Source organism: Aricia agestis, chromosome 16 (assembly GCF_905147365.1).
Source record: "Aricia agestis chromosome 16, ilAriAges1.1, whole genome shotgun sequence".
NCBI lineage: Eukaryota > Metazoa > Arthropoda > Insecta > Lepidoptera > Lycaenidae > Aricia > Aricia agestis.
The window spans coordinates 8338458-8410546 of record NC_056421.1 but is presented as its reverse complement, the minus strand read 5'-3'; the positions used below and the strand labels follow the sequence as shown (position 1 = coordinate 8410546).

The window sequence follows — 72089 nt, the reverse complement described above, 5'->3', positions numbered from 1 at the left end:
GCGGAAATCCGCTGCGCCCCGACACAGTGTGCGATACGCGCATACGCGCATCCGATGAGTATCAGTGTGCTCACTCCTTAAAAGAGCAAAACTCGCGAATCGCAGGTACAAACTACAAAATTAGGTATTCCATTGAATAAGCCCTTTGTATCAAGAACATTCTGCCAATTTGATTTAATTATGCCCAGACAGCTTGAGAGTCAAATCAAGATTCGATGACAAAATAATTACTGATATCATTACTGATCTGCAAACAAGCCAGGGATCTGAGTTTTTGTTTATAATATCATGCCGAAGCTACGCGAAAAATCATGAGTTCGCGTTAAGAATTTTTCAAATTAAAATTATTGCATCTTAACGATACCAATCAACACGTTTTTTTAACATCCATAAAATACATAAAAACATCATAATTGTAATATTATACTAATTTGGTATAATCCAGAAAACATCAACGAGTCGGAAAATTAATAACATTTGACTTAATGTGAATAAATTTTATTTATTACGCATATTTTACGTGTGATTATGTAAAACTCTTGGGAATTCATCATAATATTAATGTCATGTTATTCAATTTAAAAGGTTCTAGATATGATCATAATATGAATATTTATTAGGTAGGTATTCCAATCAGCTAGTAGAATTTTCATTCACCAAATACTTTGTCACTTTAGATTAAGTTAGGTTAGGCCTTCTAATTAGATATTAGGCCTAAACCTAGGCTTCAAGTTAGGCACCTCCATTCATTAGTTGTAACGCTGTCCTCTTTTGTTAAGCGATTTTTCTAATGCATTAGCAAAGTATAGAAAATTATGGATATGAAATATCATAATGTAATAAATATGTCTTTAAATAACTTACTAAGGGATAAATTTATAAAATATCCGGTACATTATAACAATAAACAGTCCATTTTATTGTTAATACCATCATCAGGTGCGTAATTTCAACGCTTCAAGGAGCGGCTCGGTTAAGAACTTTGATGAATTACTTCGCATCGCAAAACGTTCGTTAAGTCTTGACTCTTGATTGATAACACAATTCTGACAAACTCACGAGCATGAATCATCAAGAATGTACAGACAAACTTCCATTTTTGGATCTTATGACTTAGGAATAAGGATCAAAAATACCTAGATCCCTAGAACTTCAAAGACGAAAAACCGACTTATTTAAGACCTAAGTACTGTATTATGATGTATTACATAAAACATAATGGACTTCTCTCATATAATATATCTTAGTAAAGTAGGTTACATGTACTTATTATTCCTATTAAGTATAAACTATGTGCGATACAAACCTTGGGGCCGTCTGCGAGTAGGTCGGAGAATATATGACCAGAGAGTAGAGTTTTTGACATCAAAGGGCTAAACAATTATACCTTTATAAACCAAGCTTGATTCTTAACTAACTTATATTCAACGGGATGTTGTTAATCTGTCGCATCCATAAAATTAAGCCTATGTTTTTCCCAGTTGTCCAAAAAAGTGTGACAAGTTTTATTAAAAATCGATCTAGTATTTTCAGAGCTTCATGCAAATAACCCTACGTGGTAGTAAGAAACGTTACCAATTAAATTTTTAGAATTAAATTATCTATATTTCACTCGGCGAACAAGACAAATTTTTCGAAAAGGTATATTCCTACGCAAAACTAAATAGGCTAAAAATTTAATAAATCAACATTTAACATAGAGCGTTTGATCTCTACAACTTGATGAATTGCCTTTGTTCAAAATTGATTGATTTATCGTAGTTCCATTAAAATCGTCGCGTCCGAATCCTATTTCATCACGTTGTAAAGCGTAGGGCCACGTTTCTCCATTGCGTTGCGGTGCGTCGCTACAACGAAGTCGCTCCAAAACGTTTTACATAATATTTTATGTTATGCCCAAGATAATTATATGTTGATGTGTTGCGTTGTCAAACGTGTTGTTTTGACGGGACATCAAATGAAGTAGGAGGGAAAATGACGTCTTGCGATGTCAACGGCTTATTATGTTGTGCTGACGTCCGTCGCTAACGCAGTTACGTACTGGCACCTATACAACGTAATTCCAACGACGCAACGCACCAAAGCACTGTGGCCTCGTTGTTAGTTGCGTCTGAAAATAATTCATCATGTCTGTAAAGGAAGTCTTCGTCTCTTTGTGCTGTCCATTCTACATAGAGCTGATCTTAATCTTGTCAACTCATATTGAACTTGATATTTTTCCTGCCACTTGTCAGCACTATTTTGGAACCTTTTAGCGATCGGGCGCCATTTAATTTTAGCACTTAAAATATAGTCAGCACTTAAAATATCATTTAAAATATATTTTTTATTCAGTTGTACACATACTTGTTGAATAATTCTAACTAAGTTACAAATTAAGTTTTTGTTTACCCCAGATTATTGTTCTCTTTAAAAAGTGTTAGAATTTAAAATAAGTATTTTTGATTATTAATAACTTCTATTGTTATACTTAATTTAGTTTACTAATAATAAACATAATCAAATACTTAAGCAAATAACTAAATTCTACTACAAAAAACATAAAGCTATGCTTTAAAAACATATTCACAATATATTACGTAAATATGCGATAAGAAAATGTAATTAGTTCCCACAATACGTTGGAAGTTTGCCAGCGTCTGTACGGAACTACCTGACAAATATATCATGTTCATTCATTACGATTTGAGACTGTGAAATTTTATATAGTGTTGTTTTGATCTCGGTAGCAAACGTTCGCGCACCGCTCAGCAACACACGTAGCAAATATTAATAAAATTAATTAATATTTCGTGAGTCGCGCGGCTCACAGCCGCTGCACCAACACCATGGCGCTCGTGTCCAACGAGCTGCTGGCGTTCGTACAACACGTCGTCAACACCATGGACGAAGACGGCATCGTGCAGCTATGCAGGTCCACCTACACCAACGAGGAGATCTGCAATGGCAGGCTCGTGCTGTACGAACCGCTCGGGAAGACAGCGCAGATGACGTCCCGGAGGAGAGACGGAAGCGAACGAAGCTTGCAGGACATCATCTCCCTGCTCAAGCAGACTAATCCTGCGGAGTTGCCGGTGTTTGTGGCCAAGCAGCTCCACAAACTGCCGGCAGTATCGACGAACCACGTCAACGTCTCCAGCCTGCTCCAGAAGTTCAACATCATGAGGGCAGAGCTGGACGAGATGCGTGGTAGATTGGATGCCTCGGAATCCACCATCAGTGAGTTACGTAGTGAATTATTACAATTAAAAAGTAATAATTCATTATGTAGGTCACACCACACAAACAACCACAAACAATTTAGTCAACTTTACAACCTGAAAAAAATAACTGTTCCATACTCACTTAGAGATTACGGAATTTAGAGTGAATTAAACGAAATGGCCATGTCACGTCATACTCTACCTAAAGTTTATGGTTTGTAATGGTATGTCTTGATGGGGCATGTGGAGTCAAAACTTTATGCAGCTTTTTTACATGTTCAATGCAGTAGGTAAGTTGAAATGAAAGTTCTGATAATGAACTGAAGATTAATAAAGAAACTATTTAAGAAAAAAAAATCCCAAACAACTATGATAACAATAACATTATATTCAATCAAATTTAAATCTTCAATTGCAGTCCTACTATTGTGTAACGATTATGTAACATTATTATTTATTACACTATAGAGGAGTATTTGTGATAATCTTTATGTATTTTTGTGATGTGATAAACGACGTACGGTTTATAATACGTACGTGGGAGTCGCTTTACAAACATTTTCTTTCGATAGTTGGCAGCGAGCCAACGTATATTATACGTATTTCCTATTTTTTAAACGCGTTTATGTAATATATTATAGTACCTACCAATCCATTATTGATAATTTGACAATAACAGCTGTAGCTCAAATAAAAATATTTGTTGAATAACTAAAATACGACCGATTATTGAGTTTTTATTAGCGTATGGAAAATTAAATAGGTTACTGGTGTTGTACGTGTACCAAAATTCTTCCGAGGGAATCGATACATTTTTCTGGAGCATAAATCAGTCTATATCCTTTCCCGTGGTACATATCATATTAGGTAGAGTCCTTTATATATAGCTCCCACACCGGTTTTGGTGACGGTGCCCGATTTCATTGAAACCAGGCCAGTTACGCAGGAGTAATTTTATAGTGCCCAATTGTATGCGCAGTACACAAGAGCACTCTCTATTCCTTTACTCTCATAACCCAGTGGGACGGAAGACCGTCACGACTGGCGAGAGATCAGGCGCAGGACCGACTTTTTACATGCCCATCCGACGCATGGATCATCTTACTTGTCAGACAATCAGCTGATCAGCCTGCATTGAATTATATAGGTATCATAAATAACAAGTCCTTTAATCTAAAGGATTCGTGAATTTTGAGTTTGGATAGAGTAGGTACTCAAAATTTACATTTTTAAAATATCCTCAATATCCTAATTCTTTGAAATAGAATAAGTTCAAGGTTTGTGGCGGTCAGTTTTATTACTATTAGATATCCGTTCTAGTTTTCTAAATATCGAACGATAATGACATTAAACGAAAGATTACTGAAATCACATTAGAAAAAGTTTATTGGACATAAATCATAATGCTAAGTACTCACATACGGTCACATACGGATACGGTCGATCGAGCAATAACGTCGAGCAAAACCCGCGGATCGGGCTTTCCTCCACACATTCAGCATTGCTCGATAGTTTTATTTTGTTTTAGCTTCGTGGTCTACACAATAATTATTACTCGATTTGGAGTAAAAATATCAAGCAAAACCGCATGTGAGTACTTATCAGAAAGAGAATCAGCAATTTATTGACACTTCGTGAAAATACCATTTTGTAGTATGGTCTATATGGTCTATGGACTATGAAAGTGATTGGAATAAGAGGAACAAAACTGCATAATAATTGCATTGAACTGGTAGAATTTTGGTACAGATTATGTAGCTGGTGTAAAGTAGCAGTTAATGTCAAAAACTTTTTGATCTCTCAGAAAAATAGAAAATAAAATCTAACAAAATCTCGAAGCATTTGCGGCAAGTATTACAACCATGTCCGGCATTTTAATTGCTTGATTTATAACTGTGAGCAATTTATAGAATTTGCTGTTATTTATTCGATGAGGTATTACTTAAATACTGCTTTAATAACTCGATAGTACAGAGCCACGTTTATACCTCAGTTTAAATAGAATTGTTTGCGTTTAATATAATAATTGAATTTGGGACACCATTTGACATATAAATTCAGTGATATTTACTGAATAATATTATGAATGAAAAATAAGTAACAAATTGACGTTTGCGTTAAAAATCCGTTAAGTTATCTATGTGTTGTTAACTATTAAGGGGCGATTTCACCAAAGAAATGAAACGCGTTCAAAGCACTCTGAACCGGTTCAGAACGTATAAACGCGATTATAACATCGAAATGCATTTCACCAGCATAAACTGAACGCGTTCACAGCAAATCCGAGTTTTATCTTCTGAACGCCCAAAGTCCGAAGTTTAACGTTATAAAACCCGTTCAAGCCCTGTCATGGCGGAACGAAAAACACAGACAAAAGAAATGTCAAGACGACAGTTTTGACACATGCGTTTGTTAGTTTATGTGTTGTTTTTTGCTATTTTGTAGTTAAATTAACGTGAAAAGGCTTTAAAATTATGAAAACATGTAAAATAATTGCGTGACGTCACGTAAACTTAGATTTAATAATCGCGATCAAAAGAAGTTTGTGAAATCCAATCGAAACAAAACGAGATTTACGTCGCAGTATGAACGCGTTAAATGGGAACTAAGTTTTATAAAACTAAGTTTTATGTGTGTTTGGTGAAATCCCACCTTAGTCAATACTTTTACTAAACTGTGTAAAAAATTGAGATGAGGCCTCTAAGATGAACCTGAGATCAAAAAAACAATCTAAAGAAATACACTTAAACGTCACTTGATACACTGTACTTTTCACGTACCTACAACTTATTTATGCAACAGAAAATAGAAAATATATGTTTTCTGGAAATAGAACTGTTGTATGTATTAATGGCTCGCGTCACGCCCTGCCATTCAGAGCGTTCATTAGCGATTCAATGCAAATTAATTAATCGATTCAGCTTACACACGAGTAGGCTTTGAATGGGCGACTTTAATCGTTGATGGTTGAAAAAAAAACAAAGAAACGATCAGATCCTTGATATTTCAAGGACTGTACCGTTTGCATACTAGGATTAAGCCACGTATATTTAGATACGCTATTTTCTCACCCCACCAAAGAGGCCTAAAAATCGAACACGGCAGTAGGTATGCCCTTATTATTGCGGAGCTAATCTTCAAGTTGTACGCGTCTTATAGTTTTGAATTTATACACCAACTTGCTATAAAAGGGGCGGTAATAACCATGTTATGAGTCTCTTTAAATTTTATAATTAACAATTACTTGGTAATTTTTTAATTTGATCTTTTTAAATAGTTAGTACTTAGTAGTGTTTCAGTCAAATTATTTTTAATAATAAAATTCCACAAATCCCTTGACACCCTAAAACTACCTCTCAGTCTCAATCTAACATATTTAACGCAAAAAGCTGTAATATTAAATACGTGTCGCATAGTACGAAAGTTCTTGCAGACAAAAGAGGAACATACAAGACTACATACAGCCAAATTCATACATCACATACATTACAGGCTGATCATACTTTACATTACCCTTCAGACACATTTTCTATACGCAGGGCCCCCGTAAGGTCTACTGGCGCCTGTGTGCAAAAAAGGATTTTGGCGTCTCTTTAGGCAAATTTTTTGGGTCCATGGTTTTGGCGCCCTTAGAGGATGGCTCCCGTGTGCATTGCACACATTGCACATATGGTAGCGGGGGCCCTGTCTATACGTACTAATCCATCTATATATATAAAACTCAAAGGTGACTGACTGACATGGTGATCTATCAACGCACAGCCCAAACCACTGGACCGATCGGGCTGAAATTTGGCATGCAGGTAGATATTATGACGTAGGCATCCGCTAAGAAAGTATTTTGATCAATTCCACCTCCAAGGGGTTAAAATACGGGAGGAAAGTTTGTATATAATAATACTTCTTAACGCGAGCGAAGCCGCGGGCAAAAGCTCGTATAATATAAATAACTTACGGTGTGTACTTGGCTGCGGCTCGTACATGCCAGTTTGCCGGTGAAAACCGATAAAATCGAAAATACCATAAAATAATAAGTAATAATAATAATTTATCAGTCAAATTATGGCCTTTAATTAACTTTACTTATACCCTTTGAACGGCGGAATATAATAATTAAATTTATAATTAGTTGGTTCAAATAAAACACGATCTGATAGATGAAAATATAATGTATTAACTTATTAAATATGACCTTCGACTTGTTAGACTGAGTATAACGTTAGTATAATTTGAGTGTCAAAAATGTGTTAATATGATTTATATCGCACATATAAAACCATTAAAATTGCGTTGTCGTCTGTCACGATCGTCAGAATCGTGACCGACTTTGAATATTTAAGAATATGCGAGTTGGCGCATAATTATATTTCGTAAACAAATTATTTGCAGGCGCAGAAGAATGTTGTGTCCTACGTTCTGTCAAAACTCAATTTTTCATATAAAGATATTATATACTTTAATGGCGATTTATAAATTTAATAGCCAGAGTTGTGCTTTATAGTACATTATAGAGCTACAACAGGGCATAGTTGATATTGTCATAGCGGATGCGAAACAGTTGTCAATCAAAATACAAAAGTCTTAATTCTATCTTAATTCGGCCACATGCAAATTAATACTTAGGTGGTGCCTCCTGACAAAATGCGTTGGTGTGAGCTAGCTCTTTCGTTTAAGCGGATTATGTACCACTGTACCCTTGTAAGTCTATACCTATAACTAACCAAATAATCTGTGTCTTTAGGATTTATTTACTTTGAATACGCAAAGGGAAATACTTTTCCCATTTACGCTTGTATGTAATATAAATAATAAGTTCTATTTTTTTCATTAATCACGCACTGGACATCCCTGTTGACATGCTGTCAACGGAAATATGTCATCGTATTTCAGTGACCGAATGATTCATAATAACATCCATTAATGAATAAAAGCATCCATTATGAGGGTAAGAACTGACAAATTAGCTATGTTAGGTTAGATTACTTTACCTACCTCTAGATACAGCACGACCATAATGTTTATGTCGCTTTCTGCTATTCTAGCCACTGAAAGTGAGAAAACCAAAAAGCTACAGAAACAACACAGTACAGAATAATGTCCGCGCTACAGTAGATTTTAGAACAAGTTTTTGTAGCAGTGTTGCCACAGCAGCACACCTTGATTTCAGAATATCCCCATTTTTATTTGGAAACGGACGATATCGTCCGTTTCCTAAGAAATTAAAATAATTTTCATATGAAAACCTTCCTTAGTCAAGCAGAATTGTCTGGTTGTAAATGTATTTGCTTTCTGCTAGACGATTACAGATCACCATTCACAATATTTTTCGCTAATGAATGGTGCATTAGATGTAAGCGTACACTGAAAAATGTCAGCACGTTTCCCCATGTCACTAGTCGGGCATTCCGCCAGGGAAATTAGGTCGAAATCATGCTTATGATTTTTTCAGTTCACGCTCAATTAATATTGAGCTGTTAGTTCCAGTAACAGGTGACGTTAACGATGCTTTTCCTCGCTGATTAATTGTTTAATTCAGGGAAAAGAAAAGTGGCTATGTTGTCTATGACATTATTCGATTGCAACAAAAATAACAATAGCTGTATTTTTAACAAAAATAATAAATTACGTATGTGCAATCTGTACAGCATATTATTATGACAGACTTGGTGTTGCATTAACTTTGTCAGAAAATAAATTCTTCTATTGTGCAAGTACCGTAAAAGTTTTGACATAAAATTTTAATAATAATATCCTTTGCCGAGAGTCGAGACTCTGTATGATCTACATATAACATGAAAATCTGTCAAATTCGATTTTGCGATCCAAACGTGCAGGTGACTAAACCATAAAGTTAATATACCTAGCGGAATAGAGAAACAAAGGCCTGAGCAAGAGAGATGTCACTATCAGTAACACTGCGTGGTAAAAAGAGACGTGTGATACATGACAGCAGCACTCTTTTTTTGACGTCCAGTCGGCACGTGCCGCACGTTGACAATTTAATCTCATGGAATTCATGTTCAATCATGCTTGTGTAAGTGTATGCATATTTTTCACACAGATAAAAACCAATTTCGGTTTCGTTTGACAGCTCGAGATAGTTGCTCTATTCCGCTAGGTATATTAACTATAGGGACTAGACTGACATGCTTTCTCATTTATATTTCAGATTTCAGAGCATTTCGCAATAAATAAGCAATTTCTATAGCTTGACCGCTGTAAAGTCGACCCTCGTAGCATACTCGTAGCACACTAAATCTAGTTTTTTTACCCTTTTTTGCTTTTTGATGCACTCTGGACTCTAGTGTTTTTATATTTATTCTCTAAGTAACTACCAAATATTTATAAAATCATTATAATACGTACATAAATATATTTAAAACAGCACATTAAATAATTAAAATTAAGAACAAACTAGCAATAAAATTTGAATAAATTATATATTTTAATTCGTTTGCATCAAAATGTACAATGTAAAGTAAATTAAAAATCCCACGAATTTACTGCATATGCCATAATATTATAATTGTTATATATATACATCCTTTATCAAAATTGTACTATTATTGTTAGAGATAAGATATAAAATAAATTCTACGCGAAAATCTCTTTGAAAATAGATTTTCACGTAGACCTAATTGAATGCCTGCTTTACCTAAGAAGTAATTACTAATTAGTAGTAATTAGTAATTACTTACTTACATTTCTCATTTTTATATCTTTCATAGGTTAAAAATGCAACTTATTTATATAAATTTGTACTACTCAGATTGTAATATTACCTATATAATCTTGTAATAGGTTTACTTTTTAAGTAATTCACTCTAGTATGTAATAAAAGTAACTTAACTCAATTAACTTATTTTCTTACATAAGTTTGTAATATTAAGATTTTATATTATCTTCATTAAAAAATGTAACTTATATGTATATAAATTGATACTACTCAGATTGTAATATTACCTATATAAGTTTGTAATAGGTTTTCTTTTTAAGTAACTCACTCTAGTATGTAGGTAATAAAAGTAACTTAACTCAATTAACTTATTTTCTTATATAAGTTTGTAATATTAAGATTTTATATTATCTTTATAAGTTGTAATAGGTGAACAACTGTTATTGGCCCTATTTCCTATTGTTAGTATAGCTTTTAATGCCTAAAATATAATATTATGCTTATGTAATAGTTTACAGAATAAAATTAGCTATACAATTGTGTTAGTGATATAAGAATGATGGCTGTTGTTGTTCCGAATAATAAATAAATAAATAAATAAATTTCTCAAGTGAATTATGACCATCATATTAATTAGTCAGTTTATTATTCAATAATATTATAGACAGATCACAGGGGAATGCCCTGACTAGAATATGCGCAAGTGCACGGTGCATACAAAGTTTACATTAAAACGACCACAGGGCACGATTCTCAAAATTAGTATCGGGTTACGTCTATCATGCCAATTGAATTTAAAGTTATAGCGGGCTTACATTATTCCAATCCAGTGATCGAATTCAACGCTGGATTACTACTGAAATAATGTAAACGGACACTGGAATACAATTTAGTATTTTCTAATGCCAATTCAATTGCTGGAATAATCTTAAATATACAAAAATTCTCGTGTCACAACTGCATTCCTCCGAAACGGCTTTACTGATTTTTACATTTAAATTTTATATGTTCTTATATTCAGTGGGTCTAAGAATTGGCTAGTGGGTACTTTTTATATTGATAAGTGCATTTGTTGAATAAATATTAGTAAGTTCATATTATAAGAGGAATATGCAATATTCCTGACCTTTTTACCTTGTCTGTGGCACAACATACACATACTTTGTGTCAAGTTACCAAAAAAGAAGAAAAAGAAAGAAAGAACAGACTTCAACCATAAACAAAAGAGTTCAAATAAGCTTATCATTCAAAAAAGATGGTAGGGTGCACATTGTAGTGTGTGTAATGTTTTATTTGTTTAAAAAATGTATGATAAAAGCATAATTTCAAAATAATATTAGCTCGATGCACTCCTTCACCATATAAACTATAACTGTGCAAAATTTCATTCACCTACGTTTCCGCATTTTTCGTCAAAACTCAAAATGGAACCAAAGTTTTTCACTCGTGTAATAATATATAGATTTCTAACAAACTTGGTTCAGCGGAAGCGTTAAGACTTACAGACTGACAGACATACTATCGCATTTATATCATTAGTATTGATGTAGCATTATAAGTATTATTTCTGTAAAATATGTTTTTCGCCAAACAAGTTATATCAGTTACAGCTTGGCGCAATTTGACAAATAGGTAAACGCCAAAATACAAGATGGCCATTACTCATAGCACTTTCACTGACGGTACCCCAAATTTATTGCGGCAGGTGTATTGAAATTAAAAGTCATGGTTATGTCATTATAATGTTGTGTCAAGGTTACTGACTTCTGCCCCGAACACTTCCGATTTTGTTTTGTTTTTATTAACAACTCATTTAATAGGTAATTTTACGGAGTAGGTAGAGGGCGCTACTAGCACAAACAGTAAACAATCCGGCCAAAATCCGACAAGTAGCACACGTCATATCGAATATCGACAGAAACGTTGTCAAGCGTCTAATAAAACTTTTACGTAATGAAATTGGGCTTTTTTTCCCTACCTACTTTTTTAATCACACAAAAAGACACAATTAATTAAGAACGTCTATTACATTTCATAACTATGCCATTTCGTCCCACATAAAAAAAAACAAAATGACGAAAACCTTTGTATCCTAACGGCCATAATAAATTATGCGGAGTATATGGCTTAAAATTATATTCCATGTTTTATGGCATCGTAAAGGGCGAATATAGGACGAGTCACGACATGCCATCCTTGCCAAAAATTACCAGAATTATCCGACATTATATACTCATCAAGGATTTTGCTTTTTATTGCTTTATTAAATCTCAAAATAATAGGTAGACATATTATTTTAAGATTTTAGGCATGTGCCGAGCAAAAACGGGCCCTAATTTTTTTCTGGAGATTAGCGATTTAAAAAGAAAGCATTTTGCACAAAAATTTGTAACGTCACTTGTATTTTTTTTTAAATTATACTCTGAATCTTAATATGTAGAAAATTAAGACCTATTTTAAAAGATAGCAATAGAACAGAATGCAAGACAAACAATTGTTTAGAATTTATTATCTATTCTCTATTGGTATGTTCGTTTGTTTGTCCATTGTATCAGTTGTTTTAGTTCAAGGGAATGTTGATTTTGTAAGGCAAAATATTTTTCATACTAGGTACTCTATTATTGAGTTTGCATTTTTGTTGACGATATTTTCACTTCGTGAATATACGTGGGTAATATTTAGACACGTTATCAACATCAGCTATTTTTTTTCAGGTACAACGATTGGTTTTTTTCTCGATGCGTTTTCCATACCCTTGTAAGTAATTACAATACACTATTTGTGTTAACTGTTAAGCATTATAATGTGTAACTCTTCCTACGATACTAATGTTGTGCGATAGTAACTGTAGGCTCTTCAAGTATAAATAGCTAAATTGATTTGTATGAAATATATATATGATTTGGAGACACATTTAATCCCGGTACAGGACAATCATTTGTAACGCGGAAAAATCTACTGTATCAGTCAACATTTTGTGTAAACATTTAGTAACAAATCACATTGCTATTCATAATATCTACTGTCTAACCCAACATAATATTAAAACATGAATTCTATACATCATTGAAATCTGGTTTGACGTTTTATCATTTCCCTGTCGGTCGAGGTCGCCTGAAACAGATGCGCCGGCGACATTTTTAAATTCAGACACGCCTTAAGGACGTTGGTATCGTAAATTCTATGACTAACTTATCAGTAGTCCGAGCATAGCGAAGAGAAATTCAGGTCCGCCAATAGGATGCCTAAGCCACGCCTACACGCCTAGGTCACAGGAAAGTCTAAACGTATAAGGCTCTAAAAGCCTGCCTGAATAATAATTCCATTTGGCTTTTATTGCGAAATGTGTGCTAACTGCTAACCATCAGAGATACTAAATGCTTCTCTTGGATATTGTGATATTTATATTTAACTAGCTGTCCCGGCAAACGTTTCTTTGCCATATAAAGTATTTCGCCCATATTATTTTATTGAAGTGACTAAATAAGTATGTCACCATGGCAACGTCCATCGCTATCCCGTCGCACAAACAATGGTCGCCGTCAGTCTCGAGTTGTAATAATTTACTATTATTTATACAACAAATGCACTTATCAATATATAATAAGTACCTAGTAGCTGATTCTCAGACCCACTGAATATGCATATAAAATTTGGTTAAAATCAGTAAATCCGTTTCGGAGGAGTACGCGGCCTAACATTGTGACACGAGAATTTTATATAATATAAGATATAGTTAAAGATAAGTTAAAGAAATTAATACGAATATATTTCAATTAAGACATTTTATGAGATACCAGTAGTGTTATATGCTTTAAAACCAGTGATAGAAATCCTATAAAATAGATGAAAAAGTTTCAAAATTCGTTAAATGTACTTTGGAGCTTTTGTCATCCATTTTTTATTTATTTATTTGTTTATTTATATCAGGCTACATATGCCCATACAATATATACCTTAATGACTAACATACATATAAATTATATACACTTAATAACTACACTTTATCACGAGTTATCGGCGACGTGAGGCGCGCTTCATTCCGGAGTCTTCCCCGGGACCTTCGGTATTTTATACTCTCCATTTTATACAACGTTTTATTGAACTACAGAACATAGAAACATTGCAGTTAACCCTCTTTTTGCGCCGCGGTCTCGCTTATCAAAAACACTGCATTATTTGAATATAAATTAAGTAATATTTTATAAATAAAAATATTTTTAATCATTTCGTATATTTTAACTTAAACCTGAAGGTCATTTTTAACTAGCAATTTACATAATTACTATCTTAGAACTCATTTGTAACTGTCATTGCATTCGAAATAGCTCATTTAAAAAAATGTTTTTGAAGACGATCTGTGGGAGTGTTTTAATCGCATGAATCAATAAGCAAGGCCGATATAACATCCGCTTAATTCTTACATAAAATAAACAAATAATGTTCTTCACTTAAAATAAAAATCGTACGCCTGTCGATTTTTGAGCATGCTCGAAATAAGCATGCTTATTTTGAGCAATGCTTGGACGTACGTGCTCGAAAGCAGCAACAGCTGCTCGGTTGAAGCATGCTTTCGTGCTTGAAATAAGCATATGCAACTGTACCCTAAGGGTTCCTTCGTGGGCAAAATTGGGCTACAGATTTGCTCAATGACCGCTTTCTCTATGAGGCTCGATTTTGCCTGCTCCTGTTGTATGGCATCCCCTGCTATGCACGTAAGGCTTCTGTGTGGGTAAAAATGGATTACAGAAGTGAAAAGGTGGAGTATATTTTTTGCTCTGCGGTCTCTTGTTCTATAGGGCTCAATTTTGCATGTCCCTGTTGGTTGGTATCTTACCCTATTACTTTTAGGAGGGCACATGTAATTTACTGTTGGTGGGAGTGTTTTAATCGCTTCCATCAACGATCAAGGTCGATATAACCTCTATATTTAATCGCTCCTATATAAAATAATTGTGTAACACTTGTTAACTTTTAATTATACCTTTTAAATATAATAATTTATAGCTTAAAGTCTTATACATTTTAAAGTTGTTGATTGATTAAAATAAATAACGGAAAACTGTGTAAATAAACATTTAGTTTCAATAATGTTAGACATTTATCAACCTTAAAATAACAATAACAACAAAACATTTTTTTTTTATTATGCGAAGATGAGATTACGAATATTATCGAAAAGCTATCAATTACATATACAGTACAAGTCAAGTTCTGAATCAGTACACCCACAGACATAGATCATGATAGATACCGCATGTGTATGTACTTCGCGTGCCATATCGCGCTCGCAAACGACGAGCAATGCTCGTCTTTCGAAAGTCTGTTCTTTAGTCTACTATCGGAATCAGACGTCAATCAGAATTTTGAAAATGGCTAAATGCCTAAAAGTGCCGTATTGAGCTGTAGAAATTCAAATAGAAACGTTGCCCTAGATAATGGGCACTTTTCTTATCATCAGTACGACACAGTAGCTATTAAAAAGTGGCACGTTCGTTTTCATACAAATGGAGCGACATGCGGTATCTATCTTGATCTATGTCTGTGGGTACACCCCAACTTTACAGGACATTTACAACATAAAGCTTAACGCTGTAATAAGATAAGCCAGCTAATGGTTTTATGCGTTTTTTTTTTTTATTAAAAAGACATCGTACACGATTTTGGCGTAATTCTATGCATTTCAGAATTTCTGAGCTCTACAGAACACACTTTAGGCATCCCTACGACAGATCTCGAGACATATCTATAGGAACCTATAGATGTAGAGAGTAGAGACCTATCTACAAGTTCACATTATAATAATATAGCCTATTTGTTAGTCTCTAGACAAGGCTCTAGTTAACTTAACTAAGTTAAGGCTAACAAAATATATTATAACGAACATTCCTCTGGGCATTAATATTGAGTCCATGGCTCGCGTGACCGCCTCTCCTAATTTAATTCACAGGATTAATTATCTAGTTTGTTAGGGTGTGAATTTATTCGTTTTATTAGGCGTGTTAAATTATTTTGTACAGCATAGTGATTAGTTGTTAGGTTGGTAAATGATAAATATAATTCACCATCAGACTCATTAATGTACAAATTACAATACAACAGTACAATGAACCTATGCTATCTATATATATAAAACTCAAAGGTGACTGATTGACATGGTGATCTATCAACGCACAGCCCAATCCACTGGACCGATCGGGCTGAAATTTGGCATGCAGGTAGATGTTATGACGTAGGCATCCGCTAAGAAACGATTTTGATAAATTCCAACCCCAAGGGGTTAAAATAGGGGATGAAAGTTTGTATATAATAATAATACTTCTTAACGCGAGCGAAGCCGCGGGCAAATGCTCGTTTCTGAATAAAAATCAATTTTAGTTTTCCAATAGGACTCAATTTCTCAAAATCTATAGAATGAGAAGCACTAATAGAGAAGGCGATTTAAAAAGAAACTGCGATACAAACGGCCACACTCAGAGATCACTTAACTTTAATTTAATGGATAGATGAATAGTTTGACAGAATGAATGACAGTAGAGTAGAGATCACTTAACTTTAATTTGATGAATAGTTTTAAGTCGAAATCTTTCAAATTAAAGTGATCATTTTCTCTAAATTCGGGCGGCCGTTCGTGCGACAAGTCAAATTCCGTGCCTAAACTCAAACTTAAACTTTTTTATTCAGAATAAATTTTTGCAAATGTTCTCTGAACGTCCACATGATGCCTTCCACCGGTTCGGGAACTAACCCGGCGAGTAGGACCGGCGCGCGGCGTAAGAAACTCGCACGGGGCCCACTTTTTTACCAAAAAAAGTGAGAAAAAACTACGGTAAGTATATTATATAGCATAACAAACGGTTATCAAAACCCATTTCCATTCATAACCTAGGGAACAAAAATAATCTAATCAGAAAAATAATCTCCTATGAAACATCCTATATTCAAGGACACAATAGTCAATACCGCATCGATATCGTTAATCTTAGTTTTATATCATAAATAATCTCAATAAAATTATTGCAATTAATGTTTGGAGGTCATAGTAAATATATACATCAAATGTATCTGTATATTATTCCTCATCTTTAAGACGAGGCATGTGAATTAGAAATAGCGGTCTAATAAAAGTCTCAATTCGTCTTTGTTTGGGGCCATTTTTCTATTAATTGATATTTCGGACTATTTAACGTTGTGCCATATCCATAATTAAAAAATCTTTAATTCCCAAAACAAGGGTATAAACTGTAAATACATCGAACTCATTAAGTACTACCGCACTAAGATTTAATTTTTTGATTAGTTGATAAAGATTTTTACACAAACTAAATACAAACTAAATACATTGTCAAACTCTTTAATAAATCATAGTAAAATATTACTTCTCATAGTAAAAGATAAGATCTTACCATAGTAAATGTTCACACTTTCCTTGGCTGCCAAGTAGCTGTTCTTAAAGCTTAAGTGAATTCTCACTTATTTTAGTTCAATATTGAATTTGGCTAGACTATTATATTTTAAGAACCAACCATTCGGATAACATTGACATAAGCAAAGTCCTCATATTACGGAACTTCTGTACCAAGGTATCGCCGCTGTACAAACACTGCTCTTTAAATATTCGTAACTCGGCTTTCAAATTTTATAAAAATATTTACTCTTAAACGAGTATGGTTATACTAGCTTATTGAATTCAGTAGACTATGTTTTCATACTATTTTTTGTCATTGAAGAAATTTCATGTTTAGTTTTATAAAACCACATTAGCCCGCAACTCTGCTGTGACGAGACTTGTTATTGTCGCGGGAACCATACATTTTTCCGGGATAAAAAGTATTATTCTCACCCGAGACTTAAGGTATCTCCATAGGTACCGGTGGTAGGCAACCGGTGGTACGGTTGCCTACCACCGGTTCGGGGTAGTTCCGCAACTGGTGGTAGGCAACGTAGCTTCTTCGTTCGACTTTCAAAAAGTGTATCATGATACCCATTTTGAATAAAATATATTTTATTTATTTATTTCATTTATACTAAATTTCAGCAAAATTGGTTTAGCGAGTTAGGCTTTAACCATACACACTTTCACATTTCCAATATGAGTATGGATTTATTTAATAAAATTGACACATAATATAATATAATATTGTTTTTATGCAGTATGGATTAAAGATGATAAAACGACGTAGAGGGTGGTTCTACGACGTAGAGGGTGGTTCTACGACGTAGAGGGTGGTTCTACGACGTAGAGGGTGGTTCTACGCCGTAGAGGATGAGTCTACGGCGTAGAGAGTGCAGGGGAACTTTTTCAGAAAGTTGGGGTGATATAATGCATCAGAATTATTTTCCCCATTTTAAGAAGTTTCTTATTGTTTTGAGATAGTCTCGTTTTGAGATATGAAAGGTTAATTAATTTAATATTAATTTTATTGTGTCTATCATAATTATGCTGTGTTAGAAATAAAATATTTTAAGCAGCAATGTATTATGTACTAGCTGAAAATATTTTTGTGGGTTATGAGTTTATGACATATTCATTTGTATATTTCAGAAAAAATGTCTGTGCCTAAAAATATGCACAAATTAGTTTGTGTCATTAGTCATATGGAAGGAAATATCTATCGGAAAGAAAAATATTTTGAAAGTAATTTTAAAAACAGTATCAGTGACAGTCGGCCCACGATACACCTGCTGTGGCTGTCAACGCGAGGGTCAGAGGAAAAAGGTTTGAATAATAAACATGTTTTACAACTCCGTTGCGCCAAAATTCGTTTGTCACGCGGGAACCGTATATTTTTTCCGGGATGAAAGTATCCTATGTCCTTTCCCGGGACTCAAAGTATCTCCATACCAAATTTCAGCAAAATCGGTTCAGCGGCTTGGGCGTGAACAGGTAACAGACGAGCAGACATACTTTCGAATTTATAATCATAGTATGGATTATCACAAACCTAAATTTTTGTAAAAAGCTTGTGTAAAAGAGGATTATCTTTATCAAAATCCCTATTATGCAGACTAGAACTTAACTACCTTACAATGACCGCTGCAAAAAAACAACTACCGACAGAACAGAAAACAAGTGCAGTTTTGGCGCGCGGTAGAGAGAAAGGGGGATATTGCTTACAAATTTTCAATCATATCACGTGCTCTGACGTTAATTTTTCAGTCGCGCTAAATAGGTTCAACTTTAAAAAACACTTTTCAAGCCGCTTGTATACTTAACAAAATAAATTGAATAAAATTGTCCAAATTATAAGGAAGTAGGCACATTATTCGCCAGTCACTGCTAACACAATACAAATGTGTAAAGTAGAGTAACTCAGCCACATTTCCATGCTATGGCGCATGTGACGTGCAGTATCACGTCACATGCGCCATAGCCGTGTTCTGTGTGTTGTGTGTAACTTCGTTCTATATATTAATAATAAGTAATAACTATAATTTTTGTATGATATCGAATCATTTACAATTATTATTTGCCACCATGGCAGTTGTTTCGATGTCATCTCAATCCTAATAAACGCACGATGAGAAGTGACAACTTACACGCAACACTCTGATCTCTATAGTTTGTGCGTTATAAGATGACATGGGTGACAGTTTTCATATTCCTTGCTAAGGGTTTTTTTACAAGAAAACAAAAATAATCAAAATGTAATAAATTATATTCCATCTACAAAAACAAATGTTTCCTATAACTGTAAATGAATAAAAATGAAAAGTTGCTAAACGCTAACTTATTAATATAAAATTATAAACATTAACTGTGAAATAGGAGTAAAAAATTATGGTTACGAAAACATTTGAAAAATGTCAATAGAGATTGATACTGTTGAATCGAAATCAAATCGATAAAAAAGGGCGGCCATCTTAAATCGCCGGCACCACTGAAATGTCAGTACGAAATCGATAATTCCGATTGCAATTCCTCTACGAAGTGATTCGATATTTTTAAATTATCGATTAATTTTTGTTAAGTAACTTCCCTTCTATTGTCAATTATAATGTGTCACGCATATCATCATAAAACGCACAAACTATAAGTATTGTTATCTAAAATCACAGTTATAAATATGTGCAATATGCATGCGTCGCATATAATTGGACGCTGAAGCATTTGTGTATCATCCCACCAAAATCCGTATTAGGTTATGAATGCAGTTATAATTAGTTCATTAGATAATTAATTAGAACAAGACATTAAAACTGAACAAAAAAATGGATTTATACACAAATTTCTTAACAGCGACCAATTATATCAGCCGTTATTCTAGAGCGGTCTGGTATACAAGTTGTTCTACTATATATTATAACTTATACTGTGGCACTAGTATAAGGACGCGGGCCTCTGAGGTCCATTAATCAATATCAAGGACGGACACTAATTCGGTTAATGTTGTAGGCATTTGCCCATCCTAAAAATATAACAGTATGTATTTTGGGCAAAAACTGGACTAGAATTATATAAGGTGTGTAACAAAACTAGAGAACAAATTTTGCGCTAGTTCTTACAAATCACAAAAAAAATTGCTCGTTCAGCGCTGTTATTTTCACAGTGAACTCTATACAACGTGTAACAAAACTAAGTGATAATATAGGGAGTGTATGAGTCCCCTGTATTGAGTTTACTGTAAAAGTAGTAGCGCTGAACGAGTAAATATTTTACGTGATTTGTATGGGCAAGCGCTCCAGCATCATGACTTTGCCCATACAAAACACAAGAAAATTGCTCTTTCAGCGCTGCTACTGTCACAGTGAACTCTATAATATAAGAAATATATACACACCTTTAAGTATTATCACTTAGTTTTGTTACAGCAAACCAATCAAGTATACAATTGCTACACAGGGTAGCAATAATAATCGTTTGCTTACTTGATTAGTTAAAATTTGCTGTTTTACGGAAAATGAGAGAGCGTCGAAGTAACACTAAAAAGCGAACAGATTTTTTAAATCATCATATGTAAAATGCTATAAAAGTTAAAGAGAATGATTATGTCTGATTTTACGTCGAAATTACGACTTTTACAAAAAACGTCGTAATTTCAACGTAAAATCAGACTCCAACATATCATCTGAGGGGTCCTCAGATAAACTTATAGGAGACAGAGGACACAGGAAAATAGGACTAGGAGTCCGATTTTAGCGCTAAGTCCTTATTCCAAGACTTTGCACTTTACGCGAACGCGATCGGAGAAATTTTACTGAGTAATGAGTATACCTTACCTTACGTATACTCTACTTCATAATATTATTATATTTTTCTTTTCTTCTTTACGTTTTTGTTTACAGTAGACACTTGTCACACATAAAAATTAAAATTCTCCTTCGCGTTTACTCAAAACTCAATAGCTCCTTCTCGTTTACTGAGTTTGAATGTAATTGAATGTATGTTTTTGTTTGTACTACAACTTTTTTGAACGCATAAAGTATATTCTATCTATCTATCTATATTACAATTTAGATGATTCTTAACCAATTTTCTTTTATAATTCTTATGTAAAACCCTCGAAATACCAGGCAAATATTTATATAATATTTCGTATCGTTTTCCTCCTAGTAATACATGGAAAGAATCACGTACAGACCGCAGAGCGCTATATAGGTCAGACGATAAAAGAATATTACACAATCTTCTCAAATCTTTGTACACATGATCGAGAGTTTTATAACTTGGCCGGATTATTAATTTATTGATCGATGTTATATATATATTTTTTTAAATAGAGAGTGACTTTAGTTGGTATTGAAGAAATCCAAACTTAAACACTAACGGTCTTACCACAAACGATTTAAACATAATATATTGAACAGTTGTTTTGAGACCATTATGTACTGATTTTTTTTCTAATCAACTGTTCAACAGGTGTTTAAATCTTTTGTAGTAAGACCGTTACATTTTGAATGCTAAGTGTGTCTGCCTGTAAGTTATTTACTCTTAGACCACAAAACTGAATTAATTTTAATATGGTATAGTTATACTTTGAGTAGCGAAAAAGTGCACAAATATTTTTTGTTACGCCAAAAATAACAGTTTCTTTTTTTTTTTTTTTATGAAATAAGGGGGCAAACGAGCAAACGGGTCACCTGATGGAAAGCAACTTCCGTCGCCCATGGACACTCGCAGCATCAGAAGAGCTGCAAGTGCGTTGCCGACCTTTTAAGAGGGAATAGGGTAATAGGGGAGGGTAGGGAAGGGAAGGGAAGGGAATAGTCGAGGGTAGGGAAGGGAATAGGGTAGGGGTTAGGGGATTGGGCCTCCGGTAAACTCACTCACTCGGCGAAACACAGCGCAAGCGCTGTTTCACGCCGGTTTTCTGTGAGAACGTGGTATTTATCCGGTCGAGCCGGCCCATTCGTGCCGAAGCATGGCTCTCCCACGTATATACTATGAAGGATTTTGAAGGATTTTTTGCGTGAAAAATTGAGAGAAACATCTAGTATTTAATATATAAAAATATCATAAAATGTTATTTGTTTCAGGTAAATAAGAAACATAGTTTCTACTGTTCGAGCCATGGTGCAAGTAGGTGAACTAATCAACAAACAATGTAGCAATAATTTGACGGGTTTATTAAAATAAATTGTACTGTGAATATAATTAACACGGTATTTAGATATTCCGGTCTTAGAAATGGATTTACCTTAAAAGGTGCCTACTGCAATCAAAACAACAAGGCAGATATTTTTTTAGATAATTTCTTACATATATTGACATGTTATATTATGTAGTTTTTTGCCTCGACTCGCTATTTGGACATTAGTAGTACTCCTTAAAATGTTTCAATACCTAGGCAAATCAAAAACAAACATTTTTATAAATCAGTGTTCTAAACTAAAACTCCACCAGGATAATTTTAAAGTGAGAAGTTTGAGTAGGTACTGTCTAAGCAAAGCTCTGTTTGAAAAAAAAATCCAGATCTTTTGAATGAAACACCGGCTGGTGTTCTTCTAGGTATTATTGCGGTTAAGTAATCATGTAATATTAATTCCCAAAAGGTCAAATCATATTCTTTGCCTTTGCATACGAAATCCAAAGACAATAAAAAAAAACAAAGAGCCGTGCAAAAGGAGAGATTTAAATATTTAAGTTTGGAAGTTCGTTCGAATCGTTTTTAAATTACAGTCGTGGGCGGCAAACTGGTTTAAGCTGCGCCTTAAAAAGTACAGCCGGCAAAACTGATTCACCAAATTTAGACTTAATTATTAAAGAAATAAGGCTCAAAAGTGTCTTCAATTGTACCTACCTAGTGTTAATTTTTTGTAGTCCCAATGTTAAATTTCGTCTGCTAGCTTCGATGTATCCTTAGGATTAATATCTCAATTATCTTTTAAATAGCTTAACCGGAAAATGTTATATTTTGCTCTAGTTCTATTACGAGTGTTGGAATTATGTTTTTAGACGCAAGTAGGAGCTCTATACATTTTTGCAATTTGAATGTCTTAATAGGGCCTGTAATTACACCACTTCCTAATAATTAAGTGCCGGATAGGCCATGGCTACCCAGAACAGATATAGTGTATGGAGTCAAATAAGTTGTGGATAGCCTATACGGCACTTTATCAGGAAGTGGTGAAACAGGCCTTTCTACAACTAAAGAATGACTGGACCGATTTGCACTAAAATTTAGTTTAGTTTTCGATAACCGTTTAAATAAACAGCGTAAATTAATAAAAATGCGAGAAAAATATTATAGTTCTTGCAATCTATGAGTGCGCGGCGCCCTTAGTTGTGTTGGTGACCATATCTATACACGCGTACATGGCTCACTCGCTACTGACTGCTCCGTTAGGTACGCACACTAACGAAAATGTCTATTCGTATTTCCAACTACAAATAAAGGCTACGCGCGCTCGTAGATTGCAAGAACTATAACACTAAAATATTAATGACTAGACGATGCCCGCAACTCCGTTGCGCCAAAACTCGAACCGTACATTTCTCCGGGATAAAAAGTATTCTATGTTCTTTCTCGGGACTCAAAGTAACTCCATGCCAAATTTCAGCAAAATCGGTTCTGCGGTTTGGGCGTGAAGAAGTAACAGACAGACAGACACACTTTCGCATTTATAATATTAGTATGGATGGAAGCTTTGGATGTCGGGACAGCTGACTAGCTGTATCTACTGATAATCCGAATATTACCGCTAATTAACTAAACCGATTTTGCTGAAATTTGGTATGGGGATACTTTGAGCCCCTGGAAAGGGTGTAGGATACTTTTCATCCCCCAAAAGGTACAGTTACCGCGCGATAAACGAATTTTAACGCATATTTACGGACAGCTAATTTCTAATGTAGAGATCTTGAATTTTATGTAATCACACTAGGTAAATTACAAAAGGTAAAAAAAGGTAAATTACAAGTTATATTATAGTACCGCCCCATAGACCTACTGAACATTACAATACACATGTGTATTATTGTTATTAGGTTGATAATTCCGAGGTGCGTCAAACTCAAGGTCTGTGGTTTGGCCGTCAATAGGAAAATTTGTCCACATTCAAATGATACGCATTTATCTATTGTCTGTATTTTGACGCAGGGTACTCTATCTGTGGTTTAGGTATTGCAGTTAAAATCCAGTGATTGAACAGAAATATAATCTGTCACTTTAATAGATTATTATTTAATTAGCATTACGCTACTTTAAATAGTCATAAATGCAAGAAATTAACGCTACCATGAGAGATAAACGAAACGCTCATAAATGTCTATAAATTCCCAGCCATTTCCTCATCCATTTAGATGGGTAAGCGCCAACAAATGCCCAAAAAGTCTGAACCATGTATACCTATAATATAGGCGTATCATTTTTAACATTGTTTATTCGGGCCGTAAAACGTATCATTTTCCCGCAGAATATAAGCTCAGAGGAGTCCACACCGCCTGTTTTTCCATACAAACGCTATGTCCCCTGTTTCCTCCCTGGATAATGCCGGTAGAGTCATGATTTTTTTCCTGAATATCTATAGCCACTATTAGCATGTCCCTATGTTTTCTTTTTTTTTCATAATTTTATTATTAAAAAAGATAAGAACGTCCAAAAACCCAAAAAAATGGCCAGATTTTCCTCTGTGTTCGAACACCCAGATAACAAAACTGGCTAAAATAGACAAAAAAAATAAAACAGGAACACAGCTCAAGCCTTGCTTTAATTCTTAATGAAAAAATTACTTAAATCAGTTAAGTTTTGGAGAAGGAATCAGCGGACAACGAATCGAAGATTTTCTGTTCTTTTATTAGAACTTTTGTCGTGTTGTCTCTATCGCGCTCTGCGGTGGGAGACTTGAGATTGGTGAGACAGCAATACATTTTCAAATACCTATTTTCAATTTCTCTCGCCCCTGGTGTATCCTCTTAATAGTAGAGCGTAACAACGTAAACGAAAATAATATGAGTATGGAAATACAGCTTTCAGTTACTCACGTTCTGTGGCTGACAGTTATGGTGTGATTTGTGAACGCAGCCTTAAGCTTTAAGTAATACAATGTACTATCAGAGAAGTTATTAGGCAGATGGCGGACCAGTTTAATTTGGTGGTGATAATAGTCCGTCAATTGACTGGCTGTACAAAACTGAGACCAACTTTAGTCTTTAGTACTTTTACTAGACCAGATTGTAGACATCATCTATCATAATCTCACAGCCTTCAATTGTTTTAATGCTCTAATATCCTTCTAACGAACGCTGTCATTAGTGTGAACACACACACACTCACACATAATACAGATTTAAATAGCCTTGCATCAACACGACTGCATGGTTTTTGTTGTTCTGCTAATATTCAAATGCTATTGTATACGTTGGACGGTACAGCCAGCAAAGAAATTAATTTTCTATCTAGCCCACATAAATCATAATTAGTTGCGATTGGATAAAAAACAATGTTTTCTACTCTTCCAGTTGCGAAAACCTTCATGCAGTGGAAACCATATAATTTTTCGAAATAAAAAGTAGCTTAATATTATTTTTTGAAACCTATACGATGTAGACAAACAAACCTTTTCTCTTGTAAATTGTACACTAATTTAGTCAGTATAAAGTAAGTGATTGATTAAATAAAAATTGTGTAACAATTAGGTTGGGTTACACCAGAGGTGTGGTTAAAGTTAAAGTTATGGTCAAAGTTATGGTTTTTTTTGGTTACAGTTAAGGCTAATTTAACTTTAACCTTAACTTTGACCACAGAATTTGACAGAAGACGTTGCTGGTCCGACAAGGCTTTATAAGAACGTGGGCGGAGGCGCTGCTGGTAAAGGAGAACTGTCAAAAATGGCGTTTTTGAATGATGACCGCGTTAGTTCCTTTTTTCGCCACGTGCATTCGAAGCCTTGTCGAGCTCTATGGTTATGGTTAAATATGGCGTCTTGATGGCGTCCATTTTAACTTTAACCAAAGATTTGACATTTTGAATTGTAGTTAAAGCTAAAGTTATCATTAAAGTTACAGTTATAGTTAAAGTAAGTTGGTGCAACCCATCCTTAATAAGCTATGCACAATGATTTGCTTCTATTTCCTTAGCGACAAACCGCTATCATTGTGCTAATTTGCAACGCCAAAGCATGGCTGATAATATGCACATTTTCCGTCATATAACGACATTAGGCTGCGGTTTGCGATAGCATAATATCATGGTTGAAGTTATCACAAAGGACGTATAAGGTTCGACTATGGTTTATCTGAAGGAAAATGAGTCGTCGATTTGTGTCTGACTTCCGTTTGAAAACCACAGATTTTCAGCAAGGAAAATGTGCAGTGGAATCGTTTGGTCTGAAACTTCAACTATATTTGAGTTTTCTCAACGAAAGCATGAACATTTTAAAAATGGCCTGAGGAATAATGTGCGCGATAGAAAATAGTGTAGAAACGATGACGTCCAGAATAAACAAAACAAACTTGGATGTCGACTCATGTTTTAAAATATATTTCTGAAAAATATTATGTTTTTCAAAAGAAAATGCTCTGAAATCCTATAAGTAATAATAACAATCAGTGTCTACGATTTACGGCAACCGTTGCTGAAACGCGCGTCGTCTGCGCGTTTAAAAAACGACGAGTGCATTTGTAATGGTCATATTATCCTATCTTAATGAAAAACATTTTTTTTTAATGAAATAAGGGGGCAAATGAGCAAACGGGTCACCTGATGGAAAGCAACTTCTGTCGCCCATGGATGCTCGCAGCATCAGAAGAGCCGGCCTTTTAAGAGGGAACAGGGTAATAGGGAAGGGAAGGGATTAGGGGAGGGTAGGGAAGGGAATAGGGTAGGGGATTGGGCCTCTGGTAAACTCACTCACTCGGCGAAACTCAGCGCAAGCGCTGTTTCATGCCGGTTTTCTGTGAGAACGTGGTATTTCTCCGGTCGAGCCGGCCCATTCGTGCCGAAGCAGGGCTCTCCCACGTCTAAAACATGTGTTTTTTATGCCATCAGTACACAACAAAAGAGTACATGTAATTAGTTTGATGCTTAGCAAGTCCAGATATTATCTTTTATTAGTTTCCTGTCGTAAACCGACCGAGGTCGCGCGACAAATCGCGACTTTACGATCAATAGCTCGTGGGTGGATATTGAGCTAGGTTATACTAGACTAGAATACTCGAAGAGTGGCGGGATATATAAAAAGAGATAGATAGAAGATAATTATGTGCCTATTCGGAATATTTTATATCTACACGTAACTAGCTTTTTCCCGCGGCTTCGCGCGCGTTAAGAAGTATAATTAATTATTAATTAGGTATCAAAGTCTAAGCCCGATCGGTTTAAAAATGACAAAGTATCATACAAACTTTCATCCCCTATTTTATCCCTTGGGGGTAGAATTGATCAAAATCCTTTCTGAGCGGATGCCTAAGTTTTTTTACATGCCAAACAGCCCGATCCGTCCAGTAGTTTGGGCTGTGCGTTGATATATTACTATGTCAGTCGGTCACCTTTGAGTTTTTTTTTATTTTGGATACTGTTAACCAAACTTGGTTCATATCTAGTAGCAACTAGCAATCAAAGTTACCAAAATGAGTTACCTAGAGGTTACCTAATACAAACTAACATTAGCATAGAATGTGTTTGAACTCGTTACTCGATGTCGGTCAGTGTAATTGTTTATTTTCCTCGTTAAATATAAAGTGACCTTGACTTTGAGTAAATCACATGGGAAATATTATGAAATAAATATTATGTTGCAACTTTGTTCCTAACCGAAACTGTATTTTATACGAGTAGGTAAGTGTTAAAAGTTAATGTATTATTTATAACTTACTTACCAGATTTTAACTACGTCTGGCAGAAATTATAATATTTTTGTCCTTTTACGCGACTCAAACTTTAAAGTATCAGCAATACTTAAGATCAGTTCAGCGGTTTATGAATAATGAGTGAAAAATCTATATAGACACAATTTTGCATTTTTAGCTTATTAAAATTATCTAAGTATGATCCATAATTTTATACTAGCTGAAAGCCGAGCTACGTGAGGGCTCGCGTCGTCACTGGTCACACCTTGATTGACTGATGATAACACAATCTACATATAAATAAAAATTACTATGTTAAGCCACAGAGTTGAGAATACATAATATGGTTAAAGCACAAATCAATAGGCGTGATAGTTTTTCCGTAAAACGTACCACAAAATGTACAGGTTGTGAGATATATAAGACTTATCAGGGCGAGCGAAGCGAGCGAGTCTTGCATAACTGAACATTTCACTTCTTAAATGCTTCCCAATTCACTATAATAATAGTATTATAATATGTGTTCGTCGTTTCTCTCAAAAGCAGAGAGATTAGTTTACAAGCAAAGCTTCTAAAAATTCAGCCACAAGTTATATTTTCAGATAACATGACATTTGAATCGCCTTGTACGAATCTAATCGTATGTGGGCGGCAAATACAATACAATGCATTTTTTTCGTCAAACACCCGTCGGATGTAACAATGGCTTTGTTCCTTGTATCGAGTTGGCGCCAAACAGCGCCTAGAACGTACGGCCACCGAATTTTAGCTGATTGTTATGCTCCGTGCGTTTCAAATTAAGTATGTGTATGTTGGCTATTCCGTTTATTTATTGTTACCACATGCTTCTGTAACTTATAACAGAGGGCTTTTGTTGAATTTTATAAGGTCAATGTTCTTTCTCTCTATTCTTTCTCTATTATATTCTTTTATGACTTAAATAATTATTATTTAGAGCTTAATTTATCCATATGACTTGAACGTAATAAAATTGTATTGTAATTTGTAGGTACTTTACTTAATACGTTTTTGCAGCTTACAAAAAAGCTCTCCATTTTTTGTGTATCTCATGTTCTCTAAGGAAAGTTGTTCAATTTCGCGGTCTTCAGATTGCTGGAGTGTAACGCCATAACGCTTTGGTAGAAAACGTTTGACGCTGCATCTTCAATCTTGTGATTATAGCAATAAAGTTCAAAATTAGTGCACCTGATTGGCGATTGTATGTGTGCATTGGAATTTGGATGTGTGTATATTGTACGTGTACAAGTTCTAGTGTGCGCGCGACACACCCACAGACGCGGCTGCCGAAAATTACGACTGAGACTTTTTGTCCGCAGCGAGTGTCAAGGACACACGCGCTTCTGTTGCCATGTTCAGAAATAAGATTTGAATAAAGAACTCTTTGCTGTTCGAAATTCGAAGTTGTACTTTTTTTTTGTTCATGGCCAGTATAATTTAATCTGTAGTAACTAGTGTACTACGCGTGGCTTTAGTAGGTGATCTGTTTTTGGACGTTCTTTTATTATTTAGACGCTACGGACACGATGTAGGTACCAGATAGGTACCCTACACATCTATACTTAACAATATTATAAAGCGGAAGAGTTTGTTTGTTTGAACGCGCTAATCTCAGTAACTACTGGTCCGATTTGAAAAATTCTTTCAGTGTTAGATAGCCCATTTATGGAGAAAGGCTGTAGGCTATATTTTATGACGCTAAGACTAATAGGAGCGAAGAAATAGAGGAAAATGTCAAAAAATCGGGTATGGTCACATAATACTTATATGACTCGGTGTCCATGTATGTTTAATTTGAAGTTGAATATAACTCGGTGTTTAAAGTTTTTATGAAGTATTAATTTACATAAAGAAATAAACGTTACTTTTAACGATATAAGTAAGTACTTACATTAATTTTAATTAACGTTTACCATATTTGATGCGAGATCTTAAATTGATTTCTGAATAATCGTTTTTATGGGATGCTCTTAAGTGCAAGTTGAAAATTTTATGTCAGCTTACTTAGAGGACAGTACCTTTTCAGGAAACAAGTACTTAAGTAAAACATATTATTATTATCTTCAAAAAAAAATGCACTTAAACAAAAATATGTAAGTAAGTATTAAAAATTGAATAAAAGAAAACATAAAATGTCTTAATTTTTTTGAGGAGCCTTCGTTATTGGGAACTAATTCTTACCAAATAATTGGGCAATTTGGAACGTTCTATCAATACTTAAAGTAATTCAAAGGTCAGCTCTAATTGAGCGTCCTTAATTGACCCTTCGAACTGTTCACAGATTAAAGTTAAGTGTGGGAACTGTTCCGCTTTTTATTGTGAGTTTAATAAAGTGTTAAACTAGTTTTAAGTATTCTAGTTCTTTAGAAGTAGAATTTTTTAGGCCTTTTTTTTAACATCCAACGGGGAAATGCTTTACGCATCCCCGGCAAATTGGCAAACTATATCAAAATCGGTTCATGCGTTAGACTTTAGAAAAACGATGTAAGTAACAACTCTTGTCTATTATTAAGAACTATTTTCATTATTATCTGTAGGTATAATATAAATTTTAGGATATCAATTAATAGTAAGTAACTATTATTAATTATTACAATAGGTTTATTCTGATTATTAAAGGGAACAATGATAAATAACTAATATCTAGACCCAGTCGTAGCCTAGAATTTTAATATAGAAAACGTGACAGCAAAACCTTCGATCATACAATCACACGTTCTAATCACCGACTAACCTTTATCACAACATTCTTGATGTAAGTGCTTAATTAATCACATTAATAAATTGATTAATTAAAAAGTCATGCAAAAATCCAATGATATTCTATGTTACTAACGTAACTAGATTGGAAGTTTACGGTAGCAACGCGTTGCCACTTCGAAGATGCCTGCAGGCATATCTCACATACATAATGACATAACGAATATATGACTTGACATTGTCTTTTGAACAAAAAAGTGGTTACGCATTTCTGAGAATCTTTTGTAAGACATTGCTACTCTAGTATTTTAGAAACTCATTGCAAAAATCGATAAGTTTCTAGTGCGTCTGCAATAATAATTTAAAACAGACACGATCCTCAATCATCTTTCTTAGATATTATTAAAAAAATAATTTTAAATTTTTATAGTCTCACTCGAGAACGACTGAAACGATTTGGCAAATTTTAAATGTCCGTGGAAGTCCAGAAAAAGTTTTAAATATTGTAAGGACTGTAATACTTTTAACGGGCCATTTAGTAGTAAAATAATATTAAAGACTTAAGCGCTGAAAAACTTTTAGATAGAGTGGTAGGTTACTTTAAGTATGAATATAACAATGTAGAGTTGACTCTACAATAAAAATTTAATACCTATCATACAGTCAATCCTACAGTATTAATATAATAATAAAAAATAACAGCTGAAACCTTATTGAAACACATAAAACACAAAGCTTGGGATGTTGTAGAGTCAACTCTACGTAAGTTTTCTACAAATTTTCTGTTTAGAACAAGTTACTAAGCCAAGTAGGTATTTATTGTTTCATATATATGACGCCTGCAACTCCGTTGCACAGAAATTCGTTAAGGTGACGCCGCGTTAAAGTAAAAAACCGTGTTGGATATGTTTTAGATTGCTTTTGCTATGAGAGGCCGGCCCGGCCTCTCAGAGAAAACAAACATGGAACAGCAAAAACTGGAAAGGGCGTAAGCGACAAAATAGTTTTTGTCGCGTAATTTAGAAACCATAAATACATTTCATATAAGCAATGGGCAAATTAAAGTGTATGCTTGAACCAATCTATGTACAACTTTTGAAAGCTTAAATCACTCTCTTCTGTTGGCATAATAGGAATCCCTTTTTTACAGAGGTCTTTTTGATTGATTATTCTGTGTTATAACACAAAGTTGACCAATCGTGTTATGCTATGGGTAATTCAAAGACAAAGACATGATGAATACTGACAATGAACTTTAATTTCTTAGCTTTAGTCATTGCTGAGAAAAATCGATATCGCTACAGCCAAATTATCGAGGCGTCGCCTTAATAGCACGGGAACCGCACATTTTTCCGGAATAAAAAGTATCCTATGTACCTACTTTCCCGGGACTTAAAACTATATCAATACCAAATTTCATCAAAATTGGTATAGCGGTTTAAGCGTGAAAAGGAAACAGACAGATAGACAGACTGACGGACAGACAGATAGACTGACGTACAGACAGACATACACACTTTCGCATTTTTAATATTAGTATGGATTTAAATACTAAGAATCTCAATTTCCAACATTAACAGGGCCATAATACTAACGCAATCTATATATATATAAAACTCAAAGGTGACTGACTGACATAGTGATCTATCAACGCACAGCCCAAACCACTGGATGGATTGGGCTGAAATTTGGCATGCAGGTAGATGTTATAACGTAGGCATCCGCTAAGAAAGGATTTTGATAAATTCCAACCCCAAGGGGTTCAAATAGGGGATGAAAGTTTGTATATAATAATGCTTCTTAACGCGAGCGAAGCCGCGGGCAAAAGCTCGTTAAGTATAAATCGGTCATACAGTTAGCACGGGCGCGGCTGAAACTAGGTTACCCATTTCCCTGGCGCGCGGAATCAAACAGACATACCAACCTTCAAAAACCGCAGTCGTTAAGTCCTTATAATACTGAAAACTCGACCCCTTTGTCAGCTTATGGCGCACTTAAAAGTTTTATCCTTTTCCCGTTCAAACTTCAAACTCTATCTGTAAGAGCGAGAAAGACAATCGAGAAAAGCCATTAGTGCGCACATGTAAACTTTTTTTCAGATGCCGATTTTATTTCGCGCAATAGATTTCATATTAAAATTTTTACTCCACAGCAGATTTTTTATAACAGTTATATTATAATATATAGTCCGTCCAGAAAGTGAAGAAATTAAAAAGTGGCAACATCGTAGTGTCATCCCTTTTTTCTTAGATTGATTTGAAAGGGATGACACTATGATGTTGCCGCTTTTTAATTTCCTTGCTTTCTTGACAGACTATACTTAATAGTTTTTGTGAAAAAAAAAATATATTTGTCAGAAATAAAATTTGTTCTCGAATTCGAAAATTGAATTTTGAATGTAAACATCGTTTAGCTTAGCCTACGCAGCACTGGCCGGATACATTTATTTTTCATTTCCCTTTTTCGGCTTCGGACGTCCTACTGACGACGATTTGCATATTATACGGTTATACTACCACCTACGCGTTATTAGTGTTCAGTTTTTAATTTACATAAATTATTATTTTATTACACGAAAACCAAAGCGAAAACGTTTAAAACCCAATGTTATTACAGATGTTTTACATTACACATCGATTCCCTGTGCGTCCATTTCGCATTTGGCACCTTTGAATTTGGAATAAATGTTTATTTATTCAAATCATAGCATAGCCATAGATATTGCAACAGAAAAAACAGTGTTGCGTTAGCTAGTGCGTTATCTAAAGTTTAAGCATGGTTTAGTCGCTATCTTTGGCTTTTTTTTTTTAATGAAATAAGGGGGCAAACGAGCAAACGGGTCACCTGATGGAAAGTAACTTCCGTCGCCCATGGACACTCGCAGCATCAGAAGAGCTGCAGGTGCGTTGCCGGCCTTTAAAGAGGGAATAGGGGAGAGTAGGGATGGGAAAGGAAGGGAGTAGGGCAGGCTAGGGAAGGAAATAGGGGATTGGGCCTCTGGTAAACTCACTCACTCGACGAAACACAGCGCAAGCGCTGTTTCACGCCGGTTTTCTGTGAGAACATGGTATTTCTCCGGTCGAGTCGGCCCATTCGTGCCGAAGCATGGCTCTCCCACGTCTAAAATCGGCTATTCATAAAGAAACTACTTTAATGTACGTTTAACGTTAGTACGTTGCTAGGGGTATAATGTCTACGAACTACGCTTAGTACGTAGACATTATACCCTTGGTTTTTCAAAAACAAAATTATGAAAAAAACACACTACTTATACACTATAAAGGTTATAAAACATAATTAATGTTCATAAAAAAACATAAAATAGGTACCTATAATAAGACATGCACCAAGTATTATATTTTACAAGACGTCTCTTTATTCTATAATCTATACTAATATTATAAATGCGAAAGTATCTCTGTCTGTCTGTCTGTCTGTCTGTCTGTCTGTCTGTCTGTCTGTCTCGCTTTCACGCCAAAACTACTGAACCGATTGCAATGAAATTTTGTACACAGTTATTCTAGAGTCTGAGAAAGGACATAGGCTACATTTTGATGTGGGAAAATATCTTATTTCCATGAAAATATCGATGAAAATTACTTCGCATTGCGCGTGGCCAGCGCTCATCCCGGGGGTCCTGGGTTCGAGTCCCGCAGGCGGAACAAAAAGTTTTCAATGTTCCTGGGTCTTGGATGTGTATTAAAATAAAATTTCAAAAATCTTAAATATATTTTATGTATAATATTATAAAAAATCCAGAAATATATCGACGCGATGCAATGAACATTTTAGTTCTAATACGATTCAACAGATGGCGCTTTTTTTTACTTCGTTGGAACATAGAACTAATCATACTTATTAGTTATTAAATTATTATATTATTATAATATTATAAATGCGAAAGTATCTCTGTCTGTCTGTCTGTCTGTCTGTCTGTCTGTCTCGCTTTCACGCCAAAACTACTGAACCGATTGCAATGAAATTTTGTAAACAGTTATTCTAGAGTCTGAGAAAGGACATAGGCTACATTTTGATGTGGGAAAATATCTTATTTCCATGAAAATATCGATGAAAATTACTTCGCATTGCGCGTGGCCAGCGCTCATCCCGGGGGTCCTGGGTTCGAGTCCCGCAGGCGGAACAAAAAGTTTTCAATGTTCCTGGGTCTTGGATGTGTATTAAAATAATATTTCAAAAATCTTAAATATATTTTATGTATAATATTATAAAAAATCCAGAAATATATCGACGCGATGCAATGAACATTTTAGTTCTAATACGATTCAACAGATGGCGCTTTTTTTACTTCGTTGGAACATAGAACTAATCATACTTATTAGTTATTATGTTTTTGTTTATAGTTTTTAATACGTTAGAATATTATGTTTAATAATATTATCACTTGCTATAATAATAATCAATCTATCTTATCTTATAGAACTCCTACTGCATTTCTAAGGAGTTCGAGTGTGTTGTGTTGGCCTATATTCCATCCAGAAAATATATCAATGCAATCAACATTTTAATTCTAATATATGAAAACAGATGGCGCTTTAATTTTTACTTCATTATTATAACAGAACTAATCATACCTACTTTATTATATATTATTGTTTTTATTCATAACTAGCTGTTGCCCGCGACTTCGTCCGCGTGGACTTTAGTTTATAGCGCGCGGTGTCAACAAAATTTGTGTCAAATTTAAAAACTTTTTAAAACCCTGGTAAGTGGTACCCCTCTTAGGGCCGCGCTACACCGGAATGGCAGCGCTGAAAGTGCTCGCCTCGCCGCTGCCATTCCGGTGTAGCGCGGCCCTTAATTAATCAAAATACCCAAAAACAGCTGTGCAGTATGCACATAATCTGTACTAATATTATGAATTCGAAAGTATCTCTGTCTGTCTGTCTGTCTGTCAGTCTCGCTTTCACGCCAAACGCCAAAACTACCGAACCGATTGTAATGAAATTTTGTATACTGATAGTCTAAAGCCTGAGAAAGGACATAGGCTACTTTTTTACTGGAAAAAAGGGTTGTAAGGGTCGTAAATTTGTTCAAAAAATTCATAATAGATGGCGCCGTGCGTCTTCTACATCGCGCTGACGCTTGCTCAAAAGTCTTTCTATAAGAGGTGGTATCATCTTACATTTAAGTCTCGATTTTTTTCGATTGTTATATCTATTCTACGGTATTAAATAACTCAGTACTTTATCTGTGCAGGCAGTGACGTAACCTTAAGACCAAATTTCACCAACGACTGTTAAAGTTAATTCTCGAATTAGTATCACGTTAGCTGTTTTGTTTTTCATATGAATGAAAGAGAAGACAGGATATTTTAACAAGCTGTTAACACTAACAGACGTTGGTGAAATTGGGGCTAAACCTATCAATGATAAATAGTTTATGGGTAAAGTTGTGTAATTGGGGGGCTAAATAAGCTTTAAAATTTGGCATAATATATAAAGTTTAACATACAAAAATGAAGTACTTATTGTTTGCACACTGCACAGCTGTATTGATTTAAGGGGTACCAGGGTTTTTTTATAAAAGCTTTTGACACCAAATTTGTTGACATCGCGCGCTATAAACTGAAGTCCACGCGGACGAAGTCGCGGGCAACAGCTAGTCTATTATAGCTTAGACAACATGGCTTCGACACTTGTGAATATGCGATTGCGTATGTTACACTGTAGTTTTAATTGCCGGAGGCATACAATATGTTGTAACGCCTCCAAACGTGGTTAACCTTGAAGATTTGAGATTAGGACGCTTCAGCCATATTTTCGAGATTATCCCAAAGATTTATGTATGGCTAAGTTGAGTTATTGCCTTGCGTTGTGAAAAGAAAAATATTTTATGTTGTTTATTCTATGCTTACCATTGTGTGTACGTGATCAAGAACAGCTTTGCGGTTTGAACAGATAGATACCTTGCTAACGCTGACTTGTACTACGTAATTTCTAATTAAGAAATAAAGAGTGAATATTTATTCCGTTTCTAGACTTTGCAGAATTTAATATAGAAAAAAAAAACACTCCTCTAACTACGACTTGGAAATAAAAACACTAAAGAAAGTATTTACTTTGGAACGAATGTTGAAGATGAAAGCTGCCATAATATATTAATTTGCTTATATTCAGGACTTTATTCATTCTGATATAAATAAAGATATTATATCTACTTAATTAATTTACGAAAAACAATATATAATTTCGAAGATCTGGTATCTTCAAAATTATTATTGTTTATTATTGATTAGGGAATTCGGAAACTCCATAGAGTAGGGTAAAGTATAGATAATATTTTTAAACTTTGCTCATTCTATGGTACTATTGCGGCTTGCCTTATCATATTTTACTAGCTATTTGACCGAGCTTTGCTCGGTATTCGATAAAACACGAATAAAATGACATTTTCTAAAAATGATTCCTAGCTAGATCGATTTATCGCCCCTGAAATCCCCTATATACTAAATTTCATGAAAATCGTTGGAGCCGATTCCGAGATTCCAATTATATATTTATATACAAGAATTGCTCGTTTAAAGATATAAGATAGACTTCCTCAAGTCTGAATCACGTTCTAATGTCCTGATGAAACTGGGACGCACGTGATGATGATGATCTCGGGTCAAGTCAAGGTGAAAGCTCTAGCCGTATAAGGACCAAGGGTATTGAGATCCTGCGAAAATGCCTACCGAATTGTCAAGGTGCGACGAAGATTCTCAAATTGATAAACGTTACATTACGGCAATTTATAGGTAAACTAGAATATGATAGTGCAATTATTTTTTTTACGCGGGAATTAAATATACCTACTGAGTTACTACTTACTATGTCATTTTCAGGACTTAAACGGTCTTACCACAAAATATTTAAACATCTATTGAACAGTTATTTTGAGACCATTATGTACTTACTGATTTTTTTTCTAATCAACTGTCAACAGGTGTTTAAATCTTTTGTAGTAAGACCAAAAGTATTTAAGTTTATCAATATCGGCACATTGGACAGACACACTTCACATGTTTTGTAATATGATAATAGCACAAAAATATCTAGTATTCATTTTGTCTATCTAATTACGCAATAGCATTATAATTCTAGCACAGGATTTTTTCACTTTTCAAACTTTGCATAGCTCTGTTCGGTTGAATAAACAACTGTTTACATATAATTCTGTTTTCATTTTAAGAACTCTTAACGAGATGTAATCTGATGCACCATTACATTATGCCTTCTCACCTTATTTACATGGTACATGGTACATTTACATGGTATTACTTAATATGCGTGTCCTCGGCAGTCCTCGTCATAGACAAACAAACAATGGCCGCGTCATAAAGTGCTAATTTTAATTTTATAGCACACGTTCAATTGGTGCCAGTAAAAAAGTTTATTGAAGTCGCATCCTGGCCTCGAGGCCGCCATTAAAAGGTTTACGAAACTTTCCAATGGCGAATTGGAAAATATGGTTATCTATAATGTTCAAAGTTATAGGTCACGCATAACGGAAGATCGGTCGCCAAAAAGGGAAATGGAAGACAATTTTTTTAGTTAGTAGGTCTCAATCGCTTTGTTCACAACTCCACACTGTGCCTTTTTCTGTTCGTCAAGGGCATGCGTTATAGCGCAGTCAACAGCGAACGTGAGGCATGCCCGCGACGCATCTGACCGTATCCAAAAAAACAAAAATGACAGTTGGTGTTGTGTTTGTTGACGCATCCAATTATTGAATGCGCCAAAACGAAAGTTTAATGAAAGAAAATGACGAAAATTGAAGACGAAAGCGCATAGTGTGGACATAGCTATTGGTGGGGCGAGGGGTGAGCGGGGACGTGTCGTCATTGGTAGGGGTGTTTTGCCTTTTTTTTACATGGGGAAATGTTTTGCGCATCCCCAGCGTATTGGGGACATCGACCGGGGTATGCGGGACTCTCCGAGGAACTACCCACTAAAACCCCATAGTGCTCCACTCCCCGTCTAGGCACATTCACGGGCACGATCAACCCACCGCAACAGGGTATTTTGCCTAACGAAAAATTTACGTTTGGCACTCGGAGACTGCCGCGGTAAAGCTCTTGCATAGTATTTTTATCAACTTATGCAATTATTATTCGCATACGTCTCGTCGCACGCACACCTTGCCGAAGTCTGGCAACGCCGGTCGGTTTTTTTTCGAAACGGAATTTCTGATTCGATCGTCGCGCCAAAGCCCGCGATAAAAGCTATCCAAAAGCTTAACATTAATTCTTCAGTGTCATATTCGTTTAGTTCTATACTACCACTCTAAGGCCTAAGCTAAATATTTTAATATATATAGGTCTACCAGCATCTGATGGCAAAAAGTAAGAAATAAAATTGACTCTAGCAATACCGGGGTAATTGGGATAAAACATTTTGATCCTTTTTTTTCCTTATAGCTTATTCTGTGTGTGAAATATGCAAATATTAAAATTTATCCAATGATCAAGGATACTTTTTTGAAAATCTGCCATCAAAATTTGCCATCAGATTCTGGTAGACCTTATGACAAACAACACAGTTTTTATCCTGCCTATTTAAATCTGTCCTAGAAACTGGTCACTTTGAGAGTCATGATCATCTAAAAGTAAAATGTATACATATACGCCGCACTCAGTGCTGACCTGATTCAATGGAAATGTATTTTTACCTGAAAACGTGTTCCAATGGCCTAAAAAAGTTCGGTTATAGGACTATTTTTCTTCAAATATTGGTGCATTTTGTTAAAACATGGTACTTGCCATTTTCAACAATCCAAAAACAAAAAAGAAACGCCACAAAACTGTTACGAATTTAGTCATACCTTTGGTAATTTTTACTGCTAGTACCTAATCTGCTATTATGTATACCTAATATAAAATAAAACCATAATTTTACTTATTAAATATAATAAGCTGTAAAATATAAAAAAAATGTTTAATATAAAACCGGCCAAGTGCGTGTCAGGCCACGCGCAATATAGGGTTCCTTAGTACCGAAAATTTTAGATTGGTCAATGACAAGACATTTATAACGTGTTTTACACTACTTACAACATCATCTCAGTTACGTTCAAAGGAATTTCAAAGAAAAGTTCCTTTTTACTCCGCCGAATACATATTTTTTTAGTTGATCGACTGTTACCCGATAACTTTTGAAGTCTTCTTAGCCGTGATAGTTTTCCTTTTAATTTAAGCAAATTTCCTACTATCGTGATTTTTTTCAGATTTCTAGAAGCAGCCGTCTAGTTGGTAAAAGGGGGGGACACCGGACTCTACCGATTTTTTCCACTTTAAAACTTCATATTTCACGAATGGATTCCTAAATCGGAAAATGATCTATGAATACTCGTAATATTTTTTAAAAACCCCACACGGTGGGGTGGGCGCGAAAAAAAAACTCATCCCCGCTTGATGTGTAGGGGAGGTCCGATAAAAAAATTTGTTTTTAAGATTTTATATACCATTTTGTCGGCACCATTAATATGTGCATTCATGCCGAATTACAGCTTTGTATGCCCTATAGTCTCTGAGTAAAACCGCGGACGGACAGACAGACAGACAGACAGATGGACAGACAGACGGACAGACGGACGGACAGACAGACGGACAGACGGACGGACAGACAGACGGACAGACAGACGGACGGACAGACAGACGGACAGACGGACGGACAGACCGAAACAATAAGGGTTCCTTGTTGACTACGGAACCCTAAAACGCCTGTATTTTGAATCGACTTTCAAAAGTGCTCCGTTCTATGTTCGGCTGAATATGTTTTCATCATAATTTTTTTCTTCTTTTCCAGAGCGCTCCCGTAAAGACTCCAGTGTTCAGTGCCATCAGTGATATTAGTTAGGACCTAGTTTATATTGGATGTTGCCACAAACCGCGAAGCTGGCTCCGTATAAGGATATTATGACGAGCTTGAGCTCGACAGTGCCTACCATCAAGTGCGAGGAAGCGCCTTCACCCACCTCTGGGGAGGGGTACTTGAGTGTGAACGTGAACTTGAGTGCGGCCATGATGAATCTGCTGGCGGCCGAAGGTGGTACCACCACGTTGAGGACCCCTGAGATCGTGAACGACTTGATCACCATGACCAATCCGTTGGACCAGTACAATTATGACAAGACTTCAAGCTTGAAGGTGAGGTTTTTCGAGTTATCTATATTATTTGGAATCTCCCGAGCCGAAAAAAGGCGAAGGAACTGTGTGCTCAAATTGTGTCTAAAAATACACATTTTTTTACCGTTGGTTTGCTTGCAAGCATGATTAAAGGTGTAACTTCTATTCTCTATCTATTCTGGCCAAAAAGATTCTAGAGAATATACTTCTAACTTTTATATTATACCTATTATGTCTCACCTATTAATATCACGAGCAAGCTAATGTCATCATTTATCATCATCATTACCACTAACGTGTAAATTATTCCTTGGTTTCTTCCCAGTATTTGAATGTTTTAAAACTCTACCAGGACAGCAAAATAAGTGATAAAATTGCATATAAATTATGAACAGTTCAAAATATATTAGACTAGCTGTGCCCCGCGGTGTTACCCGCGGTTTAAGTGATATATCATAAAAGACTATGAAAAGTACCAATAATATGGTCATAACGGGACGACACATGGTTCTATAACGGTTTATGGTAGTGATGATGATTAAGATGAAGGTAATTTGCATAGTAGCATATGCTTTCCGCTCTTAAAACAACGTTGAAACTCCCAACCTTGTATCTATAAAGAGTCAGGAGTTCTCTCAGCACCTTCCGAACCATGGTACTTATACCTTGGTGCAAAATCTTACTTGTTAGTAGCATATGCTTAGAATACTGCTCATGAAACCGAAGTCACCACATATTTCTATATAAATTTTGAGGAGTTCCCTCGATTACTTATGGATCTCTTCATCAGGTCACCAATTTTATGAATATAGTACCAAACTGGAATGATAACCTATACAACAAAAAAAATATTCGAAAATCGGTTTACAAACGGCGGATTAATCGCTGAAACAAACGAACATAACACCTCCTCCATTACGAAAGTCGGTTAAAATTGTAGCCTTTGTGCTATTCTGATGTATAAGCTATATTATTGTAAAGTTTCATTAAAATCCGTTCAGTAGTTTTTGCGTGAAAGAGTAACAAACATCCATACATCCATACATCCACACATCCAAACAAACTTTCGCCTTTATAATATTAGTAGGACTAGTAGGATGTAGGAAGTAGGATACAGACCGTCTTATAAAAAGTGCATCAAATGTAATTTCGTAGATGGCTACGAAAGGTCTACGAAACCTTCGTTTAGTTATTACATTCATATCAAGAGCTGCTCATCAATACTTTGAATGCAAGAATGTTGCTAGTCTAAGTTGTATCCTTTTTATTTAATTCTAATGTCCTTTTAAATAGCAATTTCTGACCTTTGCACGTTGCAATTGCAGTGGGAAGCTAATTTTAATACTTATATATCAATTAACCTTGCTTTTATAACGATTTTGCATAACCATTTCCTATGTTTTAAATTAAGACTTGCAATTATCACTTCTTAGTACTAAATTCAATTTTAATTCAAAATTACATTGGTTATTCTTATGGCTTACCTATCATTCTTTATACTTTTTCTGAGCTTTTAAGGTAGATTTAATCAGTAAATGCCGACAGCTATTTCCTTTTTCATTTGGCAGACAAAATATTCTTATCTTTGTATCTGTCTAGTCACTGGTGATTAGATATAATATTATATAATACTAGCTGTCCCGGCAAACGTTTCTTTGCCATATAAAGTATTTCGCCCGTATTATTTTAATGAAGTGACTAAATAAGTATGTCACCATGGCAATGTCCATCGCTATCCCGTCGCACAAACAATGGTCGCCGTCAGTCTCGAGTTGTAATAATTTACTATTATTTATTGAATAAATGCACTTATCAATATAAAAAGTACCCAGTAGCCGATTCTCAGACCCACTGAATATGCATATAAAATTTGGTTAAAATCAGTAAAGCCGATTCGGAGGAGTACGCGGCCTAACATTGTGACACGAGAATTTTATATATAAGATTTTATATATTTAAAAAACAACTTTTTAATGCGCAATACGTAGGGGCAGACAAGGTTTCATCTACTTTTATTGTGCAATATTACCTGCTGTAGACTATCGCCATAGACTCACCCACAAACCTCGTGGTCTCTGAATCTGCACGCATAGCATGGCAATCATAGAAAGAGTTACCGCCCACGAGAGAGAAGCAAATCTGCCTCTTTATTCCCAAAATCAGGCAGTATTCCTATTCTATAGCATTTCTACTGTGTCGATACTAAAACTGCTTCATTTGTATTACATTAAATACTTAAACAAAATGTTTCTAAAATTTAACGGTCATCATTAAAGTAGCATTAAACATGGTAGTAGCCTACTGTGGCTTATAAATTGAAGGATGAGAATTTCATGATAAGACCACATCTATAACGGAAATTAGGTTAAAAGCTTAATCTTAATCAACCTCGCAGTAAAATCGATAAATGCAAAATCCTTGGGTTGTTGCATGCGACTGTTTGAATACAAACAAGTTGTAGCGACAAAGTTAGATAATAAGGCGCCATGCAATATAAGTTATAACGTTATGGTTAATAGCTTGACTGTGCCAGGAAGGTAATGTTTTTCAAGAAGGTATAACATAATATTATAATAGATATAAAATTAGGAGGCAAACGAGCAAACGGGTCACCTGATGAAAAGCAACTAGGTACCATCGCCTATGGACATTTGCAACATCAGAAGCCGTCGCGTTGCCGGCATTTTAAGAGGGATTCCCCTCTCTTCTTGAAGTTTTGCAGGTCGTATTAGTCCGGTATAAAATGTGTATATTTGGCATACTTTAGAGTCTAAATGGCTACTTTCGTAGATTAAGAGTTATTACTACTAAATTTTTTTTAAGATGTGAGAGTGACACTAGGTAATCAGCTGTTTTCAAAGTTAGGTTTTTTGTAAAAAATATCTAGTATTCAAGGTTTGGCTAGTTTAAGGTGGGTTGCACCAACTTACTTTAACTATAACTTTAAGTTTAACCATAACAAAATGTCAAATGAACTGTCAAATCCCTAGTAAAAGTCCATAATGGACGCCACATTTGACGATAACCTTAACTTTAACTATAACTACGCCTCTGGTGCAACCCACCCTTAATTTACCAGTCCACGCAGTCTTTTGCTACACAAAACTATATCCTGGTAATAAACTTTGAGTGTGTTTTATCTAAGGCAAAATACTAATAAATTTTCACTAAAAAAACATTCAGAAAAACCTGCTGACTGTCTTTGATTGTGTCCTTGTCACTTTTGGCCCTTCCGCTTCAATATTTTACCATTGTTTGCCACTAGGGGCGCTATTTTGTTGCATTCAAACTACAGTTCGACAAGGCTTTATATGAACGCAGAACGTGGCAAGGAATGGAACTAAACGCTTCAATCATACAAAAACGTCATTTTTGACATGTGTTTGACAGTTCTCCCTTACCAGCAGCGCTCCCGTCAATGTCACCCACGTTCATATATTATAGCCTTGTCGAACTGTAAAGCTGATCCTCACGCTAAGAAATAACAAAGAATCAAAAACTCTACCAGCACCCAGCAGCCCACCAGCTGACGAATACCCGAACTTATCACAAAACAGTCACAGTTGAGTCACACCATTGTCCGCCTTCACGCTCCAAATTCCGTAACATGCTCCTAATGTGAACAATATGGGACTAGACCGTATGCATTAATAGCCGCAATTACAAAGGAAACCAAGGTCATAAGGGAAATACCGGTTTTCTCTCTTCAAAACTGTAGGGAATTTTCTAAGTTGTAGCTAACGAATATTGTTATTGTTGACGGCCCATTTGCCCGGATGTAATGTATGTTAAAGACAATTAATGGTTTTTAACCTAGGGGCCACCCATGGTTAACAATAACACACTACTTTGTAAGTTTGCCTTAGCGTAGTAAATGAGCTACCGTCAAATAAACTTACGTCAAGAAAAAGCCAAGTTCTAACTGCCCAAAGTAGCGCCTTTATAAAACGATATGGGGATAAAATATGACAGTGGCCATCGCCCATTTAAAAAAAAAGAAAAAAAAAACAAATATTTGAAATAGTTTTCTAACATTCCAGAACGGAAGTTGTAACGACTCCAACTCGTCGATGTCAAACGGCTCGTCCGCTACCTCACCAGCCTCCGGCACTCCGCCCAGCATACAGAAGGTAACACTTTATTTTACTTATTAATTATTAGTTAAGTATAAGATACCTACATCATAATTTTAAAATACTTAAACTAGATTCTTCCAGAAGTATTGCTTATGTAAATAGTAAGTTTTTTTTTAAATGAAATAAGGGGGCAAACGAGCAAACGGGTCACCTGATGGAAAGCAACAGAAGAGCTGCAGGTGCGTTGCCGGCCTTTTAAGGGGTAATAGGGGAGGGTAGGGAAGGGAATAGGGGAGGGTACGGAAGGGAATAGGGGAGGGTACGGAAGGAAATAGGGGAGGGTAGGGAAAGGAAAAGGGTAGGGGATTGGGCCTCCGGTAAACTCACTCACTCGGCGAAACACAGCGGAAGCGCTGTTTTACGCCGGTTTTCTGTGAGGACGTGGTATTTCCCCGGTCGAGCCAGCCCATTCGTGCCGAAGCATGGCTCTCCCACGTCAGTATATGCTAGGAATAAGTATGTACTTATTCCTAGCATATACCTATTTTGATTCCTTAAAAACGCCCTAGGCAGTGGAATTTTGCAAAATCCTTTCTTAAGAAGTCTTGTAAGAAAATTCGTAGCTCTTAGGTTTTTGGCATGTGAGTTATTACTTACTTATTATGCTTTTATATTACAGTTATTCTTTACTTTTATATACGAGAAGGTATTACTTTTAAAAATAACATATTATTATGTAAAATGGGCAACGTGTGCTAAATTAAGATTAACGGTGGGTTGCACTAGAGGCGTAGTTAAAGTTAAAGTTATGGTCAAAGTTATGGTTATAACTTATAGTTAAGGCTAACTTTAACTTTAACCTTAACTTTGACCACAGAATTTGACAGATGACAGCTGGTCCGACAAGGCTTGAAATGAACGTGGGTGGAGGCGCTGCTGGTAAAGGAGAACTGTCAAAAATGGCGTTTTTGTACGATGACAGCGTTAGTTCCTTTTTTCATTCAAAGCCTTGTCGAGCTCAAGGTTATGGTTAAATATGGCGTCCATTTTTTACTTTAACCAAAGATTTGACATTTTGCATTGTAGTTATAGTTAAAGTTACAGTTATAACTTATAGCTAAAGTAAGTTGGTGTAACCCACCCTAAGTATGTTTTCCACATTAATCTATTTTAACTCTATATAAGCACCTATAAGGATTTCTAAACATGTCATAAATTATAAACATTTACATAGATAATGTTGTCTCAGAGATAATTAAGTCCCGCCTTTTCTTTGTCGTTATTTAGAGCACGGTAAAATTAAACATGGTGTGTTCTGAGAAAATATAGGAACGTTAAGGTTTACTAGTATCAATAAATGCCTATGATGTTGTAATCCTAATGAAATTATTATTATAACCTATTAATAATAACTCCCACACCAGTTTCGGTAACGGTGGTCGGTTTCATTGAAACCAAGCCAGTTACGCAGGAGCAATTTTATAGTGCCCAAGTGTGTGCGCAGTACACAAGAGCACTCTCTGTTCCTTTACTCTCATAACCCAGTGGGACGGAAGACCGACACGACTGGCGAGAGATCAGGCGCAGGACCGACTTTTTACATGCCCATCCGACGCATGGATCATCTTACTTGTCAGACAATCAGGTGATCAGCCTGCATTGTCCTAACCAAACTTGGAAATAACATGTTTCCAACGCGGGAATCGAACTCACGACCTCCGAGTCAAGAGCCACGCTCTTAACCACTGGACCACGGAGGCGTTAATAACCTATTACTCAAGCCACAGAATACATATTATTAGTACAAGTACTCAAGCACGATATAATCACTAGAAAGATCCATATTTCGTAGCGTGATGACATGAAAATTGTGTGAATATTATGGCACATAAGCGATTCGCCTTTACAAAATCACATTTAGAGAGTACGGATATAATTAGTAGATCATTTCATAATTAATCGTTTTGTGGGAACAATGAGCATTTTATTTGATTTTTATTTTTAATCGCTTGATTAATATTTATTTCCTACTATTATGTTCCGTCTTTATTCAGCAATTTAGTAGATAATGGTCCATTCTTTATCCAATTATTATTCCTACCCTTAATTACAAAATGTTTACACTGTGGCCCCACTGTAAACAAATTCTGAATTATTGTGGCTAACCATTGTGCGAAACACAATTCACAACTCACAAGGCATAAAGGCCTAACATAATTTAAGCAGATGTTCACGATTTTCTCACATTTATCCCGTCGCGTCGTCCGCTTATTGACAATAGAAATATTTCCAATAACAGATTGTGTTCTCACAGTTAGATGATTCATGTATAAAATGTTATATAAAGTGTGCATCCTATTTATGTTTACCTACATTATAAAAGGCACCATTAGCAAGTTTATGTGATATTCTAGGAACAGTAAAGTACTTTAAAATTCGCGTCATGCTGCCCCTTAATATTGGCCCAAAAATGGACCAATACAAGTAATATCGGTATAGACCATAGATCAATATAAAATGTATTTTGACACGATGTCTGATCCTTCGGACACTGCATGTGTCGGGACACATTGTACAATATAATTTGTAAGTCGATGTAAGGTCGATGTTCATGGTCCAACAACCAAGTTTTAAAAATAAGATTGTTTTGGTAATAGCTGTGAGTAATTTCATTATCTCTTTCTTAATTGTCTTAACTGCTTAATTGTTTTTAATTGCTCAGATAAATACTCAGGTAGTGTTTATTGATATCGTCGAAACATTGAAAAACGTCGAAACAAACGGGAGCAAACGAGCAAACGGGTCACCTGATGGAAAGCAACTTCCGTCGCCCATGGACACTCGCAGCATCAGAAGAGCTGCAGGTGCGTTGCCGGCCTTTTAAGGGGTAATAGGGGAGGGTAGGGAAGGGAATAGAGGATGGTACGGAAGGGAATAGGGGAGGGTACGGAAGGAAATAGGGGAGGGTAGGGAAAGGAAAAGGGTAGGGGATTGGGCCTCCGGTAAACTCACTCACTCGGCGAAACACAGCGGAAGCGCTGTTTCACGCCGGTTTTCTGTGAGGACGTGGTATTTCTCCGGTCGAGCCGGCCCATTCGTGCCGAAGCATGGCTCTCCCACGTCTAATTGAATTTAAATAGATTAGCTTGAAGGTGATCAGACAAACTTGTAAAGATTAAAAAAATTGGAACCTACTTCTACTAACATCAAATTCTAGTAAAAAAGTCCCGAAAACTGAAAATTTTGATTTACGACACTTTGATTGCGCAGAATCTTGTCAACAATTTCGCGACAACGTTTATTAACGTTAAAGTGTAACAAATTTTTAATTACAAATAAAAATTTAAAACTAAATTTTCTCCGATATTTCACAGAAAATGATAAGACGTTTTATATTAAAATCCTTGTCTTTTCCGCACTTATATTTTATCAGAACGATATCCAATATCGTATCGTAAAGTGTAAGCTTAGAAAAGACCACCTCGTAACAGAAGTTGATAAAATAAAAATAAATAAAAATAAAAATTGTTTTATTTCCGAATAGATTTGTAACAAATACTTTCAGAACGTTGATGCTAATGGTGCCTACCACCGGTTCGGGAACTATCCCGGCGAGAAGAACCGGCGTAAGAAACTCGCACGGGGTCCCACTTTTTACCAAAAAAGTGAGAAAAAAATTGTTCTTTTTTAAAATAAAATTTACAATTCTAACTTAAAATTATACAATGTCAACATCCATACATAATTGTAAGTCATAATATAATAATGTAGAAGTAGCCTTGCAAGGAGCCATCCTACTCCCAAGATGTGCCATCGTTTATGAAATCATTGACCTTGTAATAGGCTTTGGCACACAAACGTTCTTTGACTACTTTTTTAAATTTATTGATTTGATCGAATCAGATGATGTTTACATAATAGTTGGTGTTCTCTAGGAAGTTTTTAAATCCGCTAATTAATTTAACATTGAGGCTAATGCGTCCGCACACACTGTGCCATCAAACAACATGCGAACAAACCGATGTTTTTTGGCAGGCAATGTTTCCGTAACTCTATCAATAGATAAAGTAGATTTGCACCAATTTGCTAATGGTTTAACAATCGACGGGTGCAAAGTAAAAAGAGTCATCTACAAAACAGCAACTTTTCAGGAGAGCGCATAATAGGAAAAAATGCTCCCATTTTGTCAATTTCCGATCAAATTTATTGAAATTTTCATCATTGTTTCATTATTTATTAATGAATCCACATGTATATTTAATTTCTTCTAATTATGTTTAATTTACGAGATATTGTAGTTGTCTGCATCTACATTGCGCTTGAAAATATGACAACTGAGTTAACTACCACTTGGTCGTTTCTACGTGGGAATTAAAAATTATACTTATTAAAGTATTTTTACCGATTACTAGTACGATTATCAGTAACTACGTAAAGTGTAACACTTTATATTATTATTAAAAGTGAGTTATATTATTAAAATATGTAGTTAAACGTTTTACATCTTAAACACACCAAGTTCAGAACATAATTGCGTAGATATCTTTTTCTACGTTGTCGATTCGGTGCAAGGTACACGATTTAGAAGGAAGTTAAAATATGAAATACTAGCTTTTGCTCGCGGCTTCGCTCGCGTGGAATTTGAAAATCGCGTAAATTGCAAATATTCCCGTAAGCTCCCTTAGAAACATGATGTTTTTCCAAGACCAAAAGTAGCCTATGTTACTTTTCATCCTTTCAATTAAGTTTATGCCAAAAAACAATACGATTTGTTTCTTCGTTAGAGCGTGAAGGAAGGACAAACAAACAAATAAATAAATAAACATACTTTCCCATTTATAATATTAGTATGGATATACTTAGGAATCATTCATTTACTTTCGTAAAAATCGTATTTTCTCACAACAAAAATGAAATTCTGTGTCAATACTTTAATTATTTTAAACTAATTTAAAAATTATTCAGTGTCATTATCAGTACAGGAACTATGTTGTAAATTATTATAATTTAGGCAGAGGCTTATTAAGTCTTTGTACTTGGCACTTGTAAGCATGATGGGTTCATTATAACATCATAAGCATCGCCGGACGTTTTACACCATCGGAGGGGTGCATACGATTCTTCAGAACACAAAATGAAATTTTATTTCAACGATTTCTCAATTGCTTCTCGTGATCACAGAGATCCCAAAACCGGTCAAAGATAAGTTAATAGAAAAACTTCGCGAGAACTTGCAAATGCCGGGATATGATGTTACGCAGGTTGCAATTTACCATTTCTGGACTGATGTAATTGTTTACCTAAATTTTGTCGTAATTTACGTCTCGTATCAATACACGTGTCTTTATTTCTCAATCGCCTTTTCTTTAGATCAATATTTAACTGACGTCTTTTTCTACCGTTTAACGAGGAAGGCGTAGAACATTCACTTGATGCCTCCACTGCCGAAGAAGCATCAATGGTGTTGTCTATAGAAGATTTAAAGTTTGAGAGGGACAATATACTCGATGGCCTGTTTGAGTTAATAAACTCAAGCAGGTCATAGATTATATGAGATCAAAGTATCTGTTTAATAAAAAAGAATATATAATATTTTGATCTAATACTGATAATGGACGCGGCGGACTTGAAATGATGAACTGTATTCTGAGGGTGTTGGCGTATTTGTTAATTTGCTGAGATCGACAAATTTTCAAAATCATTTTATATTTCAGACTGAGAGTGAACTGGTGTGACTGGCCTAGACTATTCAGATCATGGGGACTTATCTTACAAAGTTAACTTATATTCATTTGTCTTCATCGGTGACACATCAAGGTTTTCTATAAGATGTTCAATAATTTCATCGGGCAACACAGTATTTTGCTCTATAAATCTATCACTTATGTTCTGGAAACTTTCAACTTCTTTAAAAAGTCGTTTTGGACTTTCTGAACATGAAAAAACAGTAAAAAATAACAGTAACAAATTAGAAGTCAATTAATATAGCTAACAATAAGAATTAACATAAATAGGTACTCATAAACATAATAAACAATACTAATTTGCAAAAGTAAATTGAGACATCTAAATCACAATCGCAACGTAGAAAAAGCTATATGGCAGATAGCCGCTTATGCCGCATAACATGACCCCCGCGCGTCCCGCGTATAGACGACCAGCGGTAGTTATCCGCATCTACATCGTGCAATTTCACAAAACAGGAGTAGATGTCTTCTTTTACGTGACAAAAGTACCAAAAATAAGGTGATATTTGAATTTTTGTTTTTGGTATGTTGTAGAACATGATATTTTAAGCTAGTTTCTACAAAAAAACGAAAAACTCAAAATTGCAGATGACTTTTTTTACTTTGCACCCGTCGCAATGTTTGTTTTTGTATAGGAAACAAAATAAGTTACCCACATAATGTGAAAATATTGTAATTTTGATATGTTTGTTTTTGTATAGGAAACAGAATAAGTTACCTACTTAATGTGAAAATATTGTGATTGATAAAAAAGTAGCTAATAATTTAGTCTAAGTCTAAATTATTAGCTACGTCGCTAGCACTACGCTTTCCAATATTTTTATCTTCTTTCTAATTTTCTAATAATTATTTTATCCATTCAAGTCTACTAGTTTTTATTATTCGTATCTAGATTAAAGCAATAAAAACTTATTTCATACATGTACCAATCCTATACTACCCATGGGCTATGCCAATCCGAGCTACCAATCCAACAAACTCTATTTTGAAAATGAAACGTTCGTGAGCTTAGCTTAGCTCTCATTTTTTTTATGAAATAAGGGGGCAAACGAGCAAGCGGGTCACCTGATGGAAAGCAACTTCCGTCGCCCATGGACACTCGCAGCATCAGAAGAGCTGCAAGTGCGTTGCCGGCCTTTTAAGAGGGAATAGGGTAATAGGGAGGGATGGGAAGGGAATAGGGGAGGGTAGGGAAGGAAATAGGGTAGGGGATTGGGCCTCCGGTAAACTCACTCGGTGAAACACAGAGCAAGCGCTGTTTCACGCCGGTTTTCTGTGAGAACGTGGTATTTCTCCGGTCGAACCGGCCCATTCGTGCCGAAGCATGGCTCCCCCACGTATATCTCATGGGCTTTTTGCATCTTGAAGATTGTCCTTGAAATCTCTATTTATTCAGAATTCAGGCTTCATCTTCCCTTTGAGGAAGAAAGAAATGAGATAATAAATGCTATGAAGTTTTATCCTCATATTATGCAAAGAAATTTATTCATTTGCAAACCTTCAAGAAGCAAGCGTCCTGCTAAAAAGGCCGGCAACGCACCTGCAGCTCTTCTAATGTTGCATTTCTCCATGATTGAGGGTAGTTTCTTTCCATCAGGTGACCCGTTTGCACGTTAGCCATATTTTATTTATTTTTTAAATCTGAGTTAGGTATGACCTTATTCCAATCTTACCCTTGAGCTAAGCATGAGCGTTGAGAGTTGACGTCGTGATCATTAAAACGCAAAAATTAACATCACGATGTGTCTTACCGACAGTAATTGAGTGATCACGACGAAGGTTAGAAAATAATGATTACTTAATTTGATTTATGAACGAATTGTATTAAATGAATTAATTAAAACAACAATAATGATTATGATAATCATTTTTTTATTGAAATAACTAGATAATAGTAATTATTGGCAATGGGAGTTTAGCATTATAATTTTAAGTTACTTATTTATAAGTATGTACTTTTAAATTAGACATGAATTATATTTATTGGCATATGCATTAAATATAATATGTATTATTATATTCTAATAGGAAAATCTAAAGGTAAAAAGTATATTCAGACAACTAGCTAAAATAAATATTGACATGAAGGAAATGTTGTTTGCTTTGAAAAGATTCCACAACCAATACACTGATTTTAATAACAATTAGGAAGGTCATGGGTAATCCCACAATTATTATATTACGACTAATTTTCGCAAGTTTTCCTTAATTTGCACTCTATATTATTATATAACTAAATCGAATTACATGTTCGTTTATCGCACGGGAATAAAATATTATCCGCAATAAAAACAATTCCTATGGAGCAGGGGCGGATCTACTATATGGCTTTTTGGGCTGCAGCCCAGGGCCCCGCGAATACAGAGGGCCCCCAACCGAACTGAAACCAAAAGACGATATTGTCAATAATAAAAATTATCTAGAATTTAAAAAAATCCGATCATAAGGTTGGTGCATTATCCAAATGCCGTAGACGAACATTTAGTGAATGAGTGCATTCAGTTAAAATCTTACTTACTGCAGTCAAAGACAGAGTCTCACACACCTCCTAGTACACCTCTTGCAGTGAAATTTTTTAGCTAATTTATGAAAAGAAACTTGTTGATGCTTTCCCAAACTGCTATACCATCTTAAAGATTTTTTAACGATGCCGATCACTAGCTGTGAAGCAGAGCCATAGAGAAATATAATACACGGGGAGCAGAGCGTTCTTTGCCCAGGATGTCCAAATACAGGACAACAATGTCATCATCAATTATCAGTTCTTTCGATAAATTTCTATTTAACAAAGGACCTACAGTGCGATGACCAAATAAAAGAATTTGCAGTTTGTTTGTTAGTTTGAACGCGCTAATCTCAGGAACTACTGGTCCAATTTGAAAAATTCTTTCAGTCTTAGATAGCCCATTTATCGAGGAAGGCTATAGGCTATATTTTATCACGCTAAGACTAATAGGAGCGAAGAAATAGAGGAAAATGTAGAAAAAACGGGGAGAAATTATTTGACAGGGCTTATTTGAACGCGCTAATCTCAGGAACTGCTGGTCCGATTTGAAAAATCCTTCCAGTGTTGGATAGGCCATTTATCGAGGAAGGCTACAAGCTATATTTTATTAATCTAAGACTAATAGGAGCTAAGAAATAGAGCAAATTATGGAAAAACGGGGGAAATTATTTGAATGGGCTTATCTCATGAACTACTGGAGCAGCAATTTTTACTGTTATTTGGCACAGATAAGAAGGAGACCACGTGAAGGATCCATAGGCTATTTTTTGTGGACTAATTTGTCTGTGAAATATCTAATTTACGTGGGCTGAATAACAGAAAAATTCCTCCAGTAGTTCGTGAGATGAGCCCTTTCAAATAATTTCCTCCGTTTTTTCCACATTTCCCTCTATTTATTCGCTCCTCCTTCGTAGCGTGACGAAATATAGCTTATAGGCTTTTGCAATAAATGGACTATCTAACACTGAAATAATTTTTCAAATCAGACCAGTAGTTCCTGAGATTAGCGCGTTCAAATAAGCCCTTTCAAATAATTTCCTCCCGTTTTTTCAACATTTTCCTCTCTTTCTTCGCTTTTATTAGTCGTATCGTGATAAAATATAGCCTGTAGCCTTTCTCGATAAATGGACTATCTTACACTGAAAGAATTTTTTAAATCGGACCAGTAGTTCCTGAGATTAGCACGTTCAAATAAGCCCTTTTAAATAATTTCCTCCCGTTTTTTCAACATTTTCCTCTATTTATTCGTTCCTATTAGCCGTAGCGTGATAGAATATACCCTATAGCATTTTTCGATAAATGGACTATCTAACACTGTAAGAATTTTTCAAATCGGACCAGTAGTTCCTGAGATTAGCGCGTTCAAATAAATTTCCTCCCATTTTTTTCACATTTTCCTCTATTTATTAGCTCCTATTAGTCTCAGCGTGATAAAATATAGCCTTTCTCGATAAATGAGCTATCAAACACTGAAAGAATTTTTTAAATCGGACCAGTAGTTCCTGAGATTAGCGTGTTCAAATAAACCCTATCAAATAATTTATCCCCGTTTTTTCTACATTTTCATCTATTTCTTCGCTCCTATTAGTCTTATCGTGATAAAATATAGCCTATAGCCTTCCTCAATAAATGGGCTATATAAGACTGAAAGAATTTTTGAAATCGGACCAGTAGTTCCTAAGATTAGCGCATTCAAACAAACAAGCAAACAAACTAACACACTCATCCGCTTTATAATATTAGTATAGAATATAGATATACCTACATCACTACAGAAAACACTTTCTTGTCAAAATGGCAATTAGTTGAGTAATTAGGTAGGGCCCCTAAGCAGTATTAGCCCAGGGCCCCACAAATTCAAGATCCGCCCCTGCTATGGAGGACCCAAAGTATCTCTATATCAAATGTTGTCTTATTAGATTCTGTAGATATAGCGTCAAGAGGTGCAAATCAGACAGACAGGCAGACAAACTTTCGCTTTTCAAATGGAACTAATAAAGTTACCAGTTGCAGTACTTAGATTACACCATGGAGGAATGATTACACCTACCGAGGGTAATGAGACAGTGGCGAGAAAACAGACAATTTGATCGGCCGAGAGCACTGTCTCGCCAGTCGCCACTGAGCACTTTACTCGGTAGGTGTAATCAACCCCTTAGGTATTCTCATTTCTCAGTTCCTCTACTTCAGTTGACTATTTTAATCTAGTTCATATTTGTTATGAATTAAAATTATTAGCTTAACCACACAAAAACTAATATTTGTTTGCAGACGTGTTCGGAACTAATAAAGGCTGGTTTGAAGTTGTCGATAGAGTCGAAGAGGAAGATGTCGGGGAGCGACACGGACGGCGGCCTCAAGCGCATGAAGCGGGAGGACAGTGACGACGACTACGACAGCAGCCACACGCAGACGCCTAAGAACGAGGTATGTCGCACGACTTTTAGGTTATACGATACGATATCGGACCGATTTTATGCAACACTGATGATTTCAATGAAACATAATCGAGGTATGTCGTACGACTTTTAGGTTATACGATACGATATCGGGCCGATATTGTGCAAGACTGATGCCTGTGTTTTAATGAAACAGTATGTAACTGTATTTCTGTCATATCATAACAGTGCAGGGCCGCAGGGGTGTCGGGTCCGATAGTATGAAAAACTAAAACGGTATGCTATAGTTTAACCATAGCATACAACAAAGTTGGACTGGTCAAAATCTCTGCATATTATTGGAGTAACTTTTTTCTGTGATGAAAGTTAACTAATAACTTCAAGCAAAAATTGCAATCAACATTTAAAGAGTAATTTTCATTTGAATTACTTAAGTTTTTTTTTCCTTTGAAATATTAATTTGAGGAGGACAACAAAATATTATTGGCTAATTATTTCAAATCTGAACCCAAACGTTTATTGAGTGCCTTTTAAAAAGTCAATTTATAGAAAGCACTTTACCACCCAGTGTTATTTATTTAGAACAAGCTAGCGGGTAGATTGCGAACTTTCATAGCAACCCATTATGCTGCGGTTTATAGCTTACATAGAAGGATCGCATTGCAAATGCGCGCCGTGACTAAACTGTCGAGAGCTTGGACGAAAATCAATGATTCAATGCGCAGTCCTTGTTTGTATTTGACTAGGAATTCCATTTTAATAGGGTTGAGGAAAAGTCGTATTCATTAAAAGCAGAATTGCAAAATGGGAAGTTTTGAGTTATGACAGTATAAGTAGGTATTAAAATACGAATTACTTAAAGCCATGAATGATGAAAAAGTGAAAATCGCCAGTTCTGTTATGCTGGAACTTGGCTTGACACGCTACCGCGTGTCTAGATGAAAAATAAATTATATCATAGTTCTAGAATTATCTACAGTTTAATTATGCATCTACGAAAAATTTAGGGACTTCAAATCGCCTTTTTTGAAGCATAACTAAACCTTTACGATAAAATATGCGAACAATTTTTATTAGTACTTGAAATACTAGCTCTAGAACCCTCTCGTGGCTAGAAGTTTCCAAATTGAGAATATAAAGGCTTATAAACTTGTGTTATTTTCTAGTTAACCCCAGAAGACGAGGAGAGGCGGCGGCGCAGAAGAGAACGGAACAAAATCGCAGCGACAAAATGTCGGATGAAGAAGCGGGAGAGGACCGTCAACCTGGTCAACGAGAGCGAAGTCCTGGAGAACCAGAATATAGACCTCAAGGCACAGTTGAAGGTAATATACCTTCTTACATTCCATTTTGCCTTAGAACTCATAGAACTGATAGTTAATTGTAGCTACAGATTAACAATGCAAAAACATGCAAGTTCACAAGGCAAGATTGCCTTGTAAGCCTGCATCTATCTGCTAGATAGCAGACTTTGAAAAATTATTTAGGTGCAAGTGACGAAAGCACATCAATAGCAACTCCAATCTCCATTCAGTAATCAAGAAGTAAAAGCGTAAAGGCAAAAACCATAAAAAGCTTTTGCATCCTGGGCTAAATACCATAGCTTCTGTCTTGGAATTTAAAAACAAAGCATATCCGAAAAATATTTTTGCAACTCAATTTTTATTTTTCAGGACCTGGAAGTACAAAAGCGCCAGCTGATCGACATGCTGTCGATGCACGCGTCCTCCTGCGTCAAGAACAACACACGGAGTTCGCCCACACAGTACAACATTCGGTCCTTCGAGTCCAATACATTCCCCGTATCCTTCGACGCCAACTCCCCCTACATCCGTCCGGAATCCGCGAACGTGCTAGCTTCGAGCTACACCTGCGTCACCCCAGTCGGCGACTCTTCAATCGACACGATATCGTCCCTCGACGCGTCGTATCTCGCACCGCAAATGGACGCCGACTTCAACCGGCCCGACAGCGTGCTCAGTCTCCCGCCCAGCACGGACGCGAGCTACATGACAACGGACGGATTCCTGCCGACCGCGACGACGATCCTTCGGCAGATCGAACCCGACACAGAGTACTATGAGACGGAACTAGCGTATAACTCCACCCAGCCCTGTCACACGTACCCCGGTACTATACAGGAGTCGCAGGCCAAGCTCAAAAACAATCTCAACGACGGCTGCCTGGTCTAACCCACGTCGCTCGCTCGAGGGGTCCAAATTAATTCGAAATGTCAACTTTAATTTTAACGTGCTCGTCGGTAAGTTTGTTTTAGCACAGATTAATCTTAAACGGGATGAGATTATTTCGAAACGATATCGTATGTCTACTGTGTAGAACGACAGCATAGAGTAGGGGTCACTCGTGCGTAAAGTGAAAATGAGAGTGAGGTAAGTGTGGGCATAGAGTGGGAGAATTGGTAAGTATCTCGCTTTACATCACTTATTCTTTTCAATTTTGAAGGAAACCAACTACCTTTCTCCTTTATTATGATAAAGGTAAAGAAAGCATGTTGCAACACAAATTATTTTTTAATGGAAATACCACTCTATGCAAATAACAATTGGATAGGGTTATTCCAACAGGGAGTGAGAACTGAGAATAATCGACGAAATTGCAAAACAGACAAAATAAAGGTGAAACATAAACGCTAACAGATGGCGCTTTCAAAAATTACAACTACCCTATTGGAACAGGAAACATTGCATTACTATATTCTAAAAAAAAAGTCCTTTCACAGAGTTCTATCTGCCATACATCTACTGAAACAGAAAATATTTAAAAAATCTGTCAATAGATGGCGTTTTCACAAAGTCGCGACTACCCTCTGTATTGGAACAGCCCCATCTGATTTCTCCTCAAAGGTTGCGTTAATTTATTGTTCTCCCATTGTGTTGTGAAAGTCACCGTTAATGTAGAACTGTCAAACAGTTTATAAATATAGTTTTTAATGCGAAATATTTTTATTTAGATATTACTACGTCTAACATTATCGATACGTATATTAAGTTCTATAATTTTGCTTTGATTTGTACAAAATATTTTTTTAGATCTGATACAACGTAAGCTTGGTGCTACAGCAAGTGATTTTACAACAAAACTTTATGGCCACGAGGTACAAAATTGCATACAAATTTTGTGGCAAACTATGTGGTTTAGACCATAGAAAGACTAGACAATAGGGTTTTTTTAATTATATACAGATACCAATATTAGAACCACACAAAAAAAATCATCTATAAAACCATAAGATTTTTCATCTTTTGGTAGTTAAGCTATCAAGAGCAGTTTTTCATAGACTATTAGTTTGTTGACAAAATTGGCCTATACAATCAGATCTTGTCGCTGTTATAATTTTTCATCACACATATCTTCCACAAAATATGTACCACCTGTTATGATTTTCAATTAAATTATATAAATATCCAGAAATAAAATATGATACAAATAATTTTGAGTAGTCATAATATGAGTAGGTATAGATATAAAACGCTTAAACATTATTAATAAGCTTGTAAGACTATTAAGTGCTTCGATAATTATAAGGATAAAGCACCAAAAATGTGCCTGTACAAAAATATGTATACTTAAGTACATTTGTATAAAATGTTGATATTGAAATATTGAAAATGTATAAGCGACTACATGATAACTGGAGTTGTACTATTATGCAGTTAGGTGTTTATGCCCTGTATGGACATACCACCTTTAGCGGCTATACAGGGTTATTTTCTATCTCTTTTTCTCACAATGATCTATAATGTGAGGGAAAGAGATGGATAATATGAAAGCTACCCTGTGGGCTGTGGCTAAGACACAGCGCGTGCTATGGTGTGTATTTTCAATATTTCATAGATTATATGGCATTCTAAAATATAGTGCCTTCAACCAGTGAAACTAGTCGCGAGGCTGCCTGCAAACGGCAAAGCCAGTGAAAGCATTTATTTTTATAAACTTGTTGTGATAAACATAGCGTATGTCATATAACAGTTGTTGATTTTTTATGCATAAGGCCACAAATACTTTACAATAACAAAGTAAAATGAAATGTGTACCTGTGTACCTAACCAATTGATTTGGGCATATAAAGATAAGATTCAAAGTTCAGAAATTGAAGATTTTCATAGTGATCAATAAAATAAAATATAATCAATCAATAACTTGGCAAGTCATATAGTATTTACAATATAAATTGTGCTTTTTAATTAATGTTCAAATCTATTATAATTCAAAGCCGACAGTGTAAGCTGTAAAATAAAATATTATTCATATTATAAATACATATAATAATAACATAAGGTTTACTTACAATGAAAAATAGGTGCTGAAGACAAAACTATGAATTTTTGGTAGAACATTTTTTAGTTTTGTAGATTGTTTTTTGTTAATGTAAACTACCACACGATCGTCTTAGTTTTAAGATCATCAGATGCTGGTATAAAACATCTTCCATTTTATTTTTTAAAGATCAACACTGTGTATATGTCGCAGTCATCTGGTTTAATCTGCGATTCGACTGAATGACTAGCGCATTCTTTTAATGACACCATTCGATTGAATGACTAAAAAATAACTAGTCAAAACGTTGTTGTGACGTTTAACGAATTGACTAAAAGTCATATTATGGTAAAGTCGTTAAACGGGATGTTATGTTTTTTTAAGTAGCCGTTGGCAGCGTATTAATAAGTAATTCCACGCTGACATAATATTTTATTACAAATAATGGACTTTAAAGTAAATTTAATCGAAAAAATATCAAAACAGTGCTATCAGCTGTGCGAACTGTTTGACGCCATATTTGTTTTGGTGACTACTAGCGCCGCAGTGGGAAAAAAATGAAATACATTAATTACCTTACTGATTTCATGTCATTCAATTAATGCACTAGTCATTCAATCGAATTGCAGATTGAACCGCGACATAATATCATACAGATGGTATAGTAAGTAAGTAAGTGAAGCTGTTCTTCTTACTAAAGTATCAGATATTGGCAAAACGTTGTATAACTGTGACGGCTATATACGCATTGTGGTTCATTAATTATTATTAATGGGGTTAAAATATTTGCGATACTTTTTAGGTTTCTTTTCTGTATTTTGTCATTATTTATACACCATATTATCCACAACTACCATAATATCCACACTGTCCATCTTTATACTTGACACTGAAATATAATTTTACCGTTAAAAGATATTCTAAAACATTACTATAAGTATTATATTATACCTAAATGTAAGCATATTTTATATTTGTAGTTTTGCTTCATCTTTTTGCTTACCTTTATATGATAAGATATTAACATATTATTGTAAAAATTATGTATACTTAAATTTTTTATACTATCAGGGAATTTAATGTTCATATTATAATATTATAAGCAAGACTTATTGCGTGAGCTCGGATATGTACAAATAGTTCAAGTTAGGGCTAAATCAACAAATATTTTACCTGGTAAAACGGTAATGCCATTTTGTTATGCCAAGCAAATAATGCACCATGGAGCCAAGCGAACAAAATACGGCTATGTAGTATTTTGTTGTAGCGTTAACTTGCTCTATTTGGACTTACCCTGTATCTGACTTTATCCTGATTATATCTACTTATAGCAAACTGCCATGTCATTGATGATCATTTTTTTAATATTTTATACCTCAAACAAATGTATAAATTATAAGAACACGTCATCGGCTAATATTGATTCCCTGATAACACATTATAAGGGTCTTCATATTTCTTTGTAATATTTCTTAATATTTGCCAATTTACTAATTTTGTAAATACAATTCCCAAGAATTTGAAAGTTGCAGTTACTTTATTGCGTAAACCAAATTAAAAATATCAGTATTTTGAAAGTTACCCCTTTATAATTAAAAGAAAATATTTATGTTGTTATTCTACACTTTGATGTCACTTACACATACCGTTTTTTATCAAACTAAGTGATTTCTCAAAAACCTAAAATATCAAGAAATGTATACCATTCCAAAATAGGTTGATCGGTTACCCATAAGATATAAGACTTTGTATTATACAAAAATCGAATCAGATTAAATATACAATTATTTTTGTATTTATGTTTTAAGTGACTTAAAATATTGTATATTATGTACACTTCATCACATGTATCGTTTTGGAATTATAACTTATAATAAGCCTTACTCATTGTACTAATTCCAAAAAAAAAATGTTTTATAAATAACCAAGTTATTTGTATAAATTTTATGAAGTAAGATTTTATAAATGTTAAACATCACTTGTACCTGCTTGTCGAAAATATTTTGTCGATCGAAGCAAAATTACTGTGCTTATCTACTGAAAAATAAATCATATACTTATTGCATATATTTGTTTTGTTTTATTTTCATTCTAAGCTAATCTATGCTTAGGGCTTCTTCCATTAAATGGATTTTATAAGGCATACCCATCGGCAACGCCGTATTTTTTCAGTATAAAAAGTAATCTGATACGAGAATCTAAACTACTACCATTCTAAATTTGATCAAACAAGCACACACGATAACTTTTGTCTTTATAATCTGAGTGGTTATCTTAACAGTTTAATAGTAGCTTGAGATAAAAAATTCTTATGAAAAAAATCATGCAACATAACCTCTGCTAAGGAGTCATCGAGTTTTTAAAGAAGACAAGCCAATACATACAATAATTATTTATTTAATATCACAAATAAAGTATATTTACAAGTATTACAATAATAATACTAAGTAGAGTAGAGTTTTATAATTAATTGACTAATTAATTCTATCCAGATGACCCGATTCAAGTCCCATAAAGGACAAAATTACCTGAAATATATTAAATACTTTAGTTATTAGAAACTTTATACCCTTCTTAAATAAAATCCCAAGTTAATAATGATGTGTAATTAAAATAAGTCTTTTAAAATGCAACCCACTTTAAGTTGAAATATTCAAATAATATCTGTAAAAGTGACACTTCAGTAGTATAATTATAGTTTTGACTTAAAAAGTGTCACTTTTCAAGAGCCTGATTCTCAACGCGAAATTAGTGTCGTATTCGACAGTTTCTCTACGCGTTAACTAAAATACCAAGGTAATTTTCCCAATCCAAGTCAGAAAATCACCTTGTAGTTCTATAAAATGGATTGCATTTATTGATAAAAGCATGCAACATGAGAAAATGATAATGGCATAATGATGGATTAGTCAGATGATAGAAATAAGAATGAAACATAAACCGCATTTGCAAGATGAAACATGAGAATTGAGAATTAACGAAAAAAATGCTATACTTAGCAGGAATATAAATTACATATTATGGTAATGTTTTTCCTGTTATTTTCTTTTTAAGATACTTTCTCGTTAGCAAAATAGGTTAGTACAATCACTGTTGAGCAAAATTTGTGTTACATAAATATGCTCCAAAGCAGTTAAGTGCTGAATGAAATAAAGATATATTAGTATTGTTAGTATATAAATATTTAAAGTAGTTACAATTTATCATACGTGTAGCCCGAGCTAGCTCGTGTCTCGTGACTTCAAATGCTGGTGACAAAAAGAAAAAAATATATTCGCTACTGGCATAAAGGAGAGACTAAGATGTGGAATTATTCAGAGCACTGAAAATTAAACTCTGGGCTGATACAATAGAATCAATAATAATAATAACAATAATATCGATTTTAAGCTTTATTAAATTTGAACTGAGTTATGTTTTCAATGCTCCGAATTTTCTCCAGCATTTTGGTTATAAGATCCAGCCATAGATCTGAAATTTCTAGAATCTAGATGATTCCTAGCTTCATAACTATTTCTTACAATAATTTTGAGTTTTGAGAAAAGGAAGAATAATATTGACAATAAAATACGAGTTTGAAGACTGAAACAGAAAAACTGACAAATAGCAGAACCTTCGTAGCAAACTTTTCTAGAACATTTCTAAAACACAATTAAAATTATCAAAGATATCGAGACTGTGGCAAGATTTCATTTTACGTTAGAAAGTAATTTAGTGCGTGGCCTAAATTTTAGCTTGATGTTTATCACTAGTAACACACTAGTGTCATTTTGAATGCCAGCTGTTTTTCTCACGTTCCTAGATAGGGCGTCCCTAAGCATTGAAACAATTTTGTAGGTGTGTCGCATGTTTGATAATTTTTTACATTACACGCGTCATAATATTATTATAACGAGAATAGACAACAGTCTCCATATCTATGACTTTCACAGTGAAATGCTAGCACCATCTATCGATAATTTAGAGTTACTCACCACTTCGCCCGTTTCGACCAATCCTTCGGCGTCCAGTGCAGACATTTTGGGTCTATTCTCAGTAACTTTTTCTCCATAGCCTTTTCGTGTTGTTGAATTGTTTCCTGGAATTATTATTTGTTTTTTCTCTGGTGTTATTTTGCTATTGATTTATATGAGGTTCAATTATTTTATGTGCAACGCCTTTACGAACTGAATAAACTAGATTATTGCAGTAAGCAGTTATAATAATAATAATATCTATGGACGCTTCACACCACGTCAGTCTGGCACCGAGGTAAGTACCTGAAGGACTTGTGTTACGGGTACCAGACAATGGAAATATATTTAATACTTTTATACTATACATATATTTAAGATTAGTTAAATACGTTATAACAACAGAAAAATATATTCCGCAATTTAAGGCACAATAACATTATCACAGGTCATGGATCTCATACGACTTATTTCTAGTCAAATTTTTTTCACAGTTGTAATGGATGAGGCTTACCTGATTAACGGACACGATGTACTGTCCCTTGTAATAGTTGATGAGGTTGAGGTTCTGTAGCGTGCTGATCACATCTTCCTTCTTTATACTCGTCAACTCACAGATTTCGCTGGAAATTATAATTTAGTGCATTATGGTTCGATTTTTAATTATTGTATTGAAATACTATTATATGTTTAATAATTAAATAACATATTAAATGATAGTACTGTGTTTATAAGTTAATAAATACTACTTTTAAAAACAATATTAGGGGTTGTTTCACGACTTCCTGATAAGTGCCGGATATTCACATCTGATCTGACAAAATATAGAGTATGGAGTATCTGTCAGATAAGGTCTGGGTAGCCTATCCGGCACTTATCAGGAAGTGCTGAAACAGCCCCTTATATATTATCAGCATGCAAAAAAAGTGTAAATATTATTTTAAGATACTTTTGGGTTAGACACTGATACATCTACTGTCTCTAGCAAAGATATCGCATTTATAGCGCTGTACAACCACTTTTTTCTGTGTAAATGGCAAATGAATTGTAAAATACAATAATAACGAGAATATAGATAAATGAGCTATTGGATAGCTTGGTTAGTTCAACACTGTGATATTGACTCAATTTGCTATGGACAACTTGCACCAGTTTGGTGTATTTTAAAAAGATAAAACCGACTTCAAGATTGTACTTAATTCAGAATTAAAATTCCTCATCTCAAACACTACGGAACTTGAACAATACCCAGTACAACAAAAAAAGAATCACTCAAATCGAACTTGTAGTTCCGGAGATATGCGAACACAAACATAAAAACATACATACACTTGAAATAATATGGCACATTTTGTTCAGATGCTGATATAGACTATACGACTATACGAAAACTGGGCAGTTTTGGAAATATTACATACATACGGGTCGAATTTATGACCTAATTTTTTTGAAGTCAGTTAAAAAAATGTAAGACTAATCCCCACGCAGACTTTCACGGTATACTCACTTGATAGTAATAACGGGTTTCTCATTATCCCCCACGGGTTTTATAGTGAGCAGTATATCCAGTATGGTCTGCGCCCAGTAGCTGCGATATGACAGCAGACCGAGATCAGACAGCGGCTTCTCCGGTGAACCTGTCTTACCCTCGAACTTGGATAGCTCGTAACCTGGGAACACCGAAATGGCCAAGTATAAATAAGTAACAAACACTTTATTGTTACTTATTTACGGTGAAATGTATTTTTGTTATATTCCCAAGAAGTGTTTTTTGGTGATTTCGAATTATTTCCATGTTTAAACTAACTTACAATTTAATATAATACGTGGGAGAGCCATGTTTCGGCAACGAATGGGCCGGCTCGACCGGAGAAATACCACGTTCTCACAGAAAACCGGCGTGAAACAGCGCTCGCGCTGTGTTTCGCCGAGTGAGTGACTTTACCGGAGGCCCAATCCCCTACGGCCTACCCTATTCCCTTCCCATCCCTACCCTCCCCTATTACCCTATTCTCTCTTAAAATTCCCGCAACGCACCTGCAGCTCTTCTGATGCTGCAAGTGCCATGGGCGACGGAAGTTGCTTTCCATCAGGTAAAAAAACTTAAAAAAAAGGTGCTCCCTCACCGGAAGCATTCCATAGCAAGTTGACTTCACTGTCACGTAGCATTGGTTCAAGATATTTTTTATTTTATAGCTCCCACGCCGGTTTCGGTGAAGGTGGCCGGTTTCATTGAAACCAGGCCAGCTACGCAGAAGTAATTTTATATTGCCCAAGTGTGTGCGCAGTACACAAGAGCACTCTCTATTCCTTTACTCTCATAACCCAGTGGACGGAAGACCGACACGACTGGCGAGCGAGAGTCAGGCGCAGGACCGATTTTTTACATGCCCATCCGACGCATGGATCATCTTACTTGTCAGACAATCAGGCGATCAGCCTGCATTGTCCTAACCAAACTTGGAAATAACAAGTTTCCAACGCGGGAATCGAACCACGCCCTCCCGAGTCAAGAGCCGCGCTCTATACGTATACCACTAGACCACGGAGGCGTTATCAAGATATTACACAATACACTTTGTATCATTACAAGATTCTCCTCCTTCACTGATGTAATGCTCGACTCTGTAACGTTCAATTACAAGTGAATGCTCCCGGTGAGTGAGCACCTTTTGATGAATAAAACTATTCAAACTGCAGTAGCGGAAATAAAGTAAAAGGCGTACAGACGGTGCGTGAATTTTTAAAGATAAAATTCAATACATTCTGTTTTTTAATTGCGCCGCCGTGACGAGAAAAACGTGCCGCGATACGGCACATTATAAGACACCATTGTTTATATTTTTAAATGATTTTCACATGATAAAAAGTTAGTTTTAAACTTACTGAATTCTATAAGTAACGTTCCATATCCTTTTCTTTGGTAGGGCGGCAGGGTGAGAATACACGCTACATTGTAGTCTTCTGTACTCTCTTTCTCTTTCGAAAAGTATCCCACTATGTGAAAACCTGAAATGAAACAACATGCATCAAATTAAATAAAACCGGCAAAGTGCGAGAAGAACTCTCGTACAAAAGCTATGTCCACACTATGCAATTTCATCTTCAATTTTCGTCATCATCTTTTTATTCAAGTTTCGTTTGGCATATTCAATAATTGAATGCGTCAAAATCCACCCGCGTTGGAAAGAAAAGTGTCATAGCGTCGCGGGCACGCCTCACGTGTGATGTTGATAGCGCTGTAACACTGTAACGCATTGATGAACAAAAAAAAGGCACAGTGTGGACAAAGCTATTGGGTTCCAAACCATTTACACGCCCCCTTTAGGTTTTAAGTATAGATAATGTTTTATTAAAGTGAAAATACAACTGAGTATTTCCTAATACTTCAAGGTGTCTCCTTTGTAAAAAAATTATGTGATATTTCTACTCTGGGTACGGAATACCCTACAAATTATTAGGCAGAGTTTTGTGAGAAAAACAGGTTAAAACAATATATTATTAAATTGTATATAAGCTGTAATATAATGTAATCTAGATTTCAGTAAGTGATAACTGATTCCCTTACCTCTAGAGTCAAACTCGGTCATGACATAAAATAGAAACGGATCGGTATCGTAATACAGAGTTTTGTGGTCAAGGAATAATTTGGCGAGTAGACACAAATTCTGAGCGTAGCATTTGTTCTTTCTACCGTCTATCTCGAAGAATGATATACTTCCTTTCCTGTATATTTCATTGCCTGGAGGATGTTTTAGTTTACATTTAATCTGAAAGTAGAATTAAATTTAAATTAACATTTAATCAAACCCCATAATTAAATAAAAAGGAATACTCACAAGGTGTCTCTCTAAGCACTTTTTACTTTTCCTGTACTTTAAACAGAACTCGCAAATGTATATGCAGGGGAGGTTCACCATTTCCTGCAACAAAAAAATAATATTTATTTTATTATTCGTCATTTTAAAAATATTAATCAATGGGTGTCGAAAGTGTTGCGAACTTATTATATATCGCGAAACCTCAACTTGCTTTTCATTATTTTTTTAAATAGTCCTTACTCACCTGAGGATACGGCGCAAAGTACCACGGCCTGATTCTATGTCGGCCGAGCTCAATCATCTCTATATTCTTCATCCGTGTCACCACATCATCGTGACCGTGAGCAACCAGCGAGCCGGATTGTCGGGGGCGGGTTGTGGGCGTGGCCGTTCCGCTTACCGCCCCGCTCGCCGCTCCGCTTACGTTTAGCAGTCCACTTAGCGTGCTAGCGGGCGTCAGGGATACGTCTTTATCGTCGATTATGTCGGGGATGTCCGAGAGAGGAGTCTGTAAAATATAGTTGAGAGATGATGCGAAAGTTAAATCAAAAGAATTTATGATATCTATGGACGCTGCACACCTCGTCAGTCTGGTCCTGTGGTAAGTACCTAAAGTACATGTGTTACGGGTACCAGACAACGGAAATATATTTAATACTTTAATACTATACAATATAATATATAATATAATATAATATATAATATAATATAATATATAATATATTATATTTTAGATTTTTATTATATGATACACATATTTAATACACATCCATGACCCAAGAACTTTGGAAACTTTTAGTTACATCCGCGGGATTCGAACCCGCGACCCCCGGCTAGAGCTACCAACAGCCCACCAACTACTGAGCCACAGAGGTTGTCAATTGATTTACACTTTACAGGACGATGATAGTAACATAATTGTTATATGCAGTCAGCATATAACAACTTACATGAATTGAAATATCTGGGCACAACCTGATCAAAATATTATATTGTAGGTCTGCCATCAGCTACTTATGAAACAGTTTCTCCGATGATAGAGCAAATTAAGTCATACTTTTAATAGGTAGTGCTGAGACAAGATAAAATATATAAATTAACAAAGTGGTGTGTAACTAGAATGTACCTTATAAAACACCAGTGTCGGAGGCATTTTTCAGGGGCTATTTTCCAAAATAAAAACCTATAATTTTCACAAAATAAAGCATCATAATTACCTCAATATCCAGAGAATTTGCTTTTCGTTTCCTGCTGATTTTTTTCTGCAGCGCTGCTGCGAGTACAGCACCTCCATTGACAAGGGATGAGGACTCACTGATGAGGGTTGGGCTGGCCGGACGAGACACGAGCTGACGAGGCTCACCGGGAGTACCTATATCATAGTACGGATATACAGTAGCCTGAAATGTATTTTTTAAGAAAAAAAAAGAATTACAGCGACACGATTTTAAGTAAATTATATTTTTTTTTTATGCAGGTTCTCTATAGTTAGTTAAAAAGATGTTACAATTTTTTGGAAAAATATAACACAGCAATGTTTTATGCCATTTCCTGTAAATAAATACTATCTTTTGGCCAGATGACCTTTTCCTGACAAAAATATTTCTTTTAAGGTAATTCATCTTCAAATTTTACCTAGCACAAGAAATTAAAAAAGTATAGCAGTCTTAAAATTAGCAAATTATCTTAGGACTTTCATGCAAAGAGTAGCTAGATAGGTGAATTTTTAGTATTATTATGAGGATTTAAGTTGTAAAAACAAGTGGGATTATTAGAAAGCTGCTTAATGGAAAATAGCATTTCATCCTCGTGGGTCTAAAATTGAGTGACAGTTTGAAAGTGACAGTGCAAAAGGTACAGTGAAGTCAAAAAGAGAGAAGTTTTTAAGAAGGCCTAAAGCTATTTGTCTTTTTCATCATTAAAAAAACCTTGCTTTAAAAAAATCTATTGTCTGTGAAACAAGATAGAGTCAATTACATGTGCGAGAGAAAAAAAAACAAAAATCATTAGACCTTTCCTAAATTTGTTTCAGGCTGAATGCTATCTTCACAAGCCTTGCTAGTTAAATTACTGTTTAGGTTTAGTGTTTCATATCCAGTGCTATTCTTACAAGTCATGCTTAAGGAAATTTCACAAATATTGTGCAGTTGCATAACGTCGTTGAAGTTCTAACACCACATAAGTAAAAAATAGCGGCTTTTCAGGAGAGAGAAAAAAGTGATTGAATTTTGTATAGACATCATACTATAATGCAGATTTTAGTGGCCCGATGTGTTCCTAATTGGCAAAAAAGATACATCTTCCGATTTTCTAGCGAATTGCATTAAAACATCCAAATAGGCAAAAAGTGACTTACATGGTGTTAGAATTTCAATGACGATAAGGCACTAATGTCTTTACATTGGTGCTTTTGCACAAACAAAACTATGTAGGGTAAATGACTAGTACATTGGACAGTACTAATCATTGGACAGAGCATAAAAACACAATATTTATTAAGGTTGCTTTGAAAACTGCCTGTTTTTAAAGTAATAGAATGCTTGATTTTTAAGAAAAACTGGTAGTTTTTAAAGCAACCTTATTATATGTAGTGTTTTTGTGCTCATGTCATGTTCACCCTATATTAATTATTATCAAGTCAAATATTGAAAACTCTATTATAAAAACATAATATAATTTGACTTTCATAAAATAATATAATTATAACAATAATGACATACCAGTGGGATATTTTTGTGCAGACCCATTGAGTGCAACATTACTGATTTTTTCTGCTAATTTTTGTTGAATTTGTTTTTCACTTATTTCTCTAGTGCTATGAGTCTTTTGGTTTTCATTGCAGACATTATCATCTGCAGACAAAGCATTTTAAAATTAAATATTTTTATCTAAATAATAAAAAAATAACAAAAGGAACTAATTACTAATTAGCAATTTAATTTTTAAATATAAAATGATACCACTAAAATAATTTTTAAGGCATACACATATATTCACATTGAAATTAAAAACAAAAAGGCTTAACCCATTAAAGTTAAAGAAATAATTTTAGTTTAAATGTTAATAATATTTAGAATGTGCTATTCTACAAAGAAATGTCTAAACACATGCTAATTAAAATTAAATCTACACAGAAAAACCAAACAGAAGCCTTTATCTACTACAATGCAATTTAAATTTCTTTGTACTGTAATAAAATGCAAAATAAAATTGCCTATTAATGTTGAATGAATAAAAACTAAATTAAATAAAAGAAAACAAAAACACACATACTAAGAAAATTAGGCATAATGCCACCTCCTGATCCTATGTGAGTTTTCTTCGGAGTTGTGGTGCCACCAGTTGGAGCACCATCCCTCCTCGGAAACTGAACTTTCCGAGTGTCCAACCATGATTCTTCCACCCACTCATCCAAACGCTTGTTAACTGAAATTTACAGAATTTATGAATAAGGACTAAATAAAATATATTTTAAGCCTTTTGTGTTCATATAGAACATAGTAAAGCACAACACAAAGCTCATATTATCATACATCATGTAAGGATTTAGTTATTATAAGGTATAGTTAATAGCACAGCTAATACACATAGCAACAACACTAACAATTTGAAAGACATTTTGCTTGTTTATTTAGTACACATTGAATCAAAATATAAGTTTATTGGTTTGTATAATATAAGAACGTACAAAATTAACATTAAACAAGGTAGGTATACAACAAACTAAATATTTATCAAATCAAGTACACTATGATATAGAAACTTACAGTCAACGTAATGCACATAATATCCTCTGTGTCCACGGGATTCTTTTATGCTAATAATTTCAGCTAAAGGCCAATCATCACCTCCTTGCATTCGCACTGGCAAACGACATCCTTCTACCAATGACGCCTGAAGAATTGAAACAAAATATTTAACAATGTTCGTCTATAATAAAACTTAAATTAATTTGCAAATTATTTACAGTTGAATCGCAAAATGTAGAAATATCATCCTCGTTTTCGTTCATATTTATAAAATTTCACAATAAACCAAAATACGCAGGAAATGTTTGGGATTTTTGTCCTTCTTCTTCTTTAATTATGGCGGCCTCAGTGAGTTGCCAATGTCAGAGTGGTTTGTCTTCTTGACATTGACATTTGCCTCATTAGTCATTTGCATGAAGGACGAAGGTATTAAGAGGCTCATTCATTTTCCTACATTGCAGTCCGCCGTGCAGTTCGCCGGCTAATGCAGGATAGTGAATAGTGTTGCAGGTCTGCAATTCACCATTCACTATCCTGCATTAGCCGGCGGAATGCAATGCAGGATAATGAATGGGCCTCTTAACACTATATCCTTAATCTATGGTCAT

The 72089-nt window shown here is 35.1% G+C and overlaps 2 protein-coding genes across 7 annotated transcripts; one reads left to right on the top strand and one right to left on the bottom strand.

Moving 5' to 3' along the window:
• Positions 1–40636: 40636 nt before the first annotated feature.
• Positions 40637–58395, top strand: LOC121734604 (activating transcription factor 3). Of its 2 annotated transcripts, none has more exons than XM_042125190.1 (5): positions 40637–40973; positions 44993–45082; positions 55586–55708; positions 56847–57005; positions 57354–58395. In XM_042125190.1, the coding sequence occupies exons 1-5, from the start codon at positions 40701–40703 to the stop codon at positions 57870–57872; spliced, it is 1164 nt and encodes a 387-aa protein (XP_041981124.1). In that variant the 5' UTR covers positions 40637–40700; the 3' UTR covers positions 57873–58395. The 2 variants fall into 2 exon arrangements, with proteins under 2 accessions (XP_041981124.1, XP_041981123.1); XM_042125189.1 differs by having other exon boundaries at positions 55553–55708.
• A 3972-nt stretch (positions 58396–62367) lies between these two features.
• LOC121734599 (histone acetyltransferase Tip60) lies at positions 62368–71792 on the bottom strand. 5 transcript variants are annotated; one of them, XM_042125180.1, is made up of 14 exons: positions 71700–71792; positions 71500–71626; positions 71006–71158; positions 70453–70584; positions 68950–69104; positions 67977–68240; positions 67751–67834; positions 67480–67681; positions 66798–66920; positions 65419–65581; positions 64426–64534; positions 63933–64036; positions 63156–63206; positions 62368–62486 (listed from the first exon to the last, which is right to left on the bottom strand). In XM_042125180.1, the coding sequence occupies exons 1-13, from the start codon at positions 71742–71744 to the stop codon at positions 63200–63202; spliced, it is 1668 nt and encodes a 555-aa protein (XP_041981114.1). In that variant the 5' UTR covers positions 71745–71792; the 3' UTR covers positions 62368–62486; positions 63156–63199. The 5 variants fall into 5 exon arrangements, with proteins under 5 accessions (XP_041981114.1, XP_041981116.1, XP_041981117.1 ...); XM_042125182.1 differs by having other exon boundaries at positions 71030–71158; XM_042125181.1 differs by having other exon boundaries at positions 62377–62486; positions 63168–63206.
• Between the last annotated feature and the right edge of the window lie 297 nt (positions 71793–72089).

What these genes read in the sequence shown, in the direction of transcription:
- LOC121734599 (XM_042125180.1), bottom strand. Translation starts at nt 71,744, where the DNA reads ATGAACGAAAACGAGGATGATATTTCTACATTTTGCGATTCAACT. An exon ending in TTATGTGCATTACGTTGACT is followed by an intron (nt 71,159 to 71,499) that starts GTAAGTTTCTAT and finishes TGTAAATTTCAG; the next exon opens with TTAACAAGCGTTTGGATGAG. An exon ending in ACTTTGCGCCGTATCCTCAG is followed by an intron (nt 67,835 to 67,976) that starts GTGAGTAAGGAC and finishes TTTTTGTTGCAG; the next exon opens with GAAATGGTGAACCTCCCCTG.
- LOC121734604 (XM_042125189.1), top strand. Translation starts at nt 40,701, where the DNA reads ATGTTGCCACAAACCGCGAAGCTGGCTCCGTATAAGGATATTATGACG. An exon ending in ACAAGACTTCAAGCTTGAAG is followed by an intron (nt 40,974 to 44,992) that starts GTGAGGTTTTTC and finishes CTAACATTCCAG; the next exon opens with AACGGAAGTTGTAACGACTC. An exon ending in ACCTCAAGGCACAGTTGAAG is followed by an intron (nt 57,006 to 57,353) that starts GTAATATACCTT and finishes TTTATTTTTCAG; the next exon opens with GACCTGGAAGTACAAAAGCG.